This window comes from Oryzias melastigma, linkage group LG6, assembly GCF_002922805.2.
Source record: "Oryzias melastigma strain HK-1 linkage group LG6, ASM292280v2, whole genome shotgun sequence".
Lineage (NCBI taxonomy): Eukaryota > Metazoa > Chordata > Actinopteri > Beloniformes > Adrianichthyidae > Oryzias > Oryzias melastigma.
Genome location: NC_050517.1, coordinates 22925880 through 22996739, shown reverse-complemented (window position 1 = coordinate 22996739; position 70860 = coordinate 22925880). Strand labels below are relative to the sequence as shown.

General features: G+C 37.1%; 5 protein-coding genes across 15 annotated transcripts in view; 3 read left to right on the top strand and 2 right to left on the bottom strand.

The window, feature by feature from the left end:
• LOC112152904 (ubiquitin-conjugating enzyme E2 H) overlaps positions 1-7587 on the top strand; it is a 10042-nt gene extending 2455 nt beyond the window's left edge. For both annotated transcript variants that reach the window (XM_024282755.2, XM_036212468.1), the window contains 6 exons: positions 2021-2097; positions 2833-2907; positions 3016-3055; positions 3251-3303; positions 5420-5548; positions 5667-7587. In XM_024282755.2, coding sequence (XP_024138523.1) covers positions 2021-2097; positions 2833-2907; positions 3016-3055; positions 3251-3303; positions 5420-5548; positions 5667-5791 — 499 coding nt within the window. In that variant the 3' untranslated portion in view covers positions 5792-7587. The remainder of the gene's footprint in view (positions 1-2020; positions 2098-2832; positions 2908-3015; positions 3056-3250; positions 3304-5419; positions 5549-5666) is intronic.
• A 7791-nt stretch (positions 7588-15378) lies between these two features.
• LOC112152905 (S-adenosylhomocysteine hydrolase-like protein 1) lies at positions 15379-29139 on the bottom strand. 6 transcript variants are annotated; one of them, XM_024282759.2, is made up of 17 exons: positions 28794-29138; positions 22864-22975; positions 21763-21900; positions 21547-21647; positions 21264-21366; positions 21096-21190; positions 19245-19351; positions 19055-19171; positions 18914-18977; positions 18735-18823; positions 18565-18635; positions 18380-18474; positions 18202-18300; positions 16506-16574; positions 16345-16423; positions 16149-16269; positions 15380-16063 (listed from the first exon to the last, which is right to left on the bottom strand). In XM_024282759.2, the coding sequence occupies exons 1-17, from the start codon at positions 29061-29063 to the stop codon at positions 16057-16059; spliced, it is 1737 nt and encodes a 578-aa protein (XP_024138527.1). In that variant the 5' UTR covers positions 29064-29138; the 3' UTR covers positions 15380-16056. The 6 variants fall into 6 exon arrangements, with proteins under 6 accessions (XP_024138525.1, XP_024138526.1, XP_024138527.1 ...); XM_024282757.2 differs by having other exon boundaries at positions 15379-16063; positions 18735-18977; positions 28794-29139; XM_024282758.2 differs by having other exon boundaries at positions 15379-16063; positions 18735-18977; positions 22864-22972; positions 28794-29139.
• A 3951-nt stretch (positions 29140-33090) lies between these two features.
• Positions 33091-41990, bottom strand: LOC112152589 (muscarinic acetylcholine receptor M2). The gene is made up of 4 exons (XM_024282253.2): positions 41439-41990; positions 37397-37623; positions 35992-36831; positions 33091-34219 (listed from the first exon to the last, which is right to left on the bottom strand). The coding sequence occupies exons 2-4, from the start codon at positions 37565-37567 to the stop codon at positions 33899-33901; spliced, it is 1332 nt and encodes a 443-aa protein (XP_024138021.1). The 5' UTR covers positions 37568-37623; positions 41439-41990; the 3' UTR covers positions 33091-33898.
• Positions 41991-53541: 11551 nt separating this feature from the next.
• Positions 53542-62165, top strand: LOC112152429 (guanine nucleotide-binding protein G(i) subunit alpha-1). The gene is made up of 9 exons (XM_024282007.1): positions 53542-53949; positions 56888-56930; positions 57615-57756; positions 58037-58194; positions 58302-58430; positions 58569-58698; positions 58768-58921; positions 60836-61028; positions 61105-62165. Exons 1-8 carry the CDS (start codon positions 53832-53834, stop codon positions 61024-61026), a joined length of 1065 nt encoding a protein of 354 aa, XP_024137775.1. The 5' UTR covers positions 53542-53831; the 3' UTR covers positions 61027-61028; positions 61105-62165.
• Positions 62166-70655: 8490 nt separating this feature from the next.
• The window catches only part of LOC112152431 (membrane-associated guanylate kinase, WW and PDZ domain-containing protein 2), a 99779-nt gene continuing 99574 nt past the window's right edge, over positions 70656-70860 (top strand). For 4 of the 5 annotated variants that reach the window (XM_024282010.2, XM_024282009.2, XM_024282017.2 and 1 more), the window contains exon 1: positions 70657-70860. This exon is cut by the window's right edge and continues 394 nt beyond it. The gene's annotated coding sequence lies outside the window, so the exon portion shown is untranslated. The other variant, XM_024282015.2, reaches the window with a different exon arrangement.

The following is a 70860-nucleotide window of genomic DNA, read 5'->3' as shown; positions in this document are numbered from 1 at the left end:
GGTAGCTAAAACGACACTATAACCAGAAGGCCCGGATTTTTGCTAAAGCCATTTTTCTTCTATATCATCCTTGAAAATTGTTTGATTTTTATGAAATGTGGGTGTATGTAAGTAGGAACAAATGCTGTCTGAAAAAGAAATGATGACAACAGGACTGTTCTAGTGATGTTTGAATAAGAGCAGGACTGTTCTAGTGATATTTGGATCAGAACATGGCTGTTTCAGTGATGTTTGGATCAGAACTTGATTATTTTAGTGATGTTTGGTTCAGAATATGGCTATTTTAGTGATATTTGGATCAGAACATGGCTGTTTTAGTGATGTTGGGATCAGAACGTGATTATTCTAGCGATGTTTGGGTCAGAACTTGGCTGTTTTAGTGATGTTTGGATCAGAACATGATTTTTTTTGTGATTTTTGGATCAAAACATGGCTTTTGTAGTGATATTTGGATCAGAAAATTACTGTTCTAGTGATATTTGTATCCAAATGTGAATTTTCTAGTGATGTTTGTATCCAAAAGTGACTGTTCTAGTGATATTTGGATCAGAACTTGATTATTTTAGTTTGATGCTTGGTTTAGAACATGGCTGTTTTAGTGATATTTGGATCAGAACTTGATGATTTTAGTGATGTTTGGTGTAGAACATGGCTATTTTGGTGATATTTGAATCAGAACATGGCTATTTTAGTGATATTTGGATCCAAACATGACTGTTTTAGTGATACTTGGATCAGAACATGGCTGTTTTAGTGATATTTGGATCAGAACGTGGCTGTTTTCGTATGCATTTGTGGTAGCTGTGTTGTCCAGCCCATTTCAGAATGGTAAAGACCATTGCTTTGTTTTTGGTAGAAAAAGCAAAGTCAAAAATTATTATTTATATGACAACTGTAGAACATTACAGATTGAATCATCTTGTTGCTGTCAGCGGGAGAATCTCCTGCACAGGCAGATGCGTACACACTGAATATTAACAGAGCTGCACTAATATAAACTTAACCGTCAGACTTCTTTATGTGTTAGTTAAAAATATCTCATTGTATACAAAAACTCACGTGCTCCATCACATTAATGGTGAGGCTGCGTTAGACGACAGATGTGTAGCTTTGCTTATTTTCTATCGTAGATCTTGTTCTACCAGTTCCTGAAACTGCAGGATTACACCAGTGAGACAGAAGATCCCAAACATTGTTCATTAGTTTAGGTTATCCTTATGTAAATATCAGAGAATGGAATCCATTAGGTTTAAGGTTATTGTGATTTAACCAGCCTTTTATGAATATGTGAGAAAAGCAGCAAAGTGAGGTTTAGCTTAGTCTGAGTTACATGTCATTCAAACCTTTGGGATATTCACTTAAAATAAACAGAATTCATGTGAGTTTTGAGTGCACTCTTTTAAAATGACACTTCTTTTTTTTTTTGCATTTGTCTGAAAGAAAAGCACAGGGCCTTCCTGGATAACCCTCAGGGGGCAGGAGCCTAAATGTACATCTGTAAAAGGTTTATTTATAGGAGCCTTTTCCTCAGCTTCCATTCACTCATCCCGTCTGTTTTGTCAGTGCTTTGCCACCATTTTCTCTGCTTTTTAAGCCTTTATCTAATCTGCTGGATGCTCTGGTTATCGACTCACTGTGAGGTAATCAAGACATCTTTGTTCACAAGTGTCATTGCCATCTGTGTCATCATTGATTGCTGTGATATGACTGACAAAAGGATGACGAAAGTGCAGAAAACTTGTCTGGCTTTCCTCCTCCTCCGTCTGTCACGTGTCAGAGGTGCAGTCACTGAGATAAAATCCTTTTCAACTGTCAGACTGCTGACTCAGCCTCTTGTCTTTTGATGTCGCCACATCCTGTGGTGATTTATGAACCCCACGTCTTTCACTCAGACAGGTAATGACTGTTTGTGTTCTCGTGTTCTTTGCAGAACAAACCTCAACAAATGTACCAAGAGAAGAAGTATTTCATGATGTGTTTTTCCTGATTTGTTTACTTGTTTGCCTTAACTGAATATCAGCATTGAGAGCAAACATGAAGTGACCATCCTGAGTGGACTGAATGAGTTTGTGGTCAAGTTTCACGGACCACCTGGAAGTAAGAGCCTAAAACCTTTATTCTAAAAATTACACGCATTTTTATGTTTATTTGAGATCATGTTGAAAGACGTTTTCTCAATTTGAGCTTAACTAATCAAATGACCTTTTCTCTTTAAAGATCCACTCCGATTATCTTTTTTGCCATCGTAAAAGCGTTCCCAGTGGTTATTTAATTTTGGTTATGCTGTTTTTAGTCAAAACCAATCCTTTTCCAGGACATAAGCCGACATTTAGCCCTCCGAACGGGGAGATACGGAAAAATAGTGTCTTCACATCTGGATGTTACTCCCACTCGATGATGTCATCACTCGTCGTCGATCAGCTACGTTAGCCTGGAGCTGCTAGCGCTCGGAAATGCATAACAACATTGGCCTTATAACTTTAAAAAGGCCATGTTAAAATAAAAGTCTACATTTAAATGTAAACTTCTGTGCTTCAGAGCACACCCACATGAAGAAAAGCGCTTCTCCTCCGCAGCTTGTGGCCTGCCGATTGTAGTTTTTGTGTCCCAACTACAAACTTTTTTCTCTTTTTTTTAAAAAATGCTCCTGGTTTACAAGAATTCGTATGAAGAAATACCCAAAAATGAAATTTTAAGCTTATTTTCTTGAACTATGTCCTCCGTCATCAGAAAAAAGCCACAAGAACATGTTAAAAACACCAAAACTACGACTTTCGTTGGAGTGGGTCTTTAATCCTGGTTCCCTGATGGTGTAAACTCTTATTTTTTTAGCACCATACGAAGGGGGCGTGTGGAAGGTTCGGGTGGATTTGCCAGATAAATACCCCTTCAAATCTCCATCAATAGGTACAAAGATGTTGAATGTGGAGTTCTCAAGAGTCGTGTTGTCTCAGGAATGTCCCAAGTGTCCTCTTGTTGTGTAGTTGTTTTACAAGATATTCTTTTTCCCTCCAGGGTTCATGAATAAAATCTTTCACCCTAACATCGATGAAGCGTAAGTAGGAAAACTTCCGTGGTTGCCTTTTATTTTTGCGTTGTGGGTGTGAGGAAGATGTCAGCATTATGGGAAAAGTCGCTCACCTACAATGGATTTAAGCATATTTTCACAATATTAGAAACTCTTTGGGCACAACTCAGTTGTCGCTGTGGGTTTTCGTCACACATCTCCCATGTTTTTCCCCTTTTTCAGGTCAGGGACGGTGTGTTTAGATGTCATCAACCAGACGTGGACAGCCCTGTATGGTAGGTCACAGGATCGTCTGACAAACTTTTATTGGCCTTTTGGTGAAACCGACTCAAACTTAGTGAAAGGGTGCAGCTTACACCTCTGCGCTGCAGAGCTGCTCCGTTTAATCGGCTTACACTGGAGTGAAAAGTGTTGCGTGTATTCAGGTCAGGGATTCAGTGCTGACAGGTGAGACAGACCTACAACTTAAGGCTCTCTACAATACTTTAATAACGATCCGCTGAGGTTCATTGAATGCAAATTTAAAGCAGGACTCTGGAGTTCAATTTGCATCTGGAACATCAAGCACGCTCACTTACGGCTTTGTTTAGTTAAAAGATGAAACACAGACATCTGGAAGAAGTTCTCTCTTCTATATGTGTCAAATGTGTAACTTGGTGTGGCAAAACACTCAAAGCACGACAAAATATGGAATCGAGACGATGTGATTAACAATTCGATTAATGTGCAGTTTATTTACGTCACTTTAGAAAATTGTTTTTTGCTAATTTAACATCCACTGAGATTTTTTGAGCTATTTTGGAGTTTAGCTAACATTTTAGCGACATGGTAGCATTTTGGGGCTAATTTAACATCTACTGAGGTTTTTCGGACTGTTTTGGAGTGAAGCTTATATTTTAGCAAGATGCTTGCTGATTTGGCATCTACTCAGTTGTTTTTAGTTTTTAATTATTATAATTTTTTTGCTATTTCGTCATTTTGCTGTTACAGTATATTAGCATTGTTCTAGCTCTTTTGGCCATTTTGGCATTTACTGGGTTGTTTTAGGCTATTTTGGAGTTTAGCTAACATTTTAGCAACATTTTGGCTAACATGGGAACTACAGGGTTTTTTTTAAGGAAAATTAGGCATTTAACAAATATTTTAGCAAGCTGTAGGGTTCAGTGTTGTGTCAGCTATCAATGTTAGATTTTTTTTTTAGCTAGCAGCGTCAGTTTTTCAGCAAACAGCACTAGCATCTTCAGCAGCCAGATTCACTTTACAGATTCACACCACCATTATTGCAGGTAATGCTATATATCTGGTTATAATTGATTTAATTTAGATTAATCAAGATTACATGAGAAGTAATATAAAAGTTTTTACATTGGTGGCGACATCAGGAAGAGGACTTGTTCAATCTACACTTCAAAATGCACAGATTTCAAATATTCAACAAAATTTTGGTAAAGTCTGTTTTCTTCTGATTGCTCAGTTTATTCTAAGTTTAAATCACATATCTTATGCTTTAAAAAGTATTGTATTTTCTGTATTTACTTTTTCTACTTGATCATTAACCAATTAAGTTTATGTTCTGGTTAACAGCACTAATAAGTAGGAAAAAAAAGGTGACTGCTCACCAAAGTAGACCTGTAGGGTATAACAAGAAAACGCCATGTGTTGTTTAAAACTCTTTGTAGGGTCACTTTAGCTTCACTGGGATGATACATCTTATATTCTTAAAGGAAGTCATGCAATCATTTTGTCAAAAGTAAAAAAAACAAAAAACAATTTCACATTTTGAGGAAAGGCTACTTTCTCTTTATATTTATGTTTATTCGTGCTAAGAAAAGAAATTTAATGCAATGGACTATAAAATAACGGTGTAAAGCAATGTCAAATTCCCCTAAAGGGTAAAATAAGACTTTTCGGCTCCTATTAGGTTTATATGAGTAAGAAAGAGCCTCTTTAACTGTTAAAGGTTGCTGACCCGTGGATTAGTTTTTTGATTTAGTTGATATTTTTTTTTACACAGGTTGTACACAAAGCCGGTAAAAACATGTTTTTTTATTTAATATCCAAAAACCTTTTTCAGAAGTAGAGGCGATTTAGTAACTTTAAACTGCAGTCAACATCAAATGGATGTTTCTGTCAGTATGTGGAGTTAGACTGAAACTATAACCACAGTCATCCATTTAAATATAAGAGTATGTTGTTTTTGTTGCATTGTGTTTTATATATATTTGAAATACATTGAGTAAAAGTAACACAGTTCTGTTTTGAACATTATACTTGCTAAAATATGTTTTTGAATGTTAGCCTGCAATCAGGCCCTCTAGTGGCTGATGTTGTAAATACACCTTCCCTTGCATCTGCTAACTGTTCTGATTTTTCTTCTTCTTTCTCATCCAGACCTCACCAACATCTTCGAGTCCTTCCTCCCTCAGCTGCTCGCCTACCCCAATCCCATCGATCCTCTGAATGGGGATGCCGCCGCCATGTACCTGCACCGGCCAGAAGACTACAAACACAAGATCAAAGGTGGCACTCCCTCTCTTTTATAGCTTGTAGAAATTAAAATGTTTAACGTTTGTTGTGATCTGTTTCTTCAGAACTCTGTCTCAAACTTTCCTGAAGGAGGTTTTTCTGTCTCTTTCAGAGTACATCCAGAAGTACGCCACAGAGGAGGCTCTAAAGGAGCAGGAGGAGGGCCGGGGCGACTCCTCTTCTGAGAGCTCCATGTCAGACTTTTCGGAGGACGAGGCTCAGGATATGGAGTTGTAGTGAAGGGGGAGCAGCCTTCACCCCACAACAGACTGTCCTTTCCTAAAGAGCAGAAACTCAGTACTCTATTCATATTTAAACAAGACTATTTTTTACAGCAAAACAAGGATTTTTATTGCTACACAAGGGTTTGCAGTATGACAACAAAAAAAAAAAAAAAGAGAAAAAGATCTCATATTTTGGGGAATTCATCACGACCTACCTGTCTCCCTCCTCTTCATCACACAAACCAGTTTGTTTCAGAATGGCCTCACTAGCCGAGGGATTTCTCACCGTTTGACAGACGCTGGACTGAACCGTGACACCGGCAGAGGAAGAAAGGGGAGCCGTCCACGCTGCCTCGCCGTCACCTTCCGCCGTTTTCTTCGACCATGATGATCCATCATCGTTTTACACTGCCGCCATTACAATCTTTTTTCTTTAGATGCACTCGTGTGTTCAGTGTACAGACCGCTCTCAATGCAATCCTGCAGAAGCATTGCACACAATCAGATCCCATCGGCCATGACAAGTCACACAAATGCCCTTGAGTGTGTGTGAGAGTGTGTGTGTGTGTGTGTGAGTAGGCGAACGCTTGGACGCCGTCCACGGATAACCTGCATCGCCCTGGCCTCTGATGCTCAGCAGAAATCAGGAGAGAGGTTTATGATCCTGATCCCTTTGCTCTCCGGCAGCAGCCTCTTCCTCCACCTCCTCCCCCCTCTCCGTTTTAGGAAAGTGTTTGCCATCCTCTGAGTATCTTTGTGTTTCGTGGCATGACACAGAAGTTTTTAGTTGGCGTTCGTAGAGCTGTGTTGCTGTGGGCATGAAGACGACGCTCGTTTCTCAGGCCGGGTTCAGTGGGAATCGCCGTTCTTTACTTTGCCTATTGCTTTTGTTGAACTGTAATAGGTGTCTGACTTGCGTAGGGATAGTTAGTTTCTTTGCGGGTGGTGTGTCCTGTCATAATGTATGGTTTAATACTTCTATAATACACAGGTTTGAAAACCATCTCTAAAGATGAGGAAATTGACTTATTTAATCAGCTGTCGGATGATTCCGTTGAATCTAATCCTCTTTGCACCCCTGCTCCTCTGACCTTCTTTTATATTTAAACTTGACTTTATTATAGGAACTCTTTTTTTTCTTCAGAACAACTCAACAGAATTGAATTTATTTTGCTCTACTTTCCAAAAAACAAATAACTTGGGACCAAAATATGACAAACGTGTACATTTAATTTCCCTTCATATATTTATTCGTAAAGAGTACAAATTATTGAAAATCAAACTATCTGGATCTTTCCTTCAGAGGACATTCGGAAAAGCTTTTTTTTCCCCCTTTTGGTTACAGTGATAAATGTGTTGGCAAAGCTGTGACAGTTTATTGTTCAGCGATGGAACATCGGTTTGATTTTTTTGCAAGCTGAAAGCTGTGAAAGTTGTATCAGAATCAGAAAAGGGCATTTCTTCAAACAGATTCGGAGAGGATGAAAATGCAATTTAGCTTTTTCTTTTTTTTTCTATGACATTTATGTTCCCATTATGTTACAGTTTTCAGATGCAAACAAAAGCAAATCGCTGTTCAGTCTCCTCATTTTCTGGAATCACTGTTGTGTATTTTAGATGCAGCACACATATTCAATTTTCAATGCCTATAATTTGTCTTTTTTTAAAATCTTTTATTCTACGCCCACATACAGGATACAGATCGAGATATCACATTTTTTTAAAGGCCAAAAAAGAAAAAAGAAAAAGAACCGTCAATAAATGTGCTTCCCTTGTAACTTGAAAAAATAAATAAAAAAGTAAGCATTATGTCTGTGTTGCCATGTTTTTTCCAATTTAAATATGCATTTTTGTTTCAGTTTGAAGGTTTCTTTTTTTAATTGGCTAATATTTTAGCTACATGCTAGCTGTTTTGGCTAACTTAGGCTTCCTTTTTTGTTTTTTAGGCTATTTTGGAGTTTAACTATTTTTTCAGTTTTTTTTTTTTCAGGATAATTTGCCATTTAGCTAATATTTTAGTTATTGGCTTCAGTGTTTCCAACTTCAGCATTTTCAGCTTCAGCATTTTTAGCTATCAAATTAATAATCAAATGTTAATTAATCAACACTAGCTTAAAGCATTCACACTAACATTATCGCAGGTAATGCTACATATCTAGTTTAAATGTGTTTTTTTTTGTATTTTGACTTTCAGACAAATTAATCAAAAAACATGTCAACTTGTGTCCACTAGATGGCAGCATTTATCTCTTAAACTGCAAAGGATTTCTGCCTTCATCAGAAACCATTTAAACATGATTGTATTGAATATAAATATTAACCATGATTAGTCTTTCACACCGTGTTTAAATTATATGTTAACAATTCAGATATTTGTTTGTAACTCTTCAGTGTAGAGTTTTATCAATACAGAAAACTTACAGGGAGCATAAATCAGTCTGGATTCCAGTAAATTCCAGTTTCATGTTCTCTCATTGGTGGCACATTTTTAGAAAAACTGACATAGTTGTTTGGATTTTAACACACATTTGACTTTATAACCTGCAATCGAAATACATTTGGATTTATAATATTTATGATCAAAGTTTTATGTTGAGCCTGGATCATTTGGTTGAAGGATGCGCGTCCTGATCAAGTGCAGGATGGATGCCCTCTTGATGCTCTGACAGGCTCTGGCCTAGACTTTAATGATCTACTGAAATATTCATCACCACCGCCTGCACATCTTCAGGTTTCCAAAAAAAAAAAAAAAAAGAAGAAAGAAACAGTTGAATTTGGCTGCACGGTTCCTGTCAGTACGCACATGGCCTCCAAAATTACTTCAATTAGTCTGATTTAAAATGTTTTGAAGGGATTTTTCCAACTGAAATCTGCTTCAATTGAAGATACATTTTTCTTGTTTTGTTTTCTCTGGAATTTAACTGATTTAATATGGTGCAATAATTTCCGTTAAGTCCAAATAAACGTCAGAGTAACCCGAGCAGCAGCAAGAGCAGGACGGCGCGCACCGGCTGCGCCTCCTCCATAATGGATGGAGCAGACAAAGGGAGCGCGGCTGGATTTCAGCCTTAACTTTGAAAGAAGCCGTAACCCAAGCCCGGCCAACCCGACTCCAACGGATTCACATGATCTGAAAGGATGATGCATCATTTTCCACTTGCAATCTGTCTAATAATCACCGACAGCAGGTAAATGAGACATTAAGATGCCGGTATAAAAGCAGGAGCAGAGGAGGCCTCTGTGTTAGGACCAAACTTTTGGAGGAGGAAGAGGAGAGCGAGGATGCAGCAGATGGATTCGGGCAAGTGAACTTTTAACAACTAAACTTTCCATTATATTACTCTAAAAAAAGTATTTTTTATTAATTTGCAAAAGGTATTTTTCAAATCAAATAACATGTGAATCCAGGGACTCCTATCTTGTCTGCCCTGTACTGCGCATCTTGTGCGTAAAAGGCGCACCGGAAATGTGTGGAGCTGCGTATGGAGGCGACATAAGGAGAGGGAGGAGGCCAGCGTGGATTACTATACTGCCAGTGGGTTAAGATGCTTACCAACTAATTACCTGTCCACTAGAAAATCCCTTGTCCGTGCTGCCCAAACAAGCTGCGATGCTCGGAGCAGAAACTGCTCACAGAGGACTGAAGAAAAAACAACAATTTGATGATATTCTCTTATAAACATATTTTACTTTTGGATTCTTTTAAACGTTTTGACGTGTACACTGAGAACTGTACATGGGGATAAACTAAAAGGTAGGATCTTTGGCTTTTTAAAGAATAATAATCAAGTGTAAATCCAGAAAACCAGAATGCTTGTTTGCATGTGAGAGGATGAACTGATTCTTTCATTCTCTATTATATTAAATTTGACTTTATCTGTCAGTGAATTCTAATAAGTCTTACTCTCTTGATCCTTTCGTCGATTCTGTTGGGAAACTGTGACAAACTTAAAGTCCGGCTCCATTAGCAGTGGTAACCGAGAACCAGTAAGCGCCTAAAAACCTCCAACAGAACACCTCCAGGAGGGTTTTTTTGATGGATGCTCTCCCTCTCCTCCTGCATGCACACAAGCTTTTTACTCTATTGATCTCTCCCGGAAACTGGAAGACGAGACCTGCTTTGGGACCCATTTGGAGCATCTCAAAAATCACTTAGCGCATCATTCCCTACAGCCAGGATCAATCTGAGCCGCAGACCTGTTCCACTGGCTCTCAGGAAGGCAGACACCGAGAAAGGAACTCTCAGGCGTGTGATGGAAAGAATTCTGATGCAGGTTTTAGTTAAATTAAATCTTTCAAATCTAAAAAGTAAATGACCTCCAAAGAGAACATAAGTTCAGTTTTCCTTCTCCTCCAGCATCTACAACTCCTCCTGTTCTGTGTATGGCACTGGTAGAATTCACTGTCACAGCACTCTATCAGTGAATTACCATAGGGCCATAAACAGAGTAGAGACAGAACCACAATGTCTTTGTGCCGTTTCGACTGTCTGGAACCGACTCAGCTCAACTCTTTTGCCCGTTTTGGCACTAGCACATTTTTGCTGTTCTCTCTCGCTGTCTGAGCAATCATGTGTGGTGCCAATATGGGACAAGAGAGGCGACCGGCTGCATGTGTGGGATCTAATGGAGGCCTGTGCAGTGGATTTGTGTTTTGCAGGGATCCGGTGATCAGCACGCTCTCCTGCGGTGTTTGGCAATGGTAGAACTCACTCTGGTGGTGCTGGAAGGATCCGGTGGTTCTAGACTTGCCAACAACTGACTTGAGAGCTTTGAACCAATCGACTCTTCACCAACAAAGGAGGAGAAGGATGCTTTACGCTCCTTAAATGTTGATCATTTAGTCATAGACAATGTTTTACTAGTTTAGTGAGTCTTTCCTCTCATCCCCCCTTTGAAGACCCTCCGGCTGCACTTCACTGATCACTACATTTAACTTCTATGTAAGCTTACACCTCAAACACTGAAGGAATGAACCGAGTCCTGCTTTGATTGTCGGACCACAACACATAAATCTATATGCACAGGCTATTAAGCACCGAGTTGATCTCCTCGATCAATAAATCAATGGTTGCTCCTGTTCGTGTAAAGGAGGAACAGGAGAAGCTCTGTGTGCAATCTGATCGCAGTCAAGCTGCACGAGATCCACCAGTGATGTCATTCTGCAGACAATCTTTAAACCCTACGGACATTTTACTCATTGAGATTCTTTTTCTTCTTTATTTCAATCAATGCTTTGTTCCTGCACTGGAACAGTTAAGGTCTCCATTAGGACGACGAAAAGATCAGACTTTTTTTTTGAATATTTTCATATCTATTTGACAGGTTTAGTGATCCAGACACTATTGAAAATATCTTCAAATTCTGGATCATTTATGAGTACAATTAAAAACTCAATTTCTTATAAAATATGGATGCTCAGTTTTTCTTTTTTTTTTGGACATTTTGCATACAGTTTACAGAAAATTTTGACCGATTTGTGTTCAGTTTTACCCATTCTCTTTAAAATAACATCTGCACTTTTTATCCTTTCTGTCTAAATTCTATTTATGATCTTTTTTTGTACCTGTTCGGACTTTTCACACCCTCTGTGGGAGTTCTGAGCAGAGCAAAAAGAGACGGTCTTTGTTGAGCTGACATGCATCAAATGTGTTATTAAACCTGCAAGTATTGTCTGTAAAAGAAACCATTTGATAACATGATTTTCTCCCCTCTTTAACACACTAATTTTACAATATATTGCTATTTTAAAATCCCAAATCAACATTTGTATTTTCAAATTAAGCTCTGTTTTTTTCTATTTCTTTAAAATGAGAAATGTATGTAATTGTGATAAAAGAGTTGATGAATTGAAGGAAAATAAAATAAATTGAAAAGTGTGCTCGAGACGTGTTTTTTTTGCTCCTGATCAATGTCTGAACGTTGCACTTGTTACATTTTCTCATATATTTTAGATCCCATGAGTTCATACAAATACAACAATAAAAGGTTAAAGGTTCAACTAGGTTTTTGAGGCACCAGAGGGAATCTGTGTTTGTTATTTCCCTCCAAGAATGGATGGACTATAACAACCTTTCTGTAAAATATCTTGTTCAATGAGCAACATTAAACAGCTTTATTTGTCATAAACCTTCCATATACAAGTGGTTCCAGTGTTTTTGACAACTTTAAAAAAAAAAGGTTAATATTTGGCTGCAAGGGTCAATAAAACATTGCAAAATTAATACCCAAAACTTTACTGCTCTTATTTTGGGATGTTCTTCCTTTGAAGAACTAAAAGTATATCATTTTATTTATTTATTTATTATAGCATGCAGCAATAAATGACATAATGTTACAGTAAAAATTAAAGGAGACAGAAATGCCCCATTTAACCAAACCAATCAAACTACTTTAACCAAATATATTTCTTTGTAATGTAACATAAATACATCAAATGGCTGCAAAAGTAAATTAAAACAAAACAAAAAAGGCACAACAAAAAATACATTAAATGCCTCAGAACTTTTTTTTTGTTTATTCCCCACATCCTTATAGTTCATATTGTCTGAACATTTGTTTGTTCACAGTTTTTTTAAATGCAACAATTGAATTTGGCTCTTTTATTGATTTCTCAAGATTATTCTGTAATCTGTTCAGGAACACTTTTTTCCTTCACAAGATAAAGAATATTTTCAAATTAATTTTCTTTGTGAATTTTGATTTTTTATGAGGAGTACCTGAAGTGTTTTTGATTTAATTTATTTTTTTTTAATTTACATAGATTTTGTTTCTCAGGAAATGTGATTTGAAGCACCAAAGTGGAGAAGACCGCCTTGTAGACGAGAACTTAATTAAATGAACAAACCTTCTAAAAGTGAATGTTACGAAGCAAAAACATGGAACAAGAAAAAAACAAGGAGTGAAGACCATCAGGCCGTAAAAAGAGATGACCAGTGAGAGTTTGTTTCAGCGAAATATAGAAAACTCAACCAGTAAACACAAATAATTAACAGCTTTAGAGCAGGTAACTTACATATTTTAAAACAGTTTAAAATATGTTTGCTTAAATGTAGAGTAATCCACTATAAAGTGGCTATTAACCCATTTTTAAGAACCTTTACTGTAACTTTTGTAACATTTACCCCAAGTTTTAGAGTCATGAGAACTTATAGAAACTTAAAAGCGCCATAGAAAAATATAAATAGTTCCTATGAGGAGCAACAACAGGAGCCGTCTCAGCAATCAGCAGCTGATGCGTGTTTATCATGTTTCAGCTCCGACTCTGCTAGAGTCCATTATGGCGGCCTGCAGAGGATGTGGGGTTAAGTGGTGCCAGCAGAGAGAGCCAGGAGGGAGACGGACATGCTGACAGCTGGTACAAGTGATTAGAGCCTGTAGTGATGCAGAGAAGGCATCAAAGCTCTTTATGGAGAATCCCTCACTGGGAGGAGACAAGGTCACACACACATAAGCGCACACACACACACACACATCCAATCCTGATACTTCCTGGTTGCTAAAACTGCCTGCAAACTGAGCTTACAAGCCCAGCAATATTTAGGCTGCCCTGTCCATCTGTCTTCCTCAGATGCATCACCGACCAGTGGATTACCGGCAGTCCTGCGCCGTGACACTCACACACACCGGTTATGACAGCTGGGTAACACAAGAGAACACAATCATTAAATTAGATCGGGTGTGAAAGACATCTTTTACTCTAGTGGTTGTTCAATTGCTTCTCGTCATTGAAAGTATGTTTTTACTAATCCAACTGTTCAAATTACTCACTTTTTTGCAAGCTGTGTACAGATGAGACAATATAACTCAGTTTGTGTGCAGTTAAGAACTTCTAATGATCTCTCCTGTGCATCATTACTCTTCTGGTGGATCTAAAAAACCCAAATTCACATTTTTTTTAAAAATATTTAAGAGAGGGTATTCCAAATCTGCTCTTTAATACTCATTTTAAGCCAAAAAAGGGTCACATTTACATCCATCCTTTAAAAAAGCCTTTAGTTTTAAAGCCCTGAAGTACATGGAAGATTTGTTCAGTGACCCGATCAAATGATGCACATAAACACAAGTATTTGTTGGTTTTTAGGAAAAATGAAATCATTAAAACTGTCTCTATCAGAAATGAGAATATATGCTTTTTAAAGCCTTACGCTCTTCAAAGCAACATGTTTTAGTTGTCAGGAGCTCAGTTTCTGTTTTTAAATAAAAAGTTAACAATTTCTCTTTTTATAGCTTCTGATTGATCAAGATTTTAGTGTCCTGTGTTGTCATTTTTAATCAAATCAGTATAACCTCACAACATTTGTAGGGAACATCTTCACATTTTAATGCAGAAAATATTCATTATTACTTAAATAAATTTCATAAAGGTAAAACAGAATTTCTGGAAGTTTTGGGTCTCAGGGGAAAAAAATGGTGTCCACTTATCTGCTGATTTAAAACCTGATTTAGCATGGAAAAAACGGATTTACTGTATTGATAGACATAATAATTTGTATTTTTTTACAGAAGGACTTTACAGATTCTAGCTAGACTTCATCTTAACTAACACCTGGGGGGAGAAGGTGGCTATAGGTGAATAACACACACATGTCCATGGATTACAGTAATCCAGGTGGGTATTTTTAGGACTTCATGACCATCGGAAGACACAATCAAGGAAAACAGATAAAGACCGTCATATGACCAGATGGATTTTCTCGGAACGGGGTTAATGATGTCACATAGGAGGGACTTAAACTACAACTCCGTGGTGCATCTAAGGCAGAGAAGATCTGAGAACTCTTTTGAGCTCAACCAATACTAATCTAGTATTCTGGTATTAATAGTTCTGAAGCAAACAAAAAAAAGAAAAATCCTAAATTTGAGTTTAATCAGATAAAAACAACCTTTTCTGATTAAATGTTTCTTATCATGTTATTTAACACTTTTATTAGTTATTTAGCAAACACAGTGAACTGGTTCTCACTTCTTAAACTTCGTCAGTGGTCAAGGAAAAAACTTGAAAGTTTTAAAACTTTTTTATTAAGCTTATTGGTGCGAAAATTTAAGGGAGGAGAGCGTGGAAAAAATGTTTTTAAAGACCCACAAAGTTTGAAGCTCTAGTAGTGAACAAAAATATCAAATCATGTGTAACACATTTTTACTGGGTTTGTGTTTAAAGTTTTAAGAGAAAATAAAACTTTTTATTGTGTTGCCTCTTCAGGGGTACCTCAGGGATCAATGCTGTGACCCCCTTTAGTTGTAACTCAACCTATCTTAATTTTGTATCACAATTATGCAAAAACTTTTACATCTAAAAGCTTGTACTCAATAATTTCGCCAATTTATTCTAAGAAAGAAGTTTCTTTTTGCATGAATTCAAGGTTATTTTGTTAAATTGCTTCTTTAAATGACCAAATATCAAAAGCCATTAACCCCATAGTATTTTTGACGTCTTGCAGAGACGTATCAACCCCACCTGAATTTATATCTATCAATAATTTGTTTTTGCTTTCCAGTAGATGCCAAATTATGCTAATTTCGAAGATCAAGTGGCATATTTTCATGGATATGTGTCAAAGGGTTAAATGTGAGTGGATATTTACACATAACTGTGACTCTACTCAGAAAATATTTTAATATGACAAATATGAAACACTTCCTATTTCTCTGTATTGAACACCAGTTTTTTTCTTTACACAGATCGTTTATTAAAGTGGTTCATTCTAAAGATACATAAAAACATCAAAATAATCTTTGCAGAGATGTACATGGAGATGTTGTTTCATCTTTGTCCACTCAACAGACTTGGGTTTCAGCAAAAAAAGTTGTCTTATCTTTTACCCTAAATAAATGAATGTGTGTAGTTTAATAAACATGGGTTTCAATCTTAAAACTGTTTTTCTCCTCAAATTTTAATATTTTGAAAAGAAAAACATATTCAATGTAAATTTATAGAAACATAGACACACTCACATTGGTTTAAATGTAATTATGTCAGACATTTACCACCAGATGAAGCTTCTGAGAGAGAGTAACTTTTCTAAAACAAAGAGACTCTTGCGCCCCCTTGTGGACAGAACCTGTCGTGTCTCTTGAAGGGTTCAGACTAAGCTGTTCGTTTTGCTCCTTAATTTAAAGTGATGTATATATAGAGATGAGATGTAAGACTGATAGAGAATCTAAGCAGGAACATCAACTGCACAAAAAACAACTTAAAGACAAAATAAAACTGATGTCGTCCTCTGTGCATTCGACTGCAGAGGGCGCCGTTGCTCCATTCAAGCTGCTACAGAGAAGTTTAATACCTATTTTAAGGAGAAAGAAATAATGTTAGCACATTTCAACCTATAATTGTGTGTTTTGTTTCTATTTGGAAAATCTTTGTCTCACCTGTAATAGTTGGGTTTGAAGGGTCCATATTTGCTGATACCCAAGTATTTGGCCTGATCGTCTGTGAGTTCTGTGAGGTGAGCGTCAAATGTAGGCAGGTGGAGACTGGCTACATACTCATCTGAAAATGCAGACACACATCATTGACATTATTTTTTAAAACTAATGTAGGTCATTATTAAAGACAGGAACTTGCCCATCTTCTTTGGCAGTAGGTAGATGTCTTGTTTGTATCGACCATCAGGGGCGTTGTACAGTTCTATTAGAGCCAAAGCCTGAAGAACATGAACCTGAATTATCACAGCTGATGAGGACACCTAACTCTGCTCTGAGAGGGTTGAAAAACACATTTCAGACCTGAGTCGTGGCTGTGATGGAAAGAACAAACGACGGGACAGTGGAGCAGCTCAGATTCAGCAACCGGCCCTGACAGAAAAAACAAAACTGTATTAAATTCATTATTTTTCAAAATAAAATGCATTGTTCAATATGCAATGTGTGGAATTATTAGGAAAATGTCTTGTGGATCATTTTGATCTCATTTTGTTTTTTTATACCATAAAAATGTATCTACCAAGGCGTTAGTATTTTGGGTAGATTTCTACGGAAAAAACCTGATTTACTGGTTACAAAAGTCAAAACACTTGCTGTGGACAAAATCACAGCTTGATTGGGCTTCAGGTACATTATGTCCATCCCAATATCTGATGTTAAGACTCAATCCAATGAAAATTTTGATGTTTTTAACATGTCATTGTTGCATTTTTCTCATGATGGAGGACATATATAAAGAAAATTAGGCTTAAAATTGCATTTCTGAATATTTCTTTGCTCCAATTGTTGTGAATCAGGAACAGATGAAAAAAACGCAGTTTGAAAAAGATTGCATTTGTGACGTAGAAAATATCCAGGGGGGCCATAAGCTCCCTGCTTTGGTCCATTCTGATGCATCTACTTCTAGATATATATATATATTTTGTCTTTATCCGAGCTGACATCTGGCTTAAAACTGTACGGCTAAATAGCTCAGAGACTGTTCGCCGCTAATATTAGGTTTTGAGGGGCTGTAGTCAAGCAAGAGAGAATGTAAATAAAGAAATCATGGGAAACAAAGGGAGGCTTAGTCTACGCCAACAGTCCACAACTCAGAGGTGAATTTCTAATTAACTCCATGGCACCACTGTAGGATTTTAGAAAAGATTCATTTATTAAGTTTTAAAAATTTTATAAAGTATTCTTTCGAAAATAATTTTTTAAATCCATTAATGGTCTTGCCCAGGAAATCATAAACAACAAAGCCGAGGAGTTTCCACTAGAGGAGCTGTGATGGTGACTGCAGACCAGTCAAATGTAGGCCTGCATTTGGTCAAAGCTTCTTCCCAGTAAAAGGTCCACAGATCTGGAACACCATACCTGCCAAATTAAAAGCCCTCCCAGACTAAAACAATGGCTTGAGTCCAATCAAGACTGTGAACATTAGAACCATAGTTCTGCCAGTGGTTTTTTGTGATTGTTCTGGATTGGATGCATTTTGTTGCTTTTTTTGTTTATTCTCAAGAATCTGCTCAGCAAATTAGCTGTTAGCTAGATGGCATTTGGACAGGGCATCAGTTGTATTTGAGATTGTAACAATGTTTTTTTTTTTTTTTGGACCTGTCCCTTTTAAATAAATAAAATGAACCCCTACTGCTCTGCAAAAACTATGTTCTAGAAAGGGAAAGTTTTTTTTTTTTTAAGTTTTGGCTGCAAATGGTAGAATTCATAATGAAAAGATCATCGGGAACGCTTTTGGGGCTTTAAAACCAAACTCTCTTGTTGTCTTCCCACTTAACTTGCCTCAAAGTTTGTGTCAAATATGTCTCAAAAACAATCAGTACAAAATGAAACTAATCCCGGGATGCATTTTCCTTTAATATACTGTTTGTATCTCTGGTTCTCATCTTGCTCTCATAGTTCCTTCCTGCTCAGATCAAATTTAACTCATTTGTCAATGATCTGAGCTAAAGTTACGTCTCTGAGGTCTTTGTGCCCAAAGCAGAAACATCTCGATCACCTCAGCCAGCAGAATAACTCGCTTGCCATCGGGCCAGACGATGTGGTCGACGTGAGGCCTCACTCTCTGCCACTTCAGCTCTGTCGTCTGCAGAGATGCCTGAAAAAAAAGAAAAGAAATCGACTGTAAACACCCACACGTGCTCGAGCACAGAGACTGCAACTCGTAGAACATTTACCAAATCTATTTCAGTGTTGGAGTGTCCCATGTTGCAAACTATGCAGCCACTTTTCATTTTGTCAAAATGTTCTCTTCCCACAATGTTCCTGTTTCCTGTAGAGAGCCAAAGATCAAACCAAACATGAACATTTGGTCATCTCCTCACAGCATTGTCATCAGAATACAGAAATAGATTTCCTGTACCTGTACAGGTGATGACCATGTCTACCTGTCTGATGATTTCCGTCAGGGTAATCACTCTGAAGCCATCCATGCTGGAAGGACAGACAGAAGAGAGGGGGGTTTGTAGTGTTTTTGTTAAAAAAAAAGGATTTCTTTGTGTCTGTGGTGGTAAAAGCCTCCTCTTTTCATACCACGCCTGAAGGGCACAAATGGGATCCACTTCTGTGACGTAAACGATGGCGCCGAGTGCTTTCAGGGCAGCACAGCTGCCTTTGCCAACCTGCACAGAAAAGGAAAAGAAGCTGCTGGGCTCATTTAAATACGAGGTCTTAACATGAGGACACACATTGTATAATATCATCTCACTGACTTCCCCATATCCGCACACAACCACCTGCTTTCCTCCAAACATGACATCCGTAGTTCTCTTTAACCTAAACCAGGAGTTCAAGAGAATGAGGTCACTAAATGAGCACACTTCTCTGTTTATTGCCACAACATGAGTATTTACCCGTCCACTATCGACTCTTTGCAGCAATAAAGGTTGTCAAATTTTTGCTTGGTCACAGAGTCATTTACGTTCATGGCAGGAATACACAGTTTGCCTTTCTTTGAGAGCTGGTACAACCTGAAACACAGAGACACAACAGAATGAGTATGACTTCCAATGTCACGATTTGGGCTTTTTGTGAAGAACTTACCGATATACTCCCGTCACACTTTCCTCCACAATGCCTTTCAACTTCTTAAACGAAGACGGATGCTTTTTATAGATCCAGTGGGTCATGTCTCCTCCGTCATCCAGAATCTGACAAGAGTCAAAGTTGTGGAGAGTAGGCTGTGTTCACAGTTAGGCTGAGTGGAGCAATTTCATTCACAGATACAGTATTTGTCGCAGTAAAAGGTGCACTTGAAACCTTAATTTAAAAAAAATAAAAAATAACAGAGCGATTAGTCACTGACGAGTAGTGAACTGCAGAAATTAGCTTTTTTTTTTTTACAAGTTGCAAACAAGATCAAGTGTCATTGTGAATATGCTAGCATGTAGCAGATTGTGTTTTTTAGAGCCGGGAATCGATTAAAAAATATTAACTAATTAATCGCAAACTTGGGAAAAAATTAATTGCCATTAATTACAATTAACTTAATTTTTTGGTACAGTACTTGCCGACCACTTATTATTCGCGAATAATCCCAATATAAAATCAAACGCAAAACAGAACATTTCTTTTTAATTAAGGCTGTCAATCAATTAAAATAAAAATAGATTAATCACACTTTTGTGTTGTGATTAATCACTAATAATCACAATGTTTTACTAGGTAAACTTTATGACAATATGCAGCTTCTGAACAAAAACACGCCGTGGAAGCTTAAATGAATATTAACGTGTTAATTCTGTTTGATCAATCGCGTGTGTTAATGCGGTAATGTTCACAGCCCTAGTTTTTTTACAAACTGCAAACAAGATTGAGTGTTAAGAGTGAATATGTTGGACTGTTGTTTTCCACGTTACTAACATGGAAGTTAGGTAGTCACAGCAATTTTTGTTTTAGATGATTCAGTCTGTTTTTAAAGATTTCAAACAAGGTTTAGCGTTACTGTGCATAAGCTAACAGCTAATAGTTAGCGGTGTCAGATAATAGTTTTTTTTTTACTTGTTTAATAACAAGGTTGGGAGTGTAGTCACAGTAACGTTTGTTTTAATGGTATCAGTCTGTTTTCTTTAAGACTTGCTAACAAGGCTGTTATTATGAATATGCTAACATGTAGCGGTGTGGGTTTGTATTTTTGTGTGTGCTGCTAACAGTGCTGGTGTTAAGCATAGTCAAAGCAGCATTAGTTTTAGCAGTATTAGTCTGTTTTTTACGACAAACTATTAGGGCCACAAAAAAACAAAGTAACATTACAGGTTTTTTTTTTTTTTTTGTAAATTTACACTGTAAATCTTGTAAATTGTTAATCTTGAAAATTTTATGAAATTGAAGTTGAAGTGAGCATGCAGTCCAGCAAGTGAACACCGTGTTCAGTGGCAGATCTAAATTGAAGCAGCAACTAAATTGTAAAAAGTTTAATGGATTTCAACAGAAAATCTGAATGTTTAAAACTTTACAAATGTTTGGAAGCTTCTTTGTTTGATTTACAGTTTATTATTTTTTATTAATTGATGTGTGGCTTGCAGGATCTCTGCAGAGCCCTTTAATAAAGCATTTTTTTTAAAACATGTTTTTTATGTATACAGCATGTATATATATATATATATATATATATATATATATATATATATATATATATATATATATGCGTGTGTAAGTGTTTCTTTATCTTCTTTTACTGTTTCATTTTTTTAACATTTCCAAACAAATCATGACTAATTCCCCTAAGTTTCATATACATATAATAATAAAATCAGGCATACATTTTCCTTTAATTTGTTTTGATTGAAATAAATCACTACCAATTCCCAAATTATTTAAAAATTATTTGGAATTAAAGACAAAAGCTTTGAAAATTTTCCAACTTTTGTTGTTTTTGCTCTCCCATCAACCCACCAAGTTGGGTTGCCATCCATCAGCAGCAACACACTGGTCAATACACCACCAGAAGTCATCCTCCGATTCCCCTTTCCAGGCAAACACTGAGATTCCTGTAAGAGAAAGAGGTTTAGGAGGTGAACTCAAGTTGATGAGTCAGATGGAGATAGCAGCACAGTGACTTACCACCTTCAGCCAGAGCGGCGGCGACAGCGTTCTGGGTGGAGAAAATGTTGCAGGCAGACCAGCGACACTGAGCTCCTAAAGCTGCCAGAGTTTCAATCAAGACCTGCCTCAGAATGTAAAGACACGGATACATTCTTAGCACTTTGTATTGTATTTTTACGAGTTTTACAGTAAAAATTATTTAAAAAAATGAAATGCTGAAAATGTTACAGATTAAAGCTTAATAGCTCTTTGTCAACTGAAGTACCTGGACACGTAAATGTAATGATTATTTTGTACTGACCGCCGTCTGTGCAGTGATGTGTGTACACCCCACAACATTCGCTCCAGCCAGAGGTTTCTCTCCCCCCGTTTTTTTCCTCAAAATCATCAATGCAGACATTTCTAGAAACAGATCCAAACATCCAAGCAAGAAAAATTTTAGTTTTCTCTTCTTTTTTAAAACAATATATATTCAAAGATATCCCCTCTGTCAAAAAACACACACACCATTTCTTACCTTGTTGGGCAATCTCTATTTCTTTGCGACCAAAATCAGCTTGTTTGATGTTTTTAATGCAGAAGTCACTGAAGCCTTTGGAGTTCTTCTGCTGTTTGTTTTGTGGTGACAGTTCGTCTTCAGAGCTCTCATTGCTCACTGCAATAAAAAGACAAGACAAAATGTTTGAGACTGTCAGGCACAGATCAACACAAAACCTCATGATCACCATTTTGAATCTATTCTAACATTTTGATCTGACAACAAAGTCTATGAATAATGAAAACTTAAAGCTAAATTAAGGATGACAAACATATCAAAGAAGATTTTGTGAACAAAAATCATTCGTTTTTGTTGATTGCAGGAATGAGATCTTCTATGAATACCTCGATGAACTCTATCTACAATTCCCAATCCAACTATATTTTTCTATTGTAAAATGGTTCCTAATGGTCATCTAATTATTATTATGCAGTTTTTGGCTAAAATAATAATAAAAAAAGGTTTCTTAAGACATATTTTCTACAAAGGAGCAGGAACTCATTAGTAATTCACCTCTGAATAGTAGGTGGGACTTTTAGCATGGAAATTAGCCTCTGCTGATTTCCCATCATCCCTTTGTTTACACTCTCTCCTGCTAGCTTGCAGCACTTAATAAGTCCAAGCTAACGTTAGCGAGGAATATCAGAGATATTCAGCTACACAGTTCAGATGGGAAAAATGGATCTCAATGGATCTATTTGACTCCAAATGGATGCTTAATAATTGTAGTGGAGCATGAAAACTTAAGTCTGTCCATGACAGTTATTGCACCACAAACCAAAGTTTTTTCAATATGTAGGTTTTCATCCTGATTTGAATAAAGACATACTCAGAAATGCAGTTTTAATCTTAAATTATTTTATACATGTCTCCATCATGAGAAAAATGCTACAAGAACATGTTAAAAACACAATTTTCATGGTCACAATCATACAGCTACAATATTCACAACACATTTTCTTCCATTTAAAGCTAAGGTAAAATGATAAAGAAAAAAATTCACCCTTAGCTGTAGGGGTAATACTGTTCAGAAAACTAGAGCTGACAACATAGTTTTATACCAAAGAAGAAGGATTGTACCTGAGCTGAAGCTGTCTGTAGATGACTGAGAGGTGGATCGGGGCATCGAGCGATGGCCCGATTTGTTGGGCAGTTTGTTGAATTCTTGTTTCTCATCATTGAACTGGATCTGCTGAGAGAAAAAAAAAAGAAGAAAAAACAGCAGTTATCAGAACGACAGAGAAAATAAACCCACACAAACTAGGACTCTTCTGAGTACTGTTGGATAAAATTGACACAACATTTGGTTGAACTTTTTCACAGCCTCACCATGTCTTACATCCCCCGTCCTGTCTTTGCAGATGCTGCTGATCCAGTGTGCTAGCCATTTCTGCTCGTTGGTTGCTTGCTTTAAACCTAACATTCAGCTTTAATGAGGATTCACTTGTGCTGCACACACCCACACAGCCCCACAAAGACACTCCCACATTCTAACATTACCCCTAACCCCTGTTGAATCTGCAAGGACCTTTACAATTTTCTGGTTTTGTTTTCCTCTTCACTGTTTTGTGTTTGGCCATCTGGGATCTGCCCTTTACGGACAGGTACTGTGAGGATGGTGCCCTTTAGTTTTGTTTTTCTGTGTTTTGTTTTTTTTGGTTCTTCATCTTCTGTTTTGTGTTACACCTGCCACAGTCATACCGGCTCAAGCTGTTAATTATGTACTTATGTACCTTTTATTTATGTATTATAAATTTAAAATGTTCCAATTTAGTCTGAAGAAGTTTTCAGTTAGTATACTTCCTATACTTCCTATAGAATACGCACTTGCTATACTTATTCTTATGCTAAATTATAATTAATATAATAAACTTCAGGTGTATTTTTTATTTATTTATTTATTTTTGCTAAGGGAAGTTAAGTTTATTTATTAGATCTTTGAGTTTCTGTCTCCAGGCTTTTGGGTCCTTTACCACCAGTTGCTGACATATAGTTCTATTATATACTTTAACTTTATAGAATTATATAAAGTTAATTCATTTATACAAACTGGCGAATTCTGGTGTGGTCAACTCCACAGAAAATCATTATGGGGTGTTAGAAGACTAATGGAGCTAGCAGGTATTTCTTTGCCTCGCATGCTTATATCAGGAAATAGGAAATTCCACCTTCATGCTAGCAGCTGCAGTACAAGCTGGTAAGAGAAACCCAGTTCATCTTGTTTGCAAAAATAAAAGATAAACATTTTCCACAACTTGCAAAGATTGAACAATGTTTCTTCTAAAATAGTTCTTCTAAAAAATCCATCTTTGGAACTCTGAGATAGCAGATAAAAGTCTTACTTTGTGTTCTGCCCCTTTAAATTCTTAACCACTCACTTAATGGTTGTCCTCAAGTGAGTGGGACAATGCGTAACTTGGGAGCTGTGGTCGATTATTACTTCTAAAAGGTTTATTTATGGTGCTGCAGGAAAAGTTGTGTGACATCTCACTTTTTGTAACAGCCTCAAAGGGCCTACATCATAAAAACACATTTTTTATGAAATATGAGTTCGTTTAGCAAGCTTTTTTTCCTACCCGGAAGAAAGACGCCTCGATCTCTGAGGCTCCGCCTTTTGCTCCAAACTTTTGCAAAGATGGACGTGCATGTTGAAAACCAAATGATAAAAAAGTGACTATTCACACATAATCTGTAAGTTTTTATAAATAATATTCTAAAAACTTACAGACCCAGATAAAGGGTTAAAATTAGGTTAGGTCAGGGGTCAGCAACCTTTAACAGTACAAGAGCCATTTGGTTTCGTTTTCTACTGGTCAAAACCTAGAAGGAGCCGGATAGTCTTACTTTAGCCTTTAAGACATTTTGATCTAAATTCATAAACTCCCTTTTTTAAATAATAAATAATAATCATGTATATTTTTTGGCACAAATAAAGGCAAAAAATCTTAAAAGAACCTAGCATCTCTCAAAATTTGACTTTTTTAAATCTCTTTTTATGTTTGACAGAAGCTCAAATAACTACTTTACCAAAGTGCCAAACAGGATCATCTCAGTGCAGCTCTGGACAGCTATTAACCCTTGTTGTGCAGCATGAGATCATATGTGCTTCTCATAAAAGATCATATTTTTTTTTTTTACCAAAGTTTTTCTTTGCATATAAAATCTTTTCATTCTGGAGGTAGAGTTGAGCAAACAAAACATCTTCAAGTTAGCAGGGATGTAAAAACCTACAAAGTTTACCATCTGTGTGCACCTAAGCCATCAATTTATACATTTAACAAATCGAAATTAAATAAATGCTAATTAATTAATCTTTACTTAAAAAAATGCTATTCTATTTTTCTTTTAATTATTTTTTTGTTCTTTTTCCCCTCTTAGTCCTCAGTAGTCTTACACCGCTGGGTTTTGTTATTTTAGTTTGGGGTTGGTAGTCTTAGTTTGCTGGCTTTGTTTATTTGTTTTCTTTAGGTAGTTTTGGTTAGGCAGCCCTTAGCAGGGAGCTGCTGACTCTGACTTTGGACATGGCTGGGTCAGCAGTTTCCCTGACTTATTTCATGTTTGGCCAAAGAGCCACCATGAAGAGATAAAACAGCCACATGTGGATCTGGAGCCACAGGTTGCAAACTTCTGGGTTAGGTGATCAGGGTTGACAGAGTGACAACCTGAGAGTTTCACCTCCACTTTAAATACATGCAACTGACAACAACATTTAGCCTTCAATGCACTTAAAATACCTGTGAGAGATGGAGTATTGTGCATCGTGGCAGGATGCATTACATGTGGCCAACATGATCTTTGTGTTTCATGCAAATAACATTAACCTAAAGTGAAAGCGTTTTGCTGATCATCGCTAGATCCACGAGGAAAGTGGATGTTTGTGTTACCCTGGGGTGGTGCTGGCAGCTCAGACCCTTCGTCAAAGGGACTGTTCCCCATTTTGTGACATCACAATGTGTGGACCTGGTTGTTTTCGCGGATTGAGAGTGTAGGGTTTCAGATGAATGAACAGAGACGCATGAATGGGTCAAAATACCACTTTGGAGTTGTTTTTTTTTGTGAAGATCTAACATAATACACTTTAAAGTTGATTCTGGATGCTATAGGCACTTTAATTCTTAAAGGTCCATTTATGTTGCTGCAGAAATAAAAAGTGACCTATTGTCTCGCAGTTGTGTGGCATCTCAATTTCTGAAAACAGCCTTAACTCTGCTTTCTGGCTGTTAGGAGATGTGGAAGTAAACCAAACCAAATGGAGGTGGGAAAAGTTTCTGTCTAATCCTCTCTGGGATGAATAATTATCTATTATCTTATTGTTGTCGTATTGTATTGTTAATCATCTTATTGACCATCCAGGTTTTCTACATTTAAGAAATTGCTATTTAGATTCCAGTTATTGATTTCCTTTTACATATTATAGCAAAAAGAGAAAATGCTGCTAAAACTTTGAAAAATAAAATGCATTTTTATTATATATTTTAAAATCTCTGTTTTTTATTTTAAAACTTCTGTGCTGGTATTTCACAGTTCTGCTTAAAGTTTAATAAAGTACTAAAAGTAAGTCAAACTCCAGTGTAATTTGACACAAAAGCAGCGAGAAGAAAGTGCAGGACTGCAGGTTTTTGAGCGTGTTGGAGCTCAGGTCATTAAACCTCCCAACTCCTTCCAGTTTGTTCCATCAGCTCAGACTGCCGTTCTCCAGGTAAACTAATACTACTGCTCCTGTTAATACATCCGTTCTTATTCAATGTCACTTTCACAAACACAGGTGAATGCATCCCAGGAACGCAGAGTAGAGTGTTGCCCAAGAGCACGTTAACATTTAGCCAGAAATCAAACTGATGAATGCTTTCATTTGGGAACAATAGTCAAATCAAATCCTCTCTTTTAAAAAAAATATCCTCATCACAACATCTTCATAAAGCTGGCCTGCTGGTATCATTATAAAGGAACGCTACATTTAAATTTAAGAAATTGTTTCTATTTAAAATCCAAATCAACTCCATTTATTGTTGCTTCTCAGTATGTAAAAAATAAATCTGCACTTTGGCACAATGTGACGTCCTCATGAACATAATAGCTCTCTGAAATGTGTTCTCGTGAAAGATCACTTGAGTTTAATCTTTCAAATCAGAGGCTACTTGACACAGGAAGCCGATTAATGTTTAGCGCAGAAAGACTTTAAGCTGTGTCTGAAAATTAACTTAATGGTCTCTAACAGGAAAAAAGGGTTTGGAGTGAAGCCAGCTGCTGTGAAAGCTGAATTAAAGTGCGACCATTTATCAAAAAGCACGTCTTATTCAAAACCTCGCTGTGCAATGACTAGACAAAATTTCCCTATAAATGTAAACACAGTGAATCTAAAATTATATTTACTTTGAAAATATTAACATTTGATATCTATTCTTGACCTCCACACAGAAAAAGATGAGCGAGATACCTTTATACAGATGGATTGCACTGTCTCCTGGTCCTTGTCGTGAGTTATTTTTGCTAGATTGTATGCTTTCTTCATGCTTGCAGAGAGCTCCCAAGGTGACACTCAACCCAACCAAGCAGAAAGCCAATGCAGTTAAAGTGTTCACACAGTGACGTGTCACAGCACGCCCACACTCGACAGGTGACAGGACACGCTGCGAATCAATGATAACGTTTTTCGCAGGCCTCCGAGCTGTGAATTCTCAGAAAGTGGACACCTCAATGTTGCTGAGAGTTTCAAGGCCGGGTGGAGTTTGAAATGAATGAGATTATGTTCAGCATGGTGCACTCTGTTCTCAGGCTGTGTAGGATAGAGACGGCCAGGAGATTTGCAAACACAGGGGCGCATTCATGACAGAACGTGTTAGAGAGACAGAATAAAAACCTTGCAAGAAAAGAGCCGACCAAGTGGAAAAAACAGGCTTCAAAAGAACGGAGAGACACAGAGATGGCTTAGAGTTATTGTGGAATTTTTCTGTCCACTAAAGTCTTCAATTCAGCATTTTTAAATCACAACTTTAAAAAAAGAGTAATAGCAATAGTTAAACACAATACTCTAAAATACACTAAATGTAACCTGTAATATTTGTGATTATTGTGAGCAATCAGAATCTTTAGAATTCAGATACGGCCTTTGTTTTTTCTCAGTCCTGTTGTAGTTTTGGGGCAGCTGGATGCCTCAGTTAGCCATGGACTGGTGCATAAGAAACCAGGGTTCTTAAACTTGTTTATACTTAAAATATGAAAATAATGTGCCAATTTAAGATTTTTAGCAGGCCTATTTGTTCTCTAGAAGTTGTTTTATACTGTTTTGTGGGCACTTTATTTTGCTTGTAGTTTAAAATATAATATTTTTGGTGTTTTTTATTTAAATGAGTTCCTCTATGTTAGTTAAATATCACTAGTTTGGGTCAATATGTCTAAAATAAACTAAAATAGGCTAATTAGACAGGAAATTAAACAAATATGAGGAGGTTAAGGACTAAAAGTGAAGCTGGTTTACATAAAGGAAAATCACAGGAGGAGAAGTGAAACTTTCTGGACTTCACTGCTTCCTGCACATCCACTTTTGCAAGAAATCATCTATAAAATCTCTATTTACCGTTTTTTAATGTTATCCGTGCATTTTTCACTTCTCTTTGCATGTGTTTTTTTTTCATTTGACATTTTGTATTTGTTAATTCTGTATTTTAAGATCCCACGACAAAATATTGTCAATAAAGGAGTCAATAAAGTTCTGTTTGAATTTGACTGTCACACCTTGAGGTTTTAATAGACATATTTAAGAGATTTTTAAATGTTGAGCCAATTTAGAAACTTGGATTGTTGAGAGTTTTATGTGTTTATTTTTTTCAGCCATTTTCTCTCATAGGGACAAAGCAAGTGCCCCAGGAGGTCAAATATTTAGAGAAGTGTATCCTGTGCCGCTAAAATCATTAACAGACTGAGTAGATGCACATTCACGTCCGCAGTGGCGTAACTTGCAGCCCCTGAACTATTCTTAGTACTGTAGTCTTTGCAGGTCTGCCTCTCACCATGTTAGTCTTTAGAGCCTCAGCAATGGGCTCTTTTGTCCCGGCCTCGTCCGCCTCTGGCCTGTCTTTGTCCCGATCCTGAGACGACCTCCTGCTCTCTGCTGCCTTCAGCATCTCCAGCACGTTTGGGCTGCATTTCTCTGCCTTTTCACCCACGCTGTCCTCCATGGCGGCAGAATTGTCCCTCTTTTCCTCGTCATCGTCCACACATGGTTCTGGGAACTCGTCCGGCAGGGGCAGCTCTCCCACCTGGTTCTTTTCTTCTCCCATTACTCCACAGGATGCAAAGCGAATTAGATTTGTGCTCAGGAGTGTCTGCCATCTGCCTTTTACCCACACTCATGTGATGTTTTCTCTTGCAAGGTGTGTGTTCACCCCAAACAGCAGCAGTTATTCACTTGAAGCAGAAAAGGGACCTGGATGAGGTGTGTACACAGTCAACAATGAAGAGAGTCTGTTTTCAGACACTTTTACATGAGCCACATGGAAGAGTTTAATTATGTTCTATTTCCAAATTTAAAAAAGGAGGAACTTCCTGTTTTATGATTTTCATCACTAAAAAACCTCCAACTGTGAAAAATTCAAAGAGCCAAGATGAGCATAAACACAGTTACATTATAAACATACAGGCATCAGTAGATATTTACAATAAACTCCACCAATGTCAGAAATTACCTCATCCTTCCAATATTTAAAGAAAGTACCCTTCAATAAACCTTAATGCAGGCATGTGAACATTTTCAATCTGAACTCCTTAGTAAGGAGGACTGTATGAGGTTAAATATACTAAGACAAAGGACTTCACTGATCCTTCAAACTGATCTGGAGACAAAGAGTGTTTGATGAACAAAGAACGACGGCTCTATTTGTCTCTGAAACAGGATCTTTTGTTCATTTGTGATTGGTTGTTGACTCACCAACTCATCCATCAGGTCTTTTTGACAAAAACGCAGTCAGACTAGAATCTATGAAAATACTGGTAGAGTGATTGTCCTGAAAACCAGGATGGGAAACACTTGTTGAACTATTAAACAAATTATATTGGCTGTGTCGTCTGCTTGTCGGTTGATCACAGTTTTGACCTCGTGCCAATAAGCAAAAACGTTTCCTGCAAAAAGTGGTAGCCTAAAAAAAGGAAAGGATCACTAACTTTAAAAGGAAAATCACCGTACAGTGGAAAAATTATCTGTCCATCTTATAATATCTCATATAAATAAATCTTACAATACATCAAAAAGGGAAAAATAAGCAAAAAAAAACTGTTAGAGAGAGTTTTATTGTAATACTGCCCAATTATGAGTATGTTTATGCTAGTTTTAAACAAATGATTTGTATTTCTGAAGATTTTATGAACCTAATTGTTGTTCATTTTGATTTTAGTGCTATAAAACTAGTGTAATGAGTGTAAATGACTCATTTTAGAATAAAATGTGAACAAAATGAGAATGGGCTGCACGGTGGCGCAGTGGTTAGCGCTCTTGCCTCACAGCGAGAAGGCCCCGGTTCGACTCCCGGCTGGGACCTTTCTGTGTGGAGTTTGCATGTTCTCCCCGTGCATGCGTGGGTTTTCACCGGGGACTCCGGCTTCCTCCCACCGTCCAAAAACATGCTTCGTAGGTTAATTGGTGACTCTAAATTGCCCCTAGGTGTGAATGTGTGGGTGAATGGGTGTGTGATTGAGGCCCTGCGACAGACTGGCGACCTGTCCAGGGTGTACCCCGCCTTCGCCCTTCAGCAGCCGGGTTAGGCTCCGGCACCCCGCGACCCTGAATGGGATGAAGCGGTCTAGAAAATGGATGGATGGACAAAATGAGAATACAATTAGTGTACACATTGGCAAAAATTAATAAATCTCCATACAATCCAAAACTAGTTTTTATTCTGTTGAAGTAAATCTATTTTTTGTTTACTTGTCAACATGGATTGAACTTTAAAATAACATCCTCAAAGCTGAACGTAAAATTGAAGTAACAGTTTTTTTAATTTCGTTTTTCTATTGTCAAGTGTATGGAGGAAAATGATTATTTTCGAGATCCTAGCTCTTAATGAGTGAAAGTTATATTGACTTTGGTGATTTTGAAAAAAGCTTGGAAACGTGTAAACCAGAAAGATGTAAAAAAAAAAAACTTTAAACCTGGTTTAATATCTTAAAGACTTGAGATCTTTGCAAGTATCAAATAGTGGCAATTTTATCATTTTAGTAGTACCTTAGAAAGATAAAATAAAATATGTGAAGAACGTCCACAGTCCTGAATGAAGTCAAGGTGGACATTTAGCATGAAATTCATAAAAAAATCTTTATCATTTCTAGAATCAATGGAAACAATGCAAACATATAAATGCAAAGTATTCCAACAACAGGATCAAGCCATAAATAGTTTTGAAATCAACTTGTTTGCTTAAAAGATTAAATTATTAACACATGCAAAAAATAATCAAATTCATACAATAAAAATCTATTCAATATACAGTTTTATTTTCTACATGGGCTGGACATGTTGCGATCTCTGAGAAGACTTGGGATCAATGTCATGCTTTTGATCCACTAGAGGGCGCATGACTTTTATTCAATCCTGAATCTGAGTTTCTGATCTTTATAAAGGTGACTTTGCCAAGATACATTCTCTGCACCCTCTTTAAAAGAATTATAAAGTTTTCCTTTTTATCTCTGTTACATTAACAATTACAGTTTAATATGGCTTTCAGCTGTTAGTTCTTTAAAAGGCAATAAAGAGTTTAGGTTCTACTATTTTTGTTATTTTATTGGTATGATGTTTTTATGGTCTCGAACCGTCATATCTATCTGTTAGAACCGGAATTTATGTCAAGGTTTAATTCAGTTTTTGTGGACTTTGCCTGTGGAAGCCGCAGGGACTGTTCATGTTTTCTCAACTAGCCTTTTTAATCTGGCTTTTAGCTAAAAGTTAGGGACGTATATACATTTTTGTTACATTTTATGTAAGTACTGTTTTTACTTGTTTGAATTCATCCTTTTTATTCACTTTTTGTTATTTATCTGTTTGTTTGAATGTTTGTTAATTTATTCATGTTTTATAATTTGAATTTTTTGTCCTGCTTTTGTTTTCTATTGAAAAATAATATTATGCGAAGTACTTTGAGCTACTTCTGATGTGATTCAAAACAAACTCATCTAATAAATAGATTTTTGCCAAATTTTAGCATTGATCAAGCTTGAGAAAAGCCCTATCAGCAATTATAATAAACAAGAAAACTAAAGAATATCATCAAATTCAGGTATAATCTTTTTATTAACACAAAAACACAGAAGATGACACCATATGGACAAAGATGTTGGACATTTTTTACAAGATCACAGATGCCAATAAAGTTAGATATCAGGTTTATATGATTTATTGTAATCTACAGGAAACACACAAAACACACTGCGGACTCACATTTCACTCACTTTCAACATCTATCATTTAGCTAATATTCTTTTACGGAGTGGCTTCCACTCATTTAGTAATGTGCTTTTCTTTCAAACATAACGTTTATCATTACTCTGCAGTCGTTAAACTCTAACATCACATTAACAGCCATTTTTAACACATTTCTGCATATGTTCACGCAGCAGACAGGAGGAAAATCATCAGTAATTGAGGAAATGCCTTTTTCAATGCCAAGTCTTCAACTACAACATTAAAAACTAACATTGTGGTACAAATATAAAACAGTTTCTGTCAATGGTGACGAAGAGGATTTTATATAACCTTTCTCCACATGGGCAGCCTTCTATCCTCTTCTGGGAGGATGCGGAGGCATTCCCAGGCCAGCGGAGAGATAAGATATCTTCAGCATGTCCTGTGTCTGTTGGGAGGCTTCCTCCTGGCTGTCCGTGCCTCATAAATGCCTTATTAAGAAGGCATCTGCGTTTGCCAGATGTCGAAAACATCCTTCTCTTGATTAGAAGGAGTAGTGGCTCCCGTATTCCTAAAGGAGATCTTGGTATGAAGAGGGCTCCTTTCTAAATCGGCTGTAACTGTCATCAGCCACTATATGCTGACAACCCACAGCTTGTGGCTATAGGACACAATAGGGGTGTAGATTGACTGATAAATTCATTACTTCATCCTCAGACATCAGGAAGTAGATGTGCAGCACTCCAGATGTTGCACCGATCCGCCCTAGTGGAGCCGGTTGGGTTGAAATTTGGCATGAATCTACCCCTCTTTCATACAAGCACGAGAAGCATCAAAAATTGTATATATATATATATATATATATATATATATATATATATATATATATATATATATTTAAATCTTAGATTTTCCCATGACTAACATGATTTTCTGAAAGAGCTACATTCATGCCAAATTTGGTGCTTATACCAAAAAAGCCCAATTGTTTTAAAAACTGGCTCCACTCTCTGTAGATCTCGAGTTGTGTCCATTTTTTGTGAATAGAATTTTTGACTCTACCAAGTGGGAAAGTGATTCACTTCTAACCCAGAGAGAGTATTCCACTGCTCCAGAGTTGTAGATGAAACTTCTCATCCTGAAGCTGGAGGTTCTGGCTCCAGAAGGTCAGAGGGACTGTATCATCCATGAAGAGTTGACCAGATCCTGAGTCTGCCAAAGCCAATCCCTTCCATTGTTTGGCAAACCTGGTAAAGTCTAGATAAAAGTCTGACCCACTCTTGGCCATGAACCAAAAACCGGAACAAGGACAAAAATGGCTCCCACCGTACACCACAAGTGTCAAACTTCAGGCCTTGGATGAGTTTTCCAACTAATCTGTCAGTGTAGCATCTTATTGGTAAAACATACCTGTTTCTGAAAAACCTACAGGATGGTGGCCTTCATGGCCTGGAGTCTGACATCCCTGTACAGGACATCCCATGGAACATAGTCACTTCTCCAAGTGTGAAAAATCCCTCAGGACCAGATGTGCCAAGATCTCTTAAAAATCACAGTTAGGCTTGTTTCTGTTCTCCATGGTAGATCTCAAACGTTCCTCCTAAATATGAGATTCTACTTTTCTCCAGTATTCCAGCATTTACTTCTCCAAGGAGACCAGAGGTGAAATTATGCAGAAAATAAATAAAAACAAGTAAAACAGAAATGTTTTGTGTTTTTTCTGCCTCATCGTCCTCGAATGTTCTTGTACTGACACAGGAGAAGGTGCTTGAAGGTGTTCTTGAAGGTGGTGTTGCAGAGGGCGTAGCAGGCGGGGTTGACCGTGCTGTTGATGTAGCAGAGCCAGTAGCCAATGGTCCAAAGGGAGTTTGGGATGCAGACGGAGCAGAAGGTGTTGATCAGGACCATCACGTTGTACGGCGTCCACGTGGCCACGAAGGCCACGAGGATGGCCATGATGGTGCGCGTCACTTTCCTCTCTCTGGAGGAGTGGCCTTTCCTCTTCCACTTTGCAACCACACTTTCACTCACAGCGCGCTTTGTTACCTGATGATGAAACAAGAGAAGAGGTCAGGTAGTGTCATATTTTTGAGATGACAAAAAAATGCGATAAAAAATAAAAAACTACAGATTGTTATTCTTGGCTATTTGTGCACTTTTTTATATTTTGAATTTTTTCTTGTGCTTTTGCAAGGGACAAAACGATAGTTAGACAATATAAACACAAAAAAGAAATGGATATATTAGTGCAAAACATAGAGGAATATTTTAACTTAGGTTGTTTTGAAAACCAATTCACCTAAATTGAATTAACATGAATAAAATGTATCTCTGGAAATGATTCCCTTTTGATGCTGTAAAGATTTTACAACCCAAAATTCCAGTCAACAGTCTTATTGCTTTTCCTTGTACAGATTGGAATTATGTCAAATGTTTTAGAAGTATGTGTTATTTTACAGTTCATGATCACAGGAAAAGTAACACAGGGAACTGAAAGACAGTGAATGAGTTCAGAAAAAAATAAAATAAAATCCTTTGTGAATCTGATAGGAAACTCTGGATGAAATAAAAAAAAAAACTCAAAACGAGAAACAAATAGAGCAAATACAAAGGGCTGAATAGGACATAATTCATACCAAAAAAATGAAGTAAAAAAAAAAAAAAACTTTTCCTAGTTATCCAAGGAAAAGGAGGAAATGACAGATGGCCCAGAAGGTTTAAACAAACAAAAAAAAAAAAAAAACACTTAAAAAACACTGCAGACATCTGTGAGTAGGGACAGGTCTCCATATGAATTAATTCTAAGAAAATATGATGTTGGCCTTGCAGCAGACTGGTGACGGTCACCCCCTGGGCAGGTACTTTGCCCAATTGTGCCTAGGATAGGCTCCAGCAGCATTGTGGATGGCTGGATGGATGGATGAATGAAATTACTAACCTGTGGCTGTTTTTAATAAATTTAATTAGTTGATGAATTAGTTTTTATTTTATTCTGTTTTATTTCATTATATTTATTTATTTTTTTAGTGTATTCTATAACATGTCTTGGGCATGTGTAATTTTTGTCTCTTTACCAGGATTCCCTTGAAAAAGATCAGTGGATCTCAATGGGATTTTTTTTCTGGTTGAATAATGGTTAAATAAAAAAATAAAGAAATGAATGGATGAACAGATGGATGGACAGACAGGTTGGATAGATGAATAGAAGGATGGACGGTCAGACGAACAGATGGATGGATGGTGCTACAGTTTATTGTCAGCCTCAAATTTTAAAGTCACAGTCTTGGTTAGTGTGTGTTTAGGGAAGTGCTTGCTATAAATATTTAGAAATTCAAATTACTGTCTGGGGTTAAAATCCTGACATTCTTTTAACTATTTTGATTAAATTTAAATGAACAATGTTACGCAAATTATTGCACTTTCTTACTTTTCCTTTCTTCCCATTGAAAAAATGTCTAAATATGTTTTACCAAAATTATCGTCAATTTTTCACAAGTTTCATGCCAAGTTAGCCTGCCGTAGGCAGCATGGTTCGTCGGGCAGTACGTCTTCATAGTGAATATGAAACCGGGATTTATCCAACCACAATCAAGAAATATACACCGTTTTTAGAAAGTGCTCAGGCCAGCATTGGATTGATTTAATGAATTGAGCCTGCAGGCTGAACTTTGGAGATGCTTGTATTAAAGCTATTGTTAAATATTGATGTATTCAGTATGAAATAAAGTGGATGATCTGCTGGCTTTTTTACTACTTTTAAAACAAATGATACATATATAATTGGTGTAATTTTGTTGTAAATCATAAACCAGACTTACCAATAATAGAGTCCTTGCAACCATGCTTTGTCTGTCAATTGCTGAGTTCTGCAGGGAGACCTGAGTTTGAGTTTTTCCATCATTCGAGCTTTTCCGTGATGAAACAGGCCCTTCAGTGTCTTTAGATGCAGGAGCCTGAATGATGTCTGATATGGTGTCTTGGTCCACATCTCTCCGTGGACAGTCTCCGTTTTGCTGCTGGAGTACTTCCTTCCCATCTCCAGATCCCTCCTGATCTTGTTTTGTTGCCACACAGTTGTTTTCACAGCCTTCCTCCTGGCTGTTGGAGTGAGCTTCTGCCAGACTGGTACCTGATGTCTTCCTGCTGTCCCTTCTCATGCGACTACGGCTGGCCCTGGAGATGCGCCAGTAAAGGTAGATCATGATGGCCACCGGTAGGTAAAAAGCAGCGATGGCTGTCCCAAAAGTCACCGCGGGGTTGGAGAAGAACTGGATGTAGCACTCATCTGGAGGCACCGTTCTTCCGCCCACGATGAACTGCCAGAACAGAATGGCGGGAGCCCACAGGATGAAGGACAAGACCCAAGCTGCTGCAATCATCAGGCCGGCCATCTTGGTGCTGCGGCGTGCGGGATAGCTGAGGGGTTTGGTGACGCAGAAGTAACGGTCGAAGCTTATGATGAGAAGGTTCATGACGGAGGCGTTACTGACGACATAATCGACAGCCAGCCACAGGTCACACACCACTGCTCCCAGGGGCCAGTAACCAATGACGATATAGACGGTGTAGAGGTTCATGGAGCAGACGCCAATGATGAGGTCTGCACACGCCAGGCTGAACAGGAAGTAGTTGTTGACGGTCTGCAAGTTTCGGTTCACCTTTTAAGAAACAAAGGAACCAGTTAGACCCTATTCTTTTTTTGTGCATCACACATAACCATGTGAGAGAGAATAGGAATATAATTTCCATTAAACTCATTTTGACAGGTGACAGATGGTTTAATATTATAAATGTTATATGAAATAAATATAAAGCCATCTGTTGCCTGTCAAATTAGTTTAATGGATGGTGTAGGGTCAAAGGTCAGCTGTCAAAATGAGTTTGATGGAAAGTATATTCCTATTCCTTCTTGTGTGAGGTTCTAACCTTTAGAGTCCCTCTCCGATCATCTTTTGATCTATTTTAAAATGTTCTGGTTCATGTTTTGGTCCTATGCCCCACCTAAAATTTCAAATGTCCTTTTTTCTTCTATTTGAATTAAATAAATACTCAGAAATGCTATTTTTCGCTTAAGTTTCTTTAAATATGTTCTCCATCATCTGAAAATCCCATAAATATATGTACAAAAAAAACATAATTTTCAACAGAGTGGGTCTTTAAGTTTAAGTAAATATTTCAGACATTTGAATCTTAATCTGAGTAATTAAGAAGGAGAAGTCAAACCTTTATGGAGAGCATGACCAGGATGTTTCCAATGATAGTGATCAGACTCAGGGAGCATGCCACCACGATGATGAGCACCAGTTCCACCGTGGAGTACGGGCTTCCAGAAAACAGGCCTGGGCTTTCATCACTACTGATGTCAGTGATGTTGGATGAATTCAGAGCATCCATCCTGTCTGATCTCCGTTCGCAGCAACCTTCAGGGTTGAGTCATGTCTGGGCGTTTTCTGTCAACAGAAATTATTTGTAAAGAGTCAGCCCTTCAGGGTCTTTCTTTGATACTAGATGGAACATCTTTTTCATAAAAAGGGTTAATCTTGTGTTTAATCTTAGCTCGTGAAACGTTCACCAGGTATTAGAGGCAAAAAGCAAACCTCAGGTGGGCCGAATGGACAGGTGTGAAGTAAAAGAAGGCTGTGGAACGGTGTTTACCTCGAGAATAGCAAGTCCAAATGGGCAAATCTGTTTTTGAAGTGATGTGTTCTTGTTTTTGTCACCTCATAATGTGTTTGTCAAGCTTCCGTATGTGTGCACTTAACCCACAATGTATCGAAGATTTTGGAGAATTTATCAACATGTTTGGTGACGCTTTTAGGCCACAAAGCAACAGGAAACTTATGACATTAAAGACCCATTCAAACCATCTTTTTATTTTTTAATTTAATTTTTTATTATGACTTTACAGTTTTGGGCAAAATCAAACAACTTATTATTTTCTAGAATTTAATTTCTGCATACATGACATTTTTGGATCTACAAGTGAATGCATTAGGATGAAACGGAGCATTAAGCCCCGATATTTTCTCTCACTAATATGATATTTTTCAAACAAAATGTGTTTGTCTCTTCCTGATTCACAATGATTTGAATGTAGAAATACTCAGAAATCCAATTTTAAGCTTAATTTTCTTTATTTATGCTGCAAGAGCTTTTTAAAAACACATTTTGTTGGAGCGGGTCTTTAAGGATGATTCCTCCTTTAAATGGTATGTCCGCTCGTGCTTTCTCTGAAGACAATTTCAAATAAACTTTAGGATAAAATAAAGTTGTTTTTGATGCGAAGCAGGACAAATTCTGTAAGGGGACAGAGGAAGTGTGTTCAGAAGAATGTCTCGATGAGATAAACAAAGAAAAGCAGACTTTCTTTCCCCTCTGGCACTGAAACTGCTGCCTCTCCGAATAAGCTGTTTAACAGAGAGACCACATAGAGTTTCACTGCGGCCACCCACACTCCATTACGAGCTCTTGTAAAACTTTTAGGTGTCACAGATAACAGCATCTGCAAAACAGACTCCGTTTTCAGCAGTCCTCTTCAGTCTCCCGTTGGGTCTCCAGTTTTCTTTAAAAATAACTAAACAAAATAGATTGGCAGCAAACTAATGAGATTACATCATGCATTCTGATCAGAAAATCAATATTGGTTGAGTCAATGTGGGTTGTTGTTTACTGCTTAAACCATGAGTGACTCTATTAGTGCTCCTGATAAAATCATACTGGACCTGAGAGACGGTTCCTTCCTGCTCTTACAGCAAGACGAAACCTCATTACAGCAGCTGCAGCTCCATCACTTACTCATCAACGACCCATTCTGAGCTTTTTCAGTCGCAGATGAAAGAAGCGGCCCCCTGTGAGCATCTGCGTTTAGCGTAGATGTTCATCTGACAACATCATGCTGACAAAATCAATGTAAGAGCAGCAGATGTGTTCATGTTTGAGGACGCAGAAACATCTACAGGACATGTTTCCCAGCGAACAGGTTATTATGGCTTAGGACTGAGACTTTAAATCAGGTTTGGGTCAAAGTAAAGATATTAGTATGAGAAAAAAGGAACTTTGTGAAATTACAATGTAATATATTGTTAGCAAAATGAGCCATAAATTAAAAAAAAAGTTGATTTTAAACTGAAAAAAGCCTAACTTACCTCCATGCAAGTAAAAAGCAAAATCTCACTCCAGTAATCTTTTGATCTGTTTTAAAATTGTTCTCAGTGGTATTTTAATCATAATTATTCAGTTTTTAGCCAAAATAAAAAAAAAACATTATTTCTGCAGAGTGGCAGTAGTTCATTAGTAATTCACCGCTGAATTGTAAGCCAAGCCTCGCTTCCCATCATCCCTTTATTTACACTCTCTCCTGCTAGCTTACAGCTCCTCACAACCCCAAGCTAGCATTACCGGTGCAAGAAAAATGGTGAGCAATATTGGAGCTATCCAGCCGTACAGTTTTGAGCAAGATTTTGAGCTCTGGCGATGAAAAAAAGGATTGCATGTGGATGCATCAGAAGGGAGCTTTTAGCCTCCCGATTTTAGCATCTACATCACAGCAACAAGCTTTTTCAAACTGCATTTTATTGTCAGCTCCTGATTTACAATAATTTCAATAAATGACTACTCAGAAATACAATATTTAATCATAATCTTCTTTATACAAATCCTCAATATAAGAAAAAAAAAACACAAAAGCTTGTTAAAATTACAGAAAAACACAATTTTTATTTGTCCTTCAACCGTTTCTCTAAAAAGCAACGTGAATTGTTTGTTTCTTTTAAGTGTAACACCACTTTTAAAAGAGCATGTTTGGTTGAACTACAAAAAACTGAGTCTAACACATGTATTTCAATGCTGAAGTCGTCAGGTATTCAGGACCCAAATCCAGGAGTCATAAGATAAATCAAAACACATTGAACAGAAAAGCAAGAATTCAATTAAACAATTAAAACCTAAATGGAAAATTGCCAGTCCTCTCCGACAGCTCTTCTCTTTAGCTCTTTTTTTTTTAACAGTACGTGTCTAACATGTAAAAAATACGTTCTCATTAATTTTAAAGTGCTGCTGTTCTAATCACAGTAATTTGAGTTTTGAACAACAGTTGTTAAAAGCCTCACAGCAGTTAGCCATCGTGTCTCTTTTCCATTTAGAAAAATGAAGGACTTCCATTACTGGGTCTCCCTAATTGGTAATCAGGGAAAACTGGACAGAGTCAACCGTGTTTCTTTGACAGGCACACAAACATAGTAATTAAATCCAGCAGATGCTGTCTGCTGCAGCTGTACCTGTAAAAGGATGTGGGGAGCTACATGCATCATCTCAGCTCTAAGGAATCACTGAGGGGAAAACTTTACTGTGATGACACAGCGTCTTTTTTTTTTTTTTTTTTTTTATAACATACGGAAGATTGATAACCCTGTTTGCAGAAACCGGGAACACGTTTAAGACTGCAGGCAATATAGGAAGCATGCAGCTCCCATCAAAAGGAGGATTCAACGCCAACAAGGATCAAAGGGTTGCAGTTTACAGTTCAGAGATCTGAATCTCATAAAGGTCTTTATTGTTACAGCGTTTGACATGTATAATAGAATGAGGAGCAACCACAGTCACTGTATGTTAGAGAACCATAAAGAACACTTCACAATTTGCTATGAAATATGTCACTAAAATGTTTTAATGCTGCACTTTATGGAGAAGGCTGCCTGCTCCACCTGTGGATGCAGGTTTATTGTCATTTCAGGGAACTGCAGCCTGAATGTGAAGAGTGGGAAATTTCACATCAGTCTGAGATTTGGAGTCACACATTGGTGCAACAAGCAGAAGAAAAAAGAATCTGGATCTGCAAAACAGGATTGGAAAAGATCCACCACACAAGTGTAAAAACATGGTAAAAACCTGATTAAAACCAGGGGATTTGTTAAAAATATAATTCAATTGAAGTGTTTTTTAATTTGCACAAGTAGTTAGAATGAATGTCACAAACACAAACTGTCTCCTATGTGTTTTGGGAGGTTCTTTGGAGAATTTGTGGAGCTGAAGGTCTTCTCACTAAAACCTTTTGGGAACAGTTTTCTATAAAATATACCAAAAAGGGATTAAATATTTTACATTATTATTTGTGTTTCTTCACATACAGTTTAATTTAGATGCATTTTAACGTCAAAGATTTTGTTTTTCATTACTTTAGGTCCTATTTTTGAAAAAAAAAAAACACTTTAGTTGACATTAAAAACAAAACATTTTTGGGTGAAAGTTTGTATCAAATTGCTCTTACCTGTCTCAGTTGACTTGAAGTGTGCAGAGAACCGTTACTTTACCTCGCCTCAGATGAACTCCTTCCGTTTGCTCCATGTTACCCCCACTTTAGTTTGCGTGCCGATATGAAAAGAGGAGCAGAAACTAAGCAGGCGCCGACGCCGCTCCTCCTCTGACAAGAACCAGTGACTGTGTGTGTATTTTTGCGGCTGGAAGACAGACAGGCGAAGCGGGGAGGGGTTGTGAGGGCTATTAGTCACTGTTGAGATGAATCCCTAAAGCGATGGTTGCAGGTTTGAATAAACAAGAGTCTGAGAGAGATAGAGATGTTTGTTTCAGGACCCTGGAGAGCACTGGCCTCCGCAGCATAAACACATCATATACTCCTGCGTTACAAAGCTGCAGGCAGTCGAGTGGATGACGGAGCATGAATGGGTTTACGAAATAAGACGGTAAAGCTTTATTTAAAAGAGCACAAAAGCAAAGGGTCACTCCGTTTCTCTGTTGCTGCGGGACTTTAACCTTTAAGACTCTGTTGTTTTGACCTTTTAACCAAACTGGTGACGCAGTCTGCCCCAGTTGGTGGATGACCTTACTTTGATGAAGTTACCACAGTCCCTCTCCATTGAACACCAAAACTGCCACAAGGAAAAACTACAAACTCCTGGCTTATTTTTATTTTAACTTGTTCACATTTAAATTGAGCTTCAGTCTCAGGCTGTGTTACTAGAACATGTGCAGTGGGGCCCACACGTCCACAAATCTGCATGTTCACTGTTTCAAAATTGGTCTTGAACACAAATCAATGCTGCATTGATCCGTGTCGTGCGCTCGACTCGGTGTCCCTGCAGTGAACTGATCAGTCTGACCCTGTTGATATTAGAGTCTAAATATCTGTAAAGTGTAAACAGCAAGTATTAGAAGAAATAGATTTGTTGTGTTATTGATAATAAGTCTAGAATCAAAATCATAAATAGAGTCACCATCGTACAACTGACCTATTGATTAGTCATCCTCGTTGTTTAGTCTCATTTACTGCCAAACCTCAACAGAATTACATTTTCATTAACTGTCTCCTTTTTTCGTTGCCTAAGATCTTGTATGTTATTATTGGAGTTATTGATTTTGTCTCAGAACTGATGCTTCAGGTTTTTCTGTTTGTCTCTTTGCTTTTTTCTTTGACCCAGACACGAATGTCGTTCTGACCGAGTGAGAGAAATGTTTCCTCAGTTTATGTGAGCAGGACTGTGCAGTTTTGTTTGGTACATGTTCAGTTTCTGGAAATCCAGCTCCTGAATTCCAGCCAAATTATGTCCAAGATGTTGAGTTAATTTTCCTCAGTATATTTAAAGACAATCATCTTTTGATCTATTTTAAAAGCGGTTCCAGTGGTCTTTTAATTAGGATTGTGCCAAGTTTTAGGCAAAATCAAAAAACCTGTGTCGCTTTCTAGGACAAAGTTTCTGCAGAGAGGCAGAAGTTCGTCAGAAATTTGCCTCGAAGTTGTTGGTGGGGAGTAAGCCTGCTGTCATTTCCCATCATCCATCCAGTTTTGAGCCAGGTCAGATGAGGAAAACGAAGCCATACACGGATCTAGTCGTCTACAAGTGGATGCATCAGAACTGAATAGAGCACCTACAAGCATTTTCCAACAGTATTTTTGTCCGCTACTGATTTACTAAGACTCAAATAAATAACTAATCAAAAATGCTATTTTAATCTTAATTTTATTTTTCTGTTATCCCTTTATGAGAAAAATGCCACAAGAACACCAAAAACATGATTTGTGAGTATATTTAATGTCTAGTTTGTCGGTTCATGTTGGTCAACTTGTCTGCTTTGTCACCTTTTTGTGTTCTCCTTGTTTCTAAGTTAATTAATGTTTAAGTTTAAGTTTTAAAACTTTTAAGTTCCTGCCACAGTCCTGCATTTTAGGTCTTGTGGTTCTTGACAGTTTAAGAGAATACTCCAAAAAAAGTTCACTATGACCTGTAGGTTACTTTTATGGGCCAGTGTGGCAATCACAGTTGCTTAAATTATAGCAATCTTTAGTCATTTAACATTTTTTATTTATTTAAATATATGTAAAATAACTTTTTTTTTATAAATCTGCCACCCCATGTTGTTTTACTGTGAATAAATTATGTTTAGTCCAGAAATCCGACATTTAATTGTTCTAATTGGTCCTAATTAGTCCAAAAAGCAAATATAGATTACAACTGTTTGCCATAAAAAGTTTTTGGTTGGAGGAAGTGAAATCGTTCTTTTAAGGATAAGCAGTATTTGGGAACAACGTTCATCCACTTCCAAATCTTATCGAATTAAAACTGATCTCTTCAGTGGTATCTTTGCTAATTTATATTTTAGAGCCGAAATTAAATAATAAAACGAAAGTTTTCGTTCCTTTTTTTATTAAAAAAAAGTACAATTAATTATAACTGTTTCCACAAGTGTTTTAAGAAAAAAATCAACCATAAAAATGTTATCAAGATGTTTCCTCCCGAAAACCACTTTCCTGACCTTTTGCTAACGATGTCTTCGATTCAAAAACACGTAAAGCATTAAGATCCCGCGATTGCATGTGCAAACGACAAACTCCAATCCATCAGTTTCATCAGAGACTGTCAAACAGACTGAGCTGCTTCTTTGACATGCTGCATGTAAGCTGATGCTCAAAAGCCAAACACCAGACTAGCATGCATTCATGAAAGCGTTCAGAGATGAAAGAATTCAGGGAGAAACCGCAGTGGGTGCACTGCCTCAGGCCATATTGCACAACTCCATGAGTGATAAAAGCTCCTCACACATATACAACCCCCCCACCCCACTGCACCAGACCATTTCTTTTCTTCTTGTTTATCATCATCTGCTTTCTGATCTCACTGGTCTCAATTTATAAGTTCCAAAAATATTTACATATTGACTCTGCACAGCAAGAAAAAAACCCTGAAGTTTATGTCAGAAAGAATGTAAGAAATGAAGCCAACAGAGAAGCTTTCTGCTCTTTGCTACATGAAGGAAAGGCCCAGCGGCGTTTAGAAAAATGGGTCATCAACTGTAGTTGGAGCCACATCAGCTGTTTGAATAAAAGAGAGTTAAAAAAAAGTAAGAAAACTTCAGAAAAATCACTCAGTGAAGTGAAAGAGAAAAAATTTCAAAGTTCAGGTTTACTTACCAGCTCTGGATAATTGTCTCATCTGCTCACAATGTAATGTTAATTAGGTTTTTACAGTAACTGACCCCCCAGCCTGAAGCAAATCGTGACAGTCTAATCTCTCCTGATGATTCATTAAAGACCGGCCGTAATCCATCACTGTCTTCTGCTGCAGTTTGGATGTGGACTCTTGTTAAGAAGTTGTAATCGGATTAGTGTAATTTGTTTGTCTGCATGCATGCATGCCCACTGGATATGTATCATAGGTAAGGAATAATAATAAAAAAATATGAAGGTAAAGAAAAACAAGAATCAATTTGAAACTTGATTTATTAATAATGATTCCTCCTCAGATGTGCTTTGCCTAAGATTGCCTTAATTAACAATGTTGCAATCAACTTGACCTTGTGACAAACAAAATACTTTTATTCTGAAATTTGTTGTAGGAGGACTTGTTTATAATGTTTTTTTAAAAGAACAAACTTATATTTATTCTCAGAAATCAATTGGTGCCACAGGAGTCTTGTTAGTTTGATTTGGCACTTAAGTGTCTTCCACCAACTTCATCTCATTAAATTTGTTTGTGACTTGGCTTGTGAGTATGAGATCAGGGAAAAAGAGTCTATTTTTTTTTTTTCAAATAAATTACACTGAGCACTAGAGAGGGAGCAGTGGTGGTTTTAACGCCTTACCTCTGGTCCTCGCAAAATCTGGCCAGAGCCTTCTCAGTCACTTCCTGATCGTCTGCCGCCATCTTGTAACCCGTCGACAGTGATTGGTCCGAGTCGATCTGAGTCACGTTTTTAGTGGAGCTACAGTCACCAATCATGAGTGAGCTTGTTCCCAGTCCACACCCCTTCCACTGAAAGAGGGAGAAGCTGTCAATCAAACGTTTGAGTTGGGGCTAGCGGGACCCACATGCTTTTACGGAGGCATCTGATTGGTCAGTTTATAACTTGAATATCTTGAAATGAAGAAAAAAAAAATACATAAAAAAAAATTAAAATGACTGAGTAATAATTGTCTTTTTCTCAACAGAAGTCTATGGGGTTTTGACCTTCTTAGGTCCTGTCTACTTTTATTTGGAACATGAGACGGGAGGGTTGATATCTCCAGAGATTCTACAGTCAATGGTTTTACCAATAAGACCTAAAAAGAAACATTTACATCTCTATTTTTTTAATTTTACCTTCTAAGTTTCTGAGCTCACTTGTAAGTTTTCCAATCACATTGGCTGTTTACAATAAAATAAGAATGACACTGACGCACCATGGAAATAGTTTTAATTCACAATTTAGCATACATTTTTCAAAAAGGTTTTACCTTTGAAATATTTGGTTTACAACCGTAATTATAACACATTATTGTGAAACACTGCGGAATAAATCATTGATTTTTTTTTCACTTTGACTTTGCTTTATTTTTGGATTTACTGTATGCATTTTAATTTTGTCTCTACACATTTGATATTTGTTATAAGACATATAAACTTTTCATCTCAATTGCTGTGATTTTTGTGAAAAAAAATGACAACATTTCATACTCAGAATTGTGTTCTTTGTGACGTTTCCAAGCCATTGTGGAATTACTGTGTAGTCCAATGAAAAATATGAGAAGCTGGTGCTGCAGTAAAAGGATAGATATGCATCATTGCCACAAAAACAGTTATAAAGATAGATCCTTTCACTTTACTGCTGTGTCTATGTTAACTAGAACCAGTGTGGTCCATTAGCAGACAGCTGTGTAAATAGATCGGCTGCTTTTATAACCACCTTGTAAACTATTTTAATACCAGACTTTGTGCAAAAAGATCATTTTGAAAAAAGTTTAGTTAACTGGGAATCTTTTTTTTATTTTTTTAGATAATCAGGGGGTTTCATACAAAAATGTAGCTTGCATTTTTTAAATGTTCTGTCTTCATTGAGTACCTGCTGTCATGTTCATAATGTTATTTCATGTCTCTACTGCCACCTAGAGGACTGATGTCTGCCTCACCAGCAGCTCTTCACTCTGAAGTCTAATCTGCATCAATGGGATGTTTTGTTTAACAAAGAGCTTACTGAAAGTCTGGGCAAAATTTGTATATATTTCTTTTAATGTCAAGAAATTAATAGATGAATTGTTAAAGAATTGCTGGAAGGGATTTTTACATGAACACTTGCTTGCTTTAGAAATGGTTTGGCATGAGAAAGTTTCTGTTTTTTTATGAAAGGGACTGTAGTTAGAGCACACTCCTCTGTAAAAATGTGCTGACTGCATTCGAAACAGTCCAGGAGGGTAGACATTGCTCCTCCAGGATGTAGTCTAACCTGTAGTCTTACGAGGGTCTGAAATGTGGGAATTAGTATAGCAAATAAGAGGAGCTAAAGTGAGAGCAGGAGGAGCTTTAAAGGCCTTCTTTATGTTGATGTAAGTCCTCTGTGTTCTTTCTTCTGGTAGCAAAATTCACATGTAGATGGAATATATAAGTCTTACTCTCTCTACATCTTATCTTTAAAACACTGGATTTCTACCTTTTGTCTTTCCATCAACTCTATATTTTCTTACAAAGTTTCCACATTCAAAGTTCCCAAAAGCTGTGGACACACCTGCATGTTCAAGAACGCACCAAACGCAGGTTCTTGAACACAGATTTAGTCCATGGTGTTCACACTGGACAAGTAGGGAGGGACTTCTGTTTCTCTGTCTACTGTTTACTTGCACATGTCCACCACCTACAGCTAGAAGAGACTGAGTGTGAAATGTCAAAGTGGTGCAAAATCATGATTCTCACTCCAGGCTTTTTCTATCACCTCTATTCCTGAAAGACTTGATGTCATAAAATTCCTGCCTGACACAAATTTCAATCATTATTTTCTCTTCCACGATCAATTTTTAAATAATTGATACTTCTGTGAATTGAAAAGGACTTAGTCCAAACGTAACTATCAAATCGAAGTCCCTGATTGGTCAAAATTTGACCTGATCCAACTTTCTACATACAAAATACATATTGTATATGTCATTGCTATATGTATTTTGTATGTAGAGCCCAAAACTGAACTTAAAAACATGAAAGTTTTGAATGCAGCAGTCTTAAACGCACATTAATAGTGAATGTTGCTTAAATCCTAAACTCCTGGTTTTCCTCGTCTCTCTCTGCCTTCCTCAACATAGTGCAATTTTCAGGTCAACAGTTGTTAACTTGGTCTACATCAATCTGACATGAAAGTTCTGTTCATGATTCTCAGCACTGATTGGTTGATATTTTAAATGTCCTTCATCACTCAACCCTCTGTATTTACCTGGACGTTGTACACGTAACAGGAAAGCACTGGATTGTTCCCCTTTGTATTTGCATCACATCTCTCAGCAATGACGCAACAGTCATTGCTAAATGGTTCATTGAGCATTACTCTTCCTCTGTAAGACCCACTCCAAGAAAATTGTGTTTTGAACATGTTTTTGTAGCATTTTCTCATAATGGAGGACATATAGAAAATATTTTAAGAATAAAACTGAATTTCTGACTATTTCTTAATTCAAATTGTGTTAGATCAAGGGAAAACTGGATGCTTGACAAAGCTTGGGTTTGTGACACAGTCACTGCTATGTATGGATCTACCCTCTCAATTCTAAATCCTCTACTTGAAGACAAATGGATCCATTAATGTTTTGTTTTCTTCTGAGCTGCCATCTGGCTCAAAGCGATACGGCTACATGGCTCCTATATTTCTTACCGTTTTTCTTGCTACGCTAATGTTAGCTTGAGCTTCTGAGGTGCTTCTTGTTGCTAGTTTTAGAGCATAAACCAGGGGTCGGCAATCTTTAACAGTAAAAGACCCATTTGGGCTTGTTTTCTACTGATCAAAAGCTAGAAGAAGCTACATAGTCTTACTTTCGCCTTTAATAAATTTAGATTTGCATTCTAGACCATGTTTTCGTTTTTTTTGAACAAATAAATAAATTATGTCTATTTTTGGCACAAACAAAATCAAAAAATATAAAAAGAAAATTTTATTTTTTAAACATTTTTACCTTTTACTTTTAGTTGAGGCCAAATTAGCAAAAAAGCTAGCTCCTTCCTTAATTACTAGCTGAACTCCAAATTAGCATAAAATTCCTAAGTAAGTTAAATCAGCCAAAAATGTTAGCATGTTGATAAAATAAAAGCCAAACTCTAAATTAGCCTAAAAAATCTAGTAGATAACAAATTAGCCAAAAATGTTAGCATATTGCTAAAATATTAAAAAAAATAAAAAATAAATAAAAATAGCTAGCTCGTTGTTAAGTCACTAGCTGAACTCTTAAATGGCAGAAAATAGGTCTTAAAATCGACACAGCTTTTTCCATTTTGGCTAAAAACTGCACAATCATAACTAAAAGACCACTGGGAACGCCTTTACAACTGATAAAAGTAACGTTGATGTGGGACTTTAAACCAAAAAAATACATTTTGCCACTTTTTTTTTATTCATGCTGATCTGTAAAAAAAATAAAATGTGTCCGCCATTAAATATGTTTTACATTAAAGATGAATTAGGGTATTTTTTAATAATTTAAACCTGCACAGTTTCCAAATAGACAATAGCAGATTTGGGCCAAATTTTAAGAGGATTTTTGAAAAACTAGCAGGTTTAAAGTCTACTGTTATCTCTGTTATTATTTGTCCTTGAAGTTGTTTTAATTCTGTTTTATGCACAAAATGTGTTTTTTTCTCCCTTTAAATCTAACATTAGGAACTGCCAGTAATTGGTCTGCAGGTTTTCATGCAGCAGCACCGAGGCTGATATACGAGCAGGCTGACAATTAATTCTAGTGTCCCTGGTCTCTGAAGCCGAGGGAACATCGTGGTGCTGGCACACCGCACTGATGTCTCACTGTTCGTCTCATACTCACAAGGCTCCATCACTTTAAAGAGTCAAAACATATCCTGTTACCTGGGATACGCTGACAAGAGGGCGCCATGGCAACAATCACACACATCCCCTCAATCTCAGAGAGAAAAAAAAAGAAAAAAACTCACCCTGCTTTGAACTCATGACTTATTCTTGCTAACAATGGTTATTAATATGGGTTTTGGTTTGTTTAAACATGTGCTTTATATGCAAAGAAAAATCATTCCATGTTCACTTAGCGTTGAAAAATGAGGACCCTGGTTTGCATGATGTAGGGACTATCTGCAAAGGAAATCATATGTAAAGTAAGGGGGTGAATTTTGACCACCTAGCAACCTTTTTCCATCCTGTGGACACGTAAGAGGATTATGAATATGGGGATGCACTTAAGGTCAAAGTGATTCTAACAAAGAAGAAACAACATGAAGAATCGGTTATTTTTCTTCCTTGTACTTGAAGGGAATCAGAAATGCAGCCAATCAATAAAAAACACAGCTTTTAATGTAAAAGTGTGAGGTAATATAATTGAAAAACAAGATTTTCATACCCTGTTTGTTTTAGTTAGGCACATTTCACATGCTTTAGCCCCACAGCTCATTTGAATTCATGGATGTGGTTTAGGGCAGAGCTCGACCACAGAGTGAAAGTCTCATTTGAAAGCTTCAGCGTGTCCTTCCAGCAAATGAAAGCAACACAAATGCCTTTGCCTTCAAAGAGGAAACTATTATTAGGATTATATGTTGTTCATAGTTTATCATTAACCATGTCTTATGAATCTAAACTGTTTCATTTGGATTCCTGTTTCTTGTGGTTTTTACTTCGCTCACTTCAGAGACCCTGAAATTAAAAAAGGTATCAAAATAAAACAAAAGTGTGTAAGATTACCATGACAGTTTAAGTGCCTGCTTCCTAAATTATTTTTTAAAAGACAGTCAACTATCATGCACTGCTAATACCATTTATTTTAAAACTTTGGTTTCATAAAAATTTGATTTCCTCACATAAACTTGAACAAAGACCAAAGTTAGCTTATTGACGTGTTGCATTAACTCAAAATTTCAACAAAACGCCTTACCACCTGACCACACTTCAGAAAGAAGTCGCCTAAAAATAAAGGAAAAAACACAAATTTTAAAAAGGAAAGGTCTCTAGAAAGTACTGTAATTATCAGTCCAAGCAGCAAGTAATTTTCACTTAGCAAGAAAATGTATAATAGGAACAAGAAGTTCCACCCAAGCATTCAAAATGGGAAATTTTGCTAAAAAGATATTAGGTAGGTTCAAAATTGAATGCTACTATGAGGTTGTTTTTGCTACTTCCAAGCAAAATGGTTTGTATTTCTTTTTATTTTTTATTAACCTAAATGTGATTCAATTTGATTGCAGTGACAAAAACTACTGGAAATTACTGCAAAATTTAGACAAAGGGAAAATTTGATCTGAACACAAGTTTTCCCATTTTAATAAATGATAAAATCCCAAACTAGTATTTATTCTTAAAACATAAATCTAAATGTTTGCTTCCTTTATCCTTATTATTCTCAAATTTGAACCAAAATTTACAGTGCTTAAATCAATTTGTCAAGACTAAAAGGATTTGGACTCATTTTAATAATATCCTAATTTCTAGATCCTGGCTCTTAATGAGACAAAAAAAAATCCCCACTGTGCTGATTTTGAGAAACGCTTGGGAAGATATAGAGCAAAGATAAGTTAAAACAACTTAAAACCCGGTAAAATATCCTGAATGTCCATATATATTTTTTAATTTTTGCAAGTATCAAATCGTTTGTTGTGCAGGTAACAACTTAATCCTAAAATATATACTTTTCCTAGCACAAAATATCAGAGCCTGGGTATTTTATCACCTTTACAAGACTAAACATTTACAGAAAAACAGCAAAATTATCGCACATATTTAAAGACCAACAGCTGATCTTTCAGCTGTTGGTCTGTGTTGCATTAAAAACAAACCTCTGTTATGGAAACCCATGCATGAGCTTTACTGCTGAAGAACACACTTCTGTTCATGCATGCAATGGAAATAGAGAATGTACAGGTGTTTTTTGGAGCTTGCATACAGCTTAAAAACAAGGATCCATGATGACACATGGGTGTGGTACATACCATGGATGGCCTTCACAAGCACAGGTGGGAGTCGCAGTGCCACAGGGGGTTTCCCCCTACATGGGTCACCATTTTGCAATTATGAAAAAAAGAAAAGGTGCAATAAGTGCTGAAAAGCATGTAAAGGTCTCGGTAAAAGTCAGAATAACACAATGATGTATTTGAATAAAGATGGATGTTAAAGGAGGTCAGGTCCAAACAAAGGTCTATGTACAGTTCTAGCCTTCACCCAATGAGGTACACTCAGAAACAGAAAATATGACGGTTTTTAGCAAGCAAAAATATTGTGTCTCATTTTCAAGTAGACATTTCTTTGTAGTTCTTACTCACAAAAAGGTGCATAATTGTCCATTTTAGCATATTTCTGGTTATGACCCACAGAATGATAAATAACTCTCTAATTTTGCACAGTCACATCAAGATCATTTTGCAATAATATCAAACAAATGATATAAAAATTAAAAGTACTACTTGTTTCAAGGCTTTACCAAAAATAAAAAAACACAAGGGTTGTTCTTTATGAGGCTTTTTGATCCTAATTTCAAAAAAGTTGAAATTTGTCTTTTAAAATTCTTTATGACTTAAATAAATCAGCATTTCAAAAAAAAGCAATGAATTATTGTAATAAATTTATTACAATAAATGTACAAGTTTTACACATTTTTAATTATTAACTTGTGGGAAACCTAATAACTTTTGAGAAAGTTCATATTTTAGGAATTTAGGTCACATTAAAGAAAATATCTGAGACACTTTTTAAGATAATAAGGGGGATATACTGCAGTAGTTGTGATTACTTAAAATATATTTTTTAATGGTGGACATAAACCACCAGAAATTGTCCTTTTTTTTAAAAAGCAAACTTAATCAAGAACTTGATACAAGATAATAGGTAAAGGAAAACACAGCAGATACTGTGCAACCTGTACATCAACAATCAACATTATAGTACAGAGATTTAAATGACCTTTTTGATCATAAAAATTGAGCAAAATTATATGCAATTCCTTTAAAAGTTGAAAGGTGAAATGTTCTTGTACCCTTTATGTTTGTGTGTGTTCTATTGTTTTCCAGGATTTAAAAGTCCAGATGGAATATATTATCCTCTTAAGACCTGCTTCGATTTATATCATAATTTGTTGTTGCCGATCAGATTCAATTGATAATCTTTCATTTTGGTTCATCACATGTTGGGTTATGTTACCACAGTAGTTAATTCTGCTTAAGTGGGGCCCCATGATTATTTGTTTAGAGGGTTAGCTCAAATATTACCTCATAAGGTTCAAACAAAGTCTTGAATTGGACAATTTACACGTGTGAATGTGGAATTTCCTTAAAATAATAAGCAGTTGAATGAAAAATATTACATTTTTGGACTAACCATGTGATTCAAAGAATAATATTACATAAACATATTAATTTGGAAATTCATATTCAATTTTGTGACTGTAAATTCCGCCAAATCAGACCAAAATCCAAAATGTATTTATATGCATGCAATAATAAAATAACTGAAAAATGGTCTCCTTACTTGATTGGCAAAAAACACAAGACTCTGTGTTTATTTCAAATATTCTTAGTTTATCTTTAACTGGATGCATTTGATGTAATAATTAAATACAAATTCTTGAATTTTATGTTTAATATGATAAGTGGCATTCGTTTTTTCAGCCAATTTTAATCATGGCTGAATACTATAAAAAGGTGCAGCAGGTGGAACCAAGCAAGAATTTGATTTGTAATAAATCCATTGGTGCATCCTTTTCTTGTAATGTCCACATTTCTATTAAAATCTTTATTTTAATTTCAGCACTATTGTGAGTGAATGACACATGTTTTAAACCTGTAGAGATTGCATCAAATACACCCATAAATGGCACTTAGACCCTGGAAGTTTAGATGCTCACGGCGCATGCGCAGTTCAAGTGTTCTCGTGAGCACGGATAAAAGCTAAATTAATGCATTTTTTAACGTTTCCCTACATTACAGTGGTAGCCGGGGTGTTCCCGTTTGCTTTAAAGGAACAACTTTGATTAAATTCTTTCCGTTCTAAGAAAAATTGAGACATCCTGTTATGAAATAGAGTTTAAAGTCAGGGCGTGTTTGAATTTCGAGTGTTGGAGAGACTGCCCCCTTCTCCTCCTCCTCCTGACTGGCCGCTAGCTCAGTAGCTTTTGCATGTCGTAGCACCCACTGTTAAAGTTGTGTTTTAGTCTGTGGTTATTTTACTTATTTGGAGTTCGGGAGAGAAGACGATGGGGTGTACGCTGAGCACCGACGATAAGGCTGCGCAGGAGCGGAGCAAGATGATCGACAGGAATCTGAGGGATGACGGAGAAAAGGCTGCTCGGGAGGTCAAGCTGCTTCTGCTCGGTGAGAGAAAGATGGATGGGCGGACGGGGGCTTGTCGTGTTCCCCGAACTCCCTTCAAACTCCTCTTATTGTTACAGGAAACCATTTTTAAAGACACACCTATTAAAAAAAAATAGGCTTAAAATGTCTGAAATTGGTGAAAGTCGGGCGGTGGTGCTGGGGATTTAGAGGGTTATTGAATGGGGAGGCGGTGGTGTCGCTAGCTTAAAAAGTTCGAGCTACTGTTTGCTCCTGTGCGTCTATCCTGCTTAATAAATTAAAACCACCGCGGTCTAACTGACTGTTGGTTTTATCAGCTGCGATTACACTCGTCGTGGACGCGTTTATCCCACGGTAATTCTCTAAGCTAATTTAACTAAGGCAATTAGCTGCTTAGCAGCTGTAGCGCCTCGATGCTAGCCGAGTTAGCTTAAAATGTAGCCGTTACTTTCGTTCCCATCAAGGTTTCTTAGCTTAGCTCCTGTGAAGATAAACCCGTTAAAACATTTTTTCCCCTTTATTGAAACATATAATATCTAACGAGGTGTTTTGCTGCATTAAAAAAAAGAATAAACGGTGTCTCTTCGGGGCAATTGGCACTACATTTCCACCCACCGAGTAGATCAAACAAGCTGGCAGTGCAGATTTTAAATTATTGAACGTATGTGACGCACATGTTTACGCCCGAGAAAATACTTATTGATTAATCTATTTAATGCTTAGATGTTATACGACGGGTCTAAATACCTCATAATGCCCGTTATTAACGCACTTTGAAGATATTTTTTGTTTTGTTAAAAATCCCTTAAAAACATCTTGATTTCATACTTAGCATGAGATACAGAAACTAATAATTTTGATGTTTGGTTTAAGGATAAATATATTTAGTATTAAAAATGTTTTTCAATTTTATTTTACTGGCGAAATGTTTAAAAAATAAGCTACCTTTTGCTTTAAGTTTTCTCATGGATGGAGTACAGTTGTACAAGTTGACAGCAAAAAACAACTATTACAACTTAATAATTAACCTGCTTTTAATCTTTATTTATTTACATATTTTAAGTGTGTCCAAAGGCTAAATGTTGTTGTTCATGCGGCCAAGAAAATAGTCAACACTGGCCACATCCATTCAGAAAATTGCATGCGAATAGTAACTTTTTTTTTTTTGCAGTGGATCTATGCAAATAATGAAACAGACTTTTCTAAAAATACATCTTTGTGTTCGTGTTTGGTCACAATATTGAGGATTGTGATTCACTTATTTTCTCTTCGTGTCATCATTCTCACAGTAACCAACATTGAACATTTTCTTTTGTGGATTTATATCCTCATAGTCTTCATTTTATTTAATTCAGACGTTATATTTTGTTGTTGTATTTCCGTTTTTTGTCTTCCTATTGTGTTTTGTTCGTTCAACTTTAAAGGTTCCTCATAGAAATTCTGGTTGATATCCACTCTTGCAACAACTTGTACGTAGGAGTTGTCTGTATAACTCACCTGATAATTTATATTGTTAAAACAGCTTTAAATAGATTTTGTTGTGGTGTTTTAATTTTTTGCAAAGCCTAGACTTTTAGGTGTTCAGTAAAAAAAAAGTAAAAATCCTACATTTTCTTTTACTATTGAATGTTTTCTGGGTTTATACTGCAATCACAAATGGCTGTTTTTCATGTGGGACGTTGAGTTGATGAACATTGTTGCTCACCTGGGAGCCAGGACTCCCTGTAGAGGTTGTGTAATTAAAATATTGTGTGTGCTCAGCTCAAAACACTCATGGTAGAATCACAACACATTATTTGGGTCGTGTCGAGCCGGCAGCGGCACAGGGGTTGATTGCTCGCCGCCCCAGGCGCCTTAAACTCTCCTGTCAGTGTCCTGGCACGGCAAACGCTGATGCATTATGGGGTGGCGTTTACTCCTTCTATTGGCCTCAAGATCCGTCACAAGTTGATGCTGTGGTACATCTCTGCAAGGTAGGCCGCCAGCCAGTGCCTGGAAACGCCAGCAGAGTGATCAGAGACATATTTTAGGGTCACAGTTCAACTGCTGCGCTCAGAGCAGGCCCTAAATCTCAGTGGAAGCTGTTTTCTAAAATCTAAAATTTATTCCAATGACATAGCCACAGTTTTGCGTGAAGCCCCATAAGTATATTGAATGTCATGTGAAGTGCAATATTGTTCCCATTTGAATCAAAATCTCCATATGGAAAACAGCTGGCCCCTATAAGTCTAGCCAGCCTATTAAAGCTTGTGTTGCTAACCTAGAAATGTAAGCCGTTTAATCTCATTGATGGAAGGATCTACTCGATTAATCCAATTGTTCTGAGAAGCCTGGAAATTGGCCTTTAAAGTTGTTTGTAACTGCACACAAGATGATGTATCCCAGTTTATGAAATGGTTTTAGGAACAAATATCTGTATTTATTGTTTTTCTGTCATTCAGAGAAGAGAATCAACAACTTGACACTTTTATTGCAATTCACTGAAGTTTGGTTTTATTATAAAACTACATAAGACATTTTCCACCTTCATTCAGACAAAAAAATAGAAAAAAGAGCTGGTACAGGTCTTATCCACACTATTAACAATATGCATGACAAAGTAACGTTTTTAAAGTGTGAACTTCTTAATAAATGCAGAAATCCAAACGTCAGACTGTAGATTTTACTTTATAACAACCTTTTTAGATTTTGTGCTATTAATATGTTGTATAAAGTTAAGTTTTCCTTTAACTTCAAGCACTGATGATAGCAGTGATGCACGCTGCCTCCTGCCTTCTAGCTTCTGTTATGGCTTCAAACAGAGACCAGCTCACCTCTGAAGAATCTGCTGCATGATGCTTATCATTGTGGTTTATTATTAAGTAACATGGTTGACCTTTTTTCTTATAGTGAAACTTAGGTGAAAGACAAATGCAACAATTTATCTATATCTCATTTTAATAGTTGTGTTTTGTTTCAGGTGCTGGAGAGTCTGGGAAAAGTACCATTGTTAAACAGATGAAGTAAGTGAATGACTGGAGTTTACAAATCAAAAACTTTTACGATTTTTTTTTAAACCATTCTATGAAATCTGAGATATATTTCTTAAGAAAAGCACATTCTTTTGAAAAATCCATTTACAGTTAATTTAATTGCAAATAAACACATATGGGTGTGGCTTTGTTTTTTTTTTTTGCTCTTCCAGTATAAGATAGGCTTAAAAAACGTAAAAGTAATGATTCCTTCATAATGTATCATGCACAGTCGTGGTGTAAAGGTTCATACATCACAGAGAACATTACTCTGCTGGCACCTTTAGTCTTTCCCAGTTTGCATTGCAGCTCCACCGCAGACATTTGTTACTCATTGCTGCTTGGCCACATTTCGTCATCAGTCATGAGTTGCCATCAAAGCAGTGAACTGTAGACAGAGAGCCTCCTGTTTTAACTGAAAAACAAAAAAATGTTTTAAAATAATAGGCTATAGTTTCTTTATGCTTTTCTATTTCTTAAAATTAGGGTTTTTATTTTATTTTATTTTTTTATTTGAAGAGGAAAACATGAAATTGCTGCCCCCTAGTGGTGAAGAGTCTTTATGTCATGGCGGCACATGAATCATTTATAACTCAGCACAGTAGCTGTAGGAGTTTTGTTTTTTATCAGAGTGTAGACGTCAGGACTAAAATAAAATCTTCTTGTGTCTGTCAGGATCATCCATGAAGCGGGTTACTCAGAAGAGGAGTGTAAGCAGTACAAGGCTGTGGTCTACAGTAACACCATCCAGTCCATCATTGCTATCATAAGGGCCATGGGGCGCCTCAAGATCGACTTTTCTGAACAGGCCAGAGCGGTGAGTGCAGGAAAACAAATGCGCACGCTTTATTTGAACAGTTTCTGCAGGATTTGTTTTTGAAAGATGAAGATGAAGCTTCTTTTAGGCAGCACCACTCAGGTTTATCTTAGATTATATGTTGAATCCCAGCAAGTCATTTGTCTGACTTGAATTTTGTCTTCAGCATCGTTAGCTGAACAGTTCTAAACCCGATCAAATCCGATGTTCTTCATGGCCAGTCTTCGTTTTCCTCACATTTTGTGAAGCTGGTAAAAACTATTCCTGTATTTCTCGGTAGGATGACGCTCGCCAGCTGTTCATGCTTGCGGGTTCAACAGAGGAAGGCTTCATGACAGGCGAGCTGGCCGGTGTGATCCACCGGCTGTGGAAGGACGAAGGCGTCCAGGCCTGCTTCAGCCGGTCCCGCGAGTACCAGCTCAACGACTCCGCTGCTTAGTAAGTAGGAAGTATTGACACACACGGAGGAACAGCAGGCCTTTATCATTGTATCAGTATTTTTAACCTGTTGTCAATCTCTTTGTTTACACTTTCTCCTCTCATAGTTACCTTAACGACCTGGACAGGATATCCAACCCTTCTTATGTTCCCACTCAGCAGGATGTGTTGAGAACCAGAGTAAAAACCACCGGGATTGTCGAGACACACTTCACTTTCAAGGATCTGCACTTTAAGTAAGTCCTACTTGTACAAGTGATTGAACAATTTTTACACAACCCTGAGTGGTGCTTCCCTTTAGTCTGCATTCAGACTTTGTTTTTTATTAACCAGGAAGACAAAGAATGTTCAGGTGTTTGTTTCTGTGTCTTTAGAATGTTTGACGTGGGCGGACAGCGATCAGAGAGGAAGAAGTGGATCCATTGTTTCGAGGGAGTCACCGCCATCATCTTCTGCGTGGCCCTGAGCGACTACGACCTGGTGCTGGCCGAGGATGAAGAGATGGTAGGAGCCGTCCGGCCTTAGCAAACACACCCACCTCTCCTGTCTGCCGCATCTGTTTTTGTCTTCCAGAATCGAATGCATGAAAGCATGAAGCTGTTTGACTCCATCTGCAACAACAAGTGGTTCACTGACACCTCCATCATCCTCTTCCTCAACAAGAAGGACCTCTTTGAGGAGAAAATCAAAAAGAGCCCGCTCACAATCTGCTTCCCTGAATATCCAGGTCAGACATAAATCCAAACACGTGCGTGCAGAGCAGGTGTTCTGCACATGCAAATGCTCTACTTTGTATGTCTTAGGGGCAGAATAACAACTAACCAAAAACATATGTGCAGTTTCAAAATAAGAGCATAAAATAGACCCGTTAACAAACTTGTTTTGATTTCATTTTTTATCTTATTATTATGTGAGATGTCACTTGTTAATATGAAGATGAACCCAAACAAAAAAGCAGATTATGCCAACTTAAAATGGATCATAGCAGTTATGACTATGTTTCCTGGAAATGTGACATTAGTTTAGAGTGATAAAAACGTAAATAAAATGTCTTATTAGCTTCACTGTTTTTGCAGAAAATGACTAAAGCATTCATTATGTCTTTGATTAAAGGAGTCAAGGATTCGTACGTTTGAAAATGAATTAGTTAGAACCACACGTCATTAATTAAACTGAGTCATAACTTCTAAAACCAAAAATTCTTTTGTCGACCAAAATCCTTTTTAAAACAAAGAAGTCACGAATGACGAGACTGTGATGTCAAATGACTTTGAAAACAGGAAGAAAGAATGCAACTTTTTACATTTAAGTCATATTCATCTTTAAAAATAAAATAGTTGTGTAACTATGTGACTCATTCTAGAGGACACAGGAATAACTAAAAAGCTGTGCTCCTACACAGTTATGAGTAGAAAAAAAGGTTTTTTCTATTTAACTTTAAGCTGAGGAAAGGCGAATATAAAAAAAAAAAATAAGCAACTTTTTTCTTCCATAAAGTCTCACTCCAACTATATCTTGTAAAATTGTTCCCAGTGGGTTTTTGATTATGATTATCCAGTTTTTAGCCCAAATCAAAAGCCTTTAAGACATATTTTCTGCAGCGGGCCAGGAGTTAATCAGAAATGCTCTTCTGGATTGTAGAGGTGGGATGAAATATCGGTATGGAAAACTATCAACATATTTTAACTTATGAACGATTACGCTCTTTTCCTGTTTTTTTTTTTTTTAATACCATAGAAGTCCACCAGGGGGCGATTCTCACAAGCTTCACAGTGAATTTATTTGGTACTGGAGCCACATCATCAATTTTTAAATGAATATGGCTGCCAGAACAGTAATTACAGTGATCATATAATATTAACAGGATCAAAGTTCATATTGTGCCTTAATAGTAGTAAAGTATCTGAAATAAAATGTATAATTAATTAAAATACTACATTATGAATTTTTATTTCCACCTTTTTTGTTCTTTAAAGTGAGTTGGTAATATGATGTAATCTGCATTTTAGATCTTAATTGGAGCTTTGTTTGTTACTTTAACCCTTGTGGTATCCTAGGTTACGTTACGTAGGGAGTGGGGTCGTCTGGAACCCACAAGACAGCTCACAGTACTTTTTTGTGTTGTAAATTGTTCTAAAAAGGTTTCAGGGAAAACAAAGATACAAAATAGTAATATATTATAGACTACCAAGGTAATATATTGATTATTGCAATATTTGCATGGTTCTATCGGTTTTTTGAGCCATGCATCATGAATCGCATTGTATCGTGAGTTACCCTGAGATTCCTAACTCTACTGGGTTGTGGGTATCAGCGTTGACGCGGATGTTAGTGCTGCATCAGCTCCTTCTTTACGCTCTCCCCTACCTATAGCACCTCACAAGCCCGGGCTAACATTAGCATAGCAAAAAAAGTGGAGGAGGACAATTTTGGCCCCGCCCATGGCAGTAGCTGCATCTCAAATCCGAGCTTTTCCAAACATCTGGTTTTCATCTGCTCCCGAGCCAATGCAATTTGAATAAAAAAAAATACTACTTATGCAGTTTTAATCCTAAATTATTTTATATCTGTGCTCCATCATGAGAAAACACTAATGTTAAAGCCTGGTTTTCATTGGAGCGGGTCTCTGATTTCGCTGCAGGCTCAAACACCTACGAGGAGGCTGCGGCGTACGTTCAGTGCCAGTTCGAGGACCTAAATAAAAGAAAAGACACCAAGGAGATCTACACTCATTTCACGTGTGCCACCGACACCAAGAACGTGCAGTTTGTGTTTGACGCCGTCACTGACGTCATCATCAAGAATAACCTGAAGGACTGCGGCCTTTTCTGAAGGTACCGAGCGCTGCCGTCAGGCCGGACTGTAGGAGCTCCGTGTTTTAGTCTAAAGGTGTCATTTCTCTTCTTTCAGGGCAGTACGCCAGTTACTTTCCCAAGTGACTTTTTTCATCTGGAGTCTGAGTGGAGGCGGCTTAGTGGACCCTGTTGAGAACGTCACTTTTAACCTCTTATTAACTTATGTTCAACTCTAAAAGTTATGAAGACGGTGTGTAGAAAAAAACATTTTGTGTAAAATATTTGTACAACAGTTAATGGCAAGGGATTTTTTTTTTTCTTTCTGCCGTTTTTAAAATTAGCTTGTTTTATTTTATTTTTTATATATTGGGGGGAGGGAGATGGTTTTTTTTTGTTTGTTTTTTGGTCCATCAAGGAACACTGTCTTTTATTTTTAGTTGCTTGAGCCTCGCATGCCTTAGTTGCAGTGTTTTCTTCATCGTTTTGTAGCTACCATCAAAGTCCCTTGAATCCATATTGTCATTTTTTGTTTGGAGTCCTTCAGTTTTTGCCTCATTTCAAAGACAGGGGAGGAAAAAAAATAACCAAGACCAAGTTACTCTGCAGACCAGTTCACTCTGACACTGACATACTGTGAGAGCCGTGTGGAAACTCGCATGATCGAGAACTTAGTTTCAGATGAAGTCCGTATGAGTGAAGTTGTGTGTGTGTGTGTGTGTGTGTGTGTGTGTGTGTGTGTGTGTGTGTGTGAATGTTTGCTCAGTATGAAACAAAGGGACTTTGATTCCTCACTTGTCATCCTTCTTCAAAGTTTTTATTTTTCTAAGCGACCAAAAAGAAGCTACTTTGGCATTATTGAGCGCACAGCGACACTGTGCCGTTCCAAACATTCCCGAGCGACATGGAGGAGGAAGCAGCTTTGAAAAGAGGATGGCAAAGGTGGCCTTGTAGCAGACTGTAATGACCGAACATAGACCCTGTGTTCAGTGTAGACAGACAGCCAGCTGAATACGAGTGCACTGTTACTGATTAGGATCTGTGATGGGTTCAAGTTACATATCGCCCTTCAGTCCCCCTGCCCTGTTTTTTCATTGGATGGGGACATTAGTGGACTAATCCAAGTGATTTTGCTAATAAAAGGGTTGCAATGGTGAAACCATGGCAACTTGCACAACAGTTGTTTTTTTTTCTTGCTTTACAGTAAAGACCTGACATAATATTTCATTTTTGTTAGATATTTAAGTGTTTTCAATCTAAAATATATATTATTATTATAAGTGACTACATTTTGTTTAAAAATAAGGACATCATTTTGACAAAACATGTATGGTTGAAGCTTTTTTTGCCTGAATTGTTACTTTGAATTGTGCTTAATAATTATGAAATTAAAGTGAGACAAGTTAGTCAAGACGATCTATCAAAAAAGCTATCAAAAAAGTCTAATAAATAGGTTATAAACAATCTTACATAACTGAAGAAAAACATGTAGCTCTGGTTTTGTTAAATGTCTCCCTCTAGTGGACGCAACAGGAAACTGCAGTTTACTAAACCAAAGGAAATGAGTGTTTGAATATAATCAGCAAATTTCATTTCTCACCAACACACTCTGGGTTATCCTACAGTATCTTTTTTTCAAAAATGATCAGGATTTAATCTAATTGGTCTTGTAGAGATTGACTACCGGGGTTTATTTGCTTTCTTGAGCTAATCCAAAGCATTAGAGATGCTGGTGGTCTTATCAAAGCATCTTAATTACATTTTGGGAAATATTAGCTGCATTCATCTCAGTGTTTAAAAATCTAACGTGCCACAAATGGGTCACGGCAGAGCCAATGTTGACTTCCATGTTCCATGGCTGAGCTGCAGCTGCTCTAATACAGTGATAAGGTCTGAGCTATTTCTGCGAGGCTATTGTGTGATTTTAAAAAAAAAAGTACATTCAGAGCTATTTAGTTAATCCCTAGAAACGCCCTCCTGGCGGTGTAAAACTGATTGTAATTGCCTTAAAAATCAACATGTGAAGGAAATAAAGAAACAAAGACCATGTGGTTTGTAATAGATCTTGAGTAAACAGCATTACATGTCATAAAAAAACAAGCTAAACTTGCACATAGTCAAATTGATGGTTTAAAAAAAGTCTGAAAACAGCTTAGATCCTGCAGGCCTCACTCAGCAATATCAGCATAGGTTAAAAAAAGATTAAATAACCCAACAATATAAATGTTATTTTAAGAAAAAAGCTAAAAATAATATATTTCAGTGTATTAATGGACAGAATCGACATCATTTAAGTCAACGAAGGTTGTCTTTCAGCTTTCATATTTCACCTGAAACAAAGTTTATCTTCAGTTTAATGACGTAAACCAGCTTCATCCACCTTCTGGAGGATGGACACAACTCTGATCCGACTTCATGGAGGAAGTGTGTCCATGTCTGAATGTTGCATCACCAGGAATGCTGAACCTTAGAGAGTTACTGCCTCTTATGACACTAAAACAGATATGTCTATTCTTGCATTGCATCACCGCCTCAATATTTGTGAGAATTGCTGCCCAAAGGCAGCTGAAGACAGAAGAAAAGCCTATTATAGGTTCTCTAGTCAACACATGGAATCACATTTTAATGGACTAAGTTTTAACAGACCTGGAGAGAAAGAGAAATAAAGATGCAGTGGAATGAAATGTTCGCTGCTGAGGACTTTGATATCCTCCTAATGTCTGCCCCCACATGTCTGCCCTAGAGGGGAAAGGAGGTTTCTGCATTTCAGAAACCAAACCTTTTATTATTATTATTATTATGGCCCATAGATGTTACTGAATGCAAGGATTGTACTGTGATATCATGCAAAAGCGCGAAAAAAAAAGAAACGAGTAGGCAGAAAATCGTTTATTGAGCTGGAAAAAATAAATAAAAATCCACTAACAAAACCAAAATACATGTCAGAGATATCTAAAAGTAGTTTTAAAATTATTATGGGATGGCCAGATGACTAATGGCTTGGAAGCCATTTTGTTATAGAAATTTTCACAAAATTTCACACATATCTCCAGCTAAAGTCAACAATGTAACCTGGAGTTTTGCCGACCCCTGAAAGTTGGAAAGTGTTGACTTAAAAAAACAAAACAACTTTATTACAGCTACAAATGAAAACTCATCCTAACTTCTTGGGCATCATTGGAACCTACTGGGGAAAATGTTGCAATTAGAAGTAGTAGATTTTGACTAGCGTGCACCTGGCAAGCTAACAAAAATGGCGTTCCACAATTACTCGCACGTTATTTACCAGAAAAATGTGAATGTAGGGATCCCTGGTTAGAGCTAAACAAAATGATATACCAGAGGATATGAAAAATTTAGGAATGTGGGCGTGGTTAGCAAAAAAACTCAGTTGCTAAGGAAATCCAAAAGTGTACTTTTGCCAATTCTTCTGAAACTCGTGTTTATCTATTCTGTATCCCCAGGTGACTAAAATATAAAATGGTTGCTATGGAGATAAAACCTACAAAAAAGCTGCCATTTTGAAAAAAATGAAGCTCTGACTAACCTGGGACAAATGTGGAGATGGGTAGCGCATGCGGGCCATACAATTAATTATCATTATTTTTAGGTGATCAAAGAGTCTGAAATTCTTCAAGGAGTTATTTAAAACTAAAAAATCAAGACAAAAGTAGACTAGCAGAGGTCACACACTTCCCACCTGATGCAACCTATAAGGAGTTATATTAAATTGCAGGTTAAAGTTTTGGTCAAAAGTAGTTTATAAATATCTTCTTTATAATTTTTAGAGTAAAACTTTTACATTTTATTTAAATTTAAAAAGTTTTATGGTCATTATCTTAATTCTTGAGCATTTACTCGTCCCGTTTGACCATAAAGTAAAAATACAGAGATGAAAAAATGGCAGTTTAAGATATTAAATGCTTCTAAGTGTTGAAAATGATGATCTAATGGTGGTCGGTGACACAAAAGACAACCGTAATTGACAGAAAAATAAAACATTGTAGATTTTTGAGCAAATTAGTTGTCAGACTCGTATTTATGGTATTTTTTATAATTATTTTATGACTTACTACCAAAAGTTGATTTTTTTAATCCTAAAATCTCATTTCACATTTTGGGGAAATATAATTTACATGCTAATTCCTTTAGGCCACCCCATCTAATTAACTAAATCTCTGTGTGCGATTGAAAAAGATCTTAACTGCACCTCCCTGTTTTTTCACAGATGTCGTCATCGGCCCAACTAGAAAAAAAAAATGTCTCCGATTGTTTGCTCCTCTTCGGGTCTGAAGCATTTCCAGTAAAAGACGAAAAAGGGCGGTTCTCCCTGTGAGGAGTGTCTGAGTGAAGGTGACCCCCTCTCTCCAGCTTCTCTTTGCTGGGCAATAAAAACAACCAAGTGTGCATTTTCCCAAACAACAAAACCACAGAGCAGAGAGTCAATGAGGGAGGCTGGGGACTAAATCCATATAAGCTCATTGAAATTCCTCCTCTCAGTGCACAGACTGCCTGGTGTTATTGTGCGTTTGCCTTCTGTTGTTTGGCAGTGCGCTTCAGGATGCTCATTATTGACTGTCTACAATGATGATATAAAGTAATATCCTTATCTGCCCCAGCCTTTGAGCTCAAACTACTTTAGGAAAAGCCTTTTTAGAAAGTTTGCTGTTTGATCTATTTACAAATATTTATTTACTGTTAAATGCGGTGCTTTTATTGTTCTTTTTATCATTTTTCCACAGTCAAAATGAGCTTGGAAGCAAAGCTTCTCCACCTCCACTTGGACACAGCTGCTCTGCTTCACTGACTTGTCAAAGAGAAGATCTTAAAGTGGAAACGAGTGTCTTAAACAGGGTCTAAATTTAGTCGACAGTTGTTGGCTCTTCTCTTTGTTCCAGAAAAGTCCAAAATAGCGAAACAGCTTGATCCAAAAATAGCTACATGAAAAAAAGCAATAAAACGATGATTCTGACCACCCCAAAATAAAAAAAAAAGGATTACATAAGAAAGAAAAACGTGCAAGAAGTTAAAATGTAATAATTGAACAAAGCAGAAAGTTTAAAACTTTAAAAAATGAGCCGGGGGAGTGAAAACCTGCAGATTCCAGAGCCGCTGCATTGTCTTCTCCCTGAAATACAACGAGGTCCATGTCGGGGTCGAACATCTCTGCCCTCCTGACTTCCAGCTCCAGAGAAGGCGAGGATTCATTTCTCCGCTGGGTGTAAACCTCTGAACGTTTCTGAATTATGCAGGGCGTTTGGTTTTGAGGAGGAATCTTATCTACATCATCATATTTTAGCATTAGCGCCAAAAGCATTTGCGCTAGTCCAAACATATAGCCTGACCTACATGGCAGGACACTTAAATAAGCAAAGTGACAGTCCAAGTGGATCCGACGCTCCTCATGGATTATTCAGGGAGCTGTGTACAGTAATGTTTTTTTTTTTTTTTTTTTTTTTTTTTTTGCAGGAACAGTTAAACTAAAACACGCACAAACACTGATGACAGCGGGGCCGCCATCCTCTGTAAATTTGAAGGAAAAGCTCTTGATTTGAGCATTAAATTTTAAATGAAACGTTCCTTCAGCCACTTTGGAAAACTGCACGTTCATGAAAAAGTGATGACAAAAAAGGATTTGTAATTTTCCTTCTGACTTGGATATGTCTGCAAAGCACAAGTGTATCTGTGACCAACTAACTGGGACATTTTCTGCATCCAAAAGGGCAAAAGCTAGATTTAATCATCATGAGTATGTTTTATATAAAAAAATGATTTCACACATTAAAAAGAGCGAGGAAGATGCATTTCCTTTGAACAAGCTTTCACCATGAACGTTAAAAGTTTGTTTGAATCATGTTTTAAAAGCTCAAGGATTTACTTAAAATATAAACTTGATGTTAGAAACTCAAACACAGCTTATAAAATAGAAAAATAATGCTTATAAATGACAGTTGTAATTCAATAAGAGGGCATTCAGTTTAATCCTAAATCATGATAAAAGATGACATAATTCCAACTTTTATTTTTTTTAGTTAAAGGAAAATGAAATACAAGTGAAAAAAAACACATTTCGTTTTATTGTTCACAGCTTGAGTGTTTATTGTTCTGGGAATTTTCAACTTTAAGCTTAATTGTTTGGAGAACAGAAGGGGTGGTTTTGTTTTTAAGCTTTTTAACTAGTTAAAGTATGAAAATCCAAATTTATAAAAAAAATGACGATTATTACTACATAAACCTGATGGAAATAATGTGCAAGGATGTTCTAAAAGTTCCAAACCTAAATTATAAAACTGCTAAAAGTACAAAAGAAGATAAAAGGGGCTAAAAAAATCACACATAACAAAAAAAAGGGGATCTCAACAACACAACTTTCACTGAAAGTGCAAGACGACTTAAATTAATTCAATATTATGAGTTGTGCGATGAAGATGTTGATGATGATGAAGATGGTGATGTCTCAACATGTTGGAATTTAAAGGGTAACCAAACAGGGACGTTTGAGGTTGACTCCACCCACAGCCGAAATGTCAAAATCCAGTCAGAGGGGTGGGGCTTGGGAACAGGACCGTAATCATTTTAATGGAGGTGCAGATCATGACATGGGACAAATGGTGTGACCAATCATGAAATTCAAATGCAATACCTCAAATTAACCTGTAGTTAATGCAATTTTCTTTTTATGGTTCTGTGTTATTTATGCTTGAAAAAAACAAATGTATTTGTATACAAATCTTCTTTTTCTAAAAGGTGAAATAAGACTTTGTGGGTCCTACTGGGATGTTGTCAGTAAGAAATCCTGCTCTTTAACTGTTGAAGGTTGCAGACTTCTGTCCTACTAAGATCTTGTCTAACACTGTTCTTACTCGAGTGTCCTCAACAGAGCAGCTCAGTCATTACTTTCAGATTAATTTAGATAAACTTGGAACATATTTTTACAAAGTAATATTTTCCCTGTTAAAATACTGCTTAGATCAGATGGACTATCCTGTTTTTTTTTTTTTGTTTTGTTTTTTCACACTGATTTGAATGAAGAAATACTCAGAAATGCAATTTTAATCTGAATTTTCTTTATAAAAGTCCTGTTAAAAATACCACCAAAAGATATACTTTTTATCAGTAGGTCTTTAACTGTTATGTGCTTTTAAGTCAACAAATTAGATTATTCCCTTTTATTTCTGCCAGAACTTTCTTCTTTTTTTTAAGTGTTGAAAAAATAATAAAGCAAAGTAGAATTGGCTTTATATAGAAACAGGGGGTATTGTGAAGAGGTTTATGATCATTTAATGAGCAGAGATGCTGCATATTGCAGTAGGACCCATACAGTGCAGCAAAGCCTGAAGCTATAAGGAAGCTGTAAAACTGGTTCCTATCAGAAGACACGCAGGTCCTGCAGGGGAACTCTTGCTTCCCTCAAGCTCTTTCAGTTTGGGACTTGACGTGTCAATCTGTACTTTGGGAATATTAAACATAAGCTGGTGACCCGTGGAAATAGTCCACCTTCACTCCACTTATTATCCTTAATTAGAAGCACCTGTTTGAGGTCATTAACTGCGTAAACACACCTGTCCACCCCAAAATAATCATCAAGGTTGTGTCCGAATTGCCCCCCTAATCCCTAACTGCTAAAAAAACTTTATGGTCCTGGACTATATAGTGCCCTGGATTTTAAAGGTAATTTGGCCACGATGCTCACTACTTTTCCCTTTGTCTTTCTAAACACCGAATGTGACGACACCAATTTCACAAAATCGAATCAATACGAACATTTCACGACGTCTATTTATGACTCCACTGTGTTCTCATGGTGAAAATGTGGACGGTTTATTCAAAAATTACATTTAAACACACTTTTTTTGTTTGAAATGGTTTGACCGCAATGCATTGTGGTCTATATTCGCTAATCTAGAGAGCATCGATGCACGCTAGCTTTTTGCAAAGACTTCTGGGAAATTTCTCGATTTTGGAATTAAAATGGCTAATTGATTGGAAGAGGAATTCGGACACAACCTAAGACTCCAACTACTAACATGGTCAAAATCAAAGAGCTGTCCAAAGACACTGGAAACAAGATTGTAGACCTCCACAAGGCTAGAAAGGACAACTGGGCAATCCCCAAGCAAATTGGTGAAAAAATCCACTGTTGGTGCAAATATTAGAAAATGGAAGAAGCTAAACATGACAGCCATTCTCCCTCAGACTGAAGCTACATTCAAGATCTCTCCTCGTGGAGTCTCAATGATCCTAAGAAAGGTGAGGACTTACCCCAGAACTACACAGGAGGAGCTGGTCAATGGCCTGAAAAGAGCTGAGACCACTGTTTCCAAGGTTACTGTTGGTAATATACTAAGATACTTGAATCAATCATGGCACGCAAGGTTCCCCTGCTTTAACCAGCACATGTTGAGGCCTGTCTTAAGTTTGCCAAAGATCATTTGGATGATTCAGAGGAGTCATGAGAGAAAGTCATAAGGTCAGATGAGACCAAAATAGAACTTTTAGGTCTTAATTCCACTCTCTGTTTGGAGGAAGAAGAATGACAAGTTCCATCCATTGACTGTATATTCACTGGACATATCGACCCCTCCCCTCTAGTGTTCCAAATATGAAGTACCCGCTGGTTGCAAGAAGCCAAAATCCCACAGACTTTAATTGAGAAACAGACACAATTATTTCTGTCATTTTGTCAAAAATTTTAGCTCTGGTACATTCTTCTTAAAATCTTCTTTCTAATCCTAATCCTAAAAGATTTTTTTTCTTTATCAAAGGTTATTTAAGTTATTAACTGACCAATCAGTCAATGGCCCCACCTCAGATTCTCGGGAGTCCGCTTCCAGTGAAGGGGGTGTGGACTTGGAACAAGCTCTCCCCGGATTGGCGACAGTAGTTCCTCGAAAACATGACTCAGACTCAGACCAATTGTTGTCGATTGGTTCCAAAATGGCGACAGCCACATCGAGAAGGCACGGTGACGCCTTTGGCCTAATTTTGTGAGAGCAGGAGGCAAGGCACTTTCTGTGGGTGACGTCAACACCTGGGTGGGTGAATGGGACTCTGACTACAGTGGGCCTTCAAGGAAGGTAGAAAAGTGTTTAGTTTGTAGTGACAACATCTTTGCTGAAATATACGTCTATGGTACCATCCTAAGAAGACTACCCCTACTGTGAAGCATGGGGATGGTAGTATCATACTATGGGGGTGTTCATTTTTCTGACTGGGGCTATCTATGTGTTGTGAGATTTTGGGGAACAACCTCCTTCCCTTAGCATTGTAAATGGGTTGTGGCTGGTCTTCTTGATAATAACCCAAAGCACACAGCCAGGATGACCAAAAAGCTCCAGATCTAAACCCAATAGAAAATATTTGGAGGGAGCTCAAACTCTGTCAGTGACAGCCCAGAAACCTGACTGATCTTGAGAAGATCTGTGTGGAGGAGTGGGCCAGAATCCTTCCTGCAGTGTGTGTGAAAAACTACAGGAAACGTTTGACTTGTGTAATCGCAAACAAAGACTACTTTATCAAATATTAACATGGATTTTCTTATATGTTCAAATACTTATTTGAAGAATAAAACAAAGTAGTGTGGGTGCAGGCGGTGCTGTCATGCGTGATCAGAGTGGAGGCGCCTCTGGCTCCGTAGTAAAAGAAGCGCCTCCCGCGTTATTTCCCCTCCTCTCCATCGCTTCACGCCGAACCAGAACCATTCATCTCTCCCCTCCTTCAGGCTTCACATCCGGGTCATCCGCTAGGATCTGTCTCCAGTGTCTGCGCGTCTGACAGAGTAATAATTATTGCATTCGCCGCGGCGCTGGCTGTACTGCAGCTCTCCGCCCGACTGCGCGGCTCGCAGAGCGGACACTGCGCTACGAGTCCTCCG

What these genes read in the sequence shown, in the direction of transcription:
- LOC112152905 (XM_024282757.2), bottom strand. Translation starts at nt 29,063, where the DNA reads ATGGGAGAAGAAAAGAACCAGGTGGGAGAGCTGCCCCTGCCGGACGAG. An exon ending in AGGCTCTAAAGACTAACATG is followed by an intron (nt 22,976 to 28,793) that starts GTGAGAGGCAGA and finishes TTTTTCTCTCAG; the next exon opens with CAGATCCAGTTCAATGATGA. An exon ending in AAAGAGTCGATAGTGGACGG is followed by an intron (nt 18,978 to 19,054) that starts GTAAATACTCAT and finishes CTCCTGGTTTAG; the next exon opens with GTTAAAGAGAACTACGGATG.
- LOC112152589 (XM_024282253.2), bottom strand. Translation starts at nt 37,567, where the DNA reads ATGGATGCTCTGAATTCATCCAACATCACTGACATCAGTAGTGATGAA. An exon ending in TGGTCATGCTCTCCATAAAG is followed by an intron (nt 36,832 to 37,396) that starts GTTTGACTTCTC and finishes GTTTCTTAAAAG; the next exon opens with GTGAACCGAAACTTGCAGAC. An exon ending in TTGCAAGGACTCTATTATTG is followed by an intron (nt 34,220 to 35,991) that starts GTAAGTCTGGTT and finishes TTTCATCATCAG; the next exon opens with GTAACAAAGCGCGCTGTGAG.
- LOC112152429 (XM_024282007.1), top strand. Translation starts at nt 53,832, where the DNA reads ATGGGGTGTACGCTGAGCACCGACGATAAGGCTGCGCAGGAGCGGAGC. An exon ending in CTCAACGACTCCGCTGCTTA is followed by an intron (nt 58,195 to 58,301) that starts GTAAGTAGGAAG and finishes CTCCTCTCATAG; the next exon opens with TTACCTTAACGACCTGGACA. An exon ending in TTCAAGGATCTGCACTTTAA is followed by an intron (nt 58,431 to 58,568) that starts GTAAGTCCTACT and finishes CTGTGTCTTTAG; the next exon opens with AATGTTTGACGTGGGCGGAC.